The following is a 72089-nucleotide window of genomic DNA, read 5'->3' on the forward strand; positions in this document are numbered from 1 at the left end:
TAGAACAGTGCCAGAGCAGTGGGCACTTAGAGACCAATGTCTGCATATTTCAGAGTAAACGTACTAAATTTGAACAAAACAAGAACCCTTCTATCAACCAGGCCCCTGAATGCAAGACACTCTGGGTAATCTTTTCTCTAGAAAGAGTGGCTTCCTCCAGCAGCTCTAGGCAGTCCCTTATTCCTCATCTTGACAAAAGAGCATCAACTTCAGGCATGGATGTGTACATAACTCTACACGCAGCTCAGCTGTCACACACATGGCAAATATAAAGGCATGTCAAAAGACATTTTTCCTCCCCAAAGTATAACCCCAAGAAGCCATTATTATAATAGAGTATGAATATCTGCTGCAGGTTATTGACCTGTAAACTAACAATAAAATCCCGTTTAATATGTAAAGGCTTACACTGCAACATGAAGTATAATATTAAGACACAATCCACTGACTATTCTAAGTTTGCTGTACAGTTAAACCATTTCATTACCTCATCTCTCTCCCTCTCCCTCCTTCTCTCTCTCTCTCTCTCTCTCTCTGTGTGTGTGTGTGTGTGTGTATAAAATGTTCTCTTTCCATAGAACACCAACTTTGGAGATGAGGCAAAGTACAAAGCAGCTACAAGACTGGAAGGAGACCCCAAGTCTATGGTGCTGGTGTCGCTTCTGAGGCTTCAAACTGAGACCATGGTGGATTTATCTGATTGGCAGTGTGAGTAAAGCAAGGCCAGGCTGAAAGGCAAGCCTTGCCTCCTGCAAGCACATTTCCACACACAGGTCTTAACTCAGTGTTTACATTTGTCTGGAAATGACTGCAAATTTGGAACTTTCTCAAGTGATATTAAAAGCTCTACACGGGAAGTATGCAAAGCAGTTACGAGTTAAAAAAAAAAAAAAAAGAAAAAAGACACACCTGCAAAAAAGCAACAGTTCTGTAACCGGAGCTATAGGTAACTGCTAAGATAGCAATAGCAATAACAAATATAGCATAGGATGACTTTTTAAAAAAATTGCTGCCCCAATACTTTACTTTTTTAAAAAGACACAGATTTCCACAATATGATTTTCTAAGAGAAAGAGTCCACTGCTTTGTTTGAAGAGGAAGGAGCCAGTCCTACTGATAAACAGACTGGGAATATCAATTGAGATATACAAGACTATATAACACAAAATCTAATATTGTTTCACAACACCCGCCGGCTCCTGGTGGACGATCTACTGCTATCTAGCTGCATCCAGGACTCTTTTCTTGTGGCATCTTAAAAAATGTGGCTGCAGCTGAATCGGCGGCTTTCTCTGGGGCAGAGGTCCTGACCAGCCACTCCGTATTGGGAGATTTCGGGGCCTGTGGCGCTGGTGCGATTGGCTCCACCACATCCGCAGGAACTGGTGAGATTGCTGCAATAAAAGGAAAAAGGGGAAAAATCCAGGGGAGGCAAATTAGAATGAGCAGATACTTCAACCCCAAATATTCTTAATCCTTATATCTTATGCCCTACTAACCCAAGTGGCCACATAAGGTTTTTCTTTTTTCTTTACAAAGAAATAAAGGCCAGATGTAACGAAGGTAAGCATTTCTCTGAGAAAATGGGTTTAAATGAACAAATAAGCAAATTCAGTAATACAAATTCATAATGTAGTAACTATCACTTCTTAAGCACTTACGTGCTAGGCACTGTATTATGTAAACACTGCATTCATAATCTTATTTCTTGCAAACTCTTAGAAGTAGGTATTGTCATCTCCATTTTCGGATCAAAAAATGAGCCATACGGAGCGGATAAATTTTTCAGGGACAAAACAGAGCTGGTTAAGTAGTAAGATTTAAACTCAGATAGTGGACTCCAAGCCCTATGTTCCCTCTGTCACACCCCATGACAATGTCACCAATAAACAGTGTGATAATAAGGAAAATGGTATAGTTTTTCAACAAGAATATAAAACACATTCTAGACAGAATAGTGATTGCTTATGCAGGGCTGCCCTGTATATTTTAGGACACTTACCATTCTGACCCCATCTACTGAATGCCAAAATTACTCTCTCCTTGGTCACTGGGACAAGTAAACACTGTCCTCACATTTCCAAATGTCCCCAAGCAGAGTAGTTAAACCACCTTCACAGCCACTGTGCCAATGGTGAATATACACCAACAAAAAGCAAAATGTAGAAAGCTCCATTTTAAAAAAATATTTTTTATTGATTTTTCACAGAGAGGAATGGAGAGAGACAGTTAGAAACATCAGTAAGGGAGAGACATCAATCAGCTGCCTCCTGCACACCCCCTACTGGGGATGTGCCCACAACCAAGGTACATGCCCTTGACCAGAATCGAACCCGGGACCCTTCAGTCCACAGGCTGAAGCTCTATCCACTAACCCAAACTGGCTTTGGCAGAAAGCTCCATTTTTACCCTACCATTCAGTAACTCCACTCCTGGAATGTAACCCAATAGAACAGTAATTTTCAAATTGTGGTCACAAGATCAATTTAGTGGGTCATGGCTAGTACTTTTTCTTCTTAATGAAAAGGAATAAAAAATATCAGATTGTACCCAAGAATTTATATACATACTAGAGGCCGATGCACAAAATTTGTCATCTGGAAGCTCATTTGGTTGTCTGGTCTAATTATATATATGTTTAATATATATATGCCTACATATATACTCAAACATAAATTCCTTACAGGGAGTTATTACAAAAATAATCATGCAAGCTATTATTAGATGGCGCAAGTACAAGGGTTTCTTGAGGGCAGTGGTTTTCAAATGTTTTATAACTTCAGATCACATCAGCAAGAAATACATTTGACATCACAACACAAATCAATCCAATCTTTCTCTCATGTTCATACACACACTCACTCATAATTTAACTAAAATTTCACAAAGCTATATTTAACATTACTCTATGGTCATTAACCAGTGCAAAACCTTACCCTAGAAAAACTTTTTCTTTGCTACATGATTTTTATTATGGCTAAATATACATAACATAAAATTTATCATTTCAATAATTTTAAGCATACATTTCAGTGGTATTAAGTACATTCACATTATTTCATAACCATCACCACCATCCATCTCCAGAACTTTTTCATCATCCTAAATGAAAACTGTTCATTTTCCTCTCCCCAACCTGACAACTATCATTCTACTTCCTGTTCCCATGAATTGACTATTCTAGGTAGCTCACATAACTGGAATTATATAATATTTGTCCTTTTGTGTCTGGCTTATTTCACTTAGCATAATGTCTTCATCCATGCTATTTCATTCTGAATCACGAAGGCACTCAGGTTGAATAGTATTTCATTGTATACAGAATATACCACATTTTGCTTACATATTCATCCAGCAATGAACATCTGAGTTGTTTCCACCTTTTGGTTATTGTGAGTGATGCTGCTAGAACACAAATGTATAAATAGCTATTTGTTTGAAGACTTTCAATTCTTTCAGGTATATACGCAGAAGCAGAATTGCTAGATTGTATGTTTATATGTATATATATATATATATATATAGATAGATATATTGAATATATATATATATATATATATATATATATATTTTTTTTTTTTTTTTTTTTTTTTTTTTTAAACAGTACAGAGGTCTTTTATTTTTTTGCACTTGTCATGCCATGAATTCATAAGGGAGCTCAGGAGCTCAGGAGCTCAGGCTCCTTTCCACTGCTTCTGACAACGTGCTTTTCTGGATGGAGCAGGCTGGCACTTCAGCTGAACCCAGAACCTTTCACTTTGGCTTCCTTCTTTTTCTGATCATTGTCCTTCACACGTTTCAGGAAGCTATCTCAGCTCTTCGAGTGCTTTATATGCTCAAGGTGTACATTAATCCTCTGGGCAAGAATCTTGCCCTTGTTTGTTTACAACAATGCCCACCGCAGGCTGGGTAACTGTAGGCTCCTCTAGTTGGCCATGGTGACATCTGTAGGGCATTCCTTTTTGAACAGTGCCCATTCCTTTGATGTCTGCAGTATCACCTTTCTTGTAGATTCACATGTGTGAGGCCAGAGGAACAGCTCCATGTTTTATGAAAGGCCTAGAGAACCTATAGCGGGTGCCTCTCCTCTTCTCCTTTGTGTTAGTCATTTTAATGAATTATTGGAAGACTAGTAACCCAGTACATGGATTAGTACACACTGAAAGGCAATTAATTAGAACATGGCTCACAGGGTGGGACTGGGAGAGAAGGGCCAGACATGCTCTGGAGCCAACCTTCCACAGTCCCTCCTCAGCATCTGCACTGAGCAGGGTCCCTCCAGCAGGTGGAGTCCCTCGGCCTGGCTTGCAGGGATCAGGATGAAACCGGCTCTCTGACATCCCCTGAGGGGCCCTGGAGTGTGAGAGGGCACTCTACAAAGCTGCTGTCAAACAGGGTGTAGAAGGCAAATGCAAGTGTGCAGTAAACCAGATTCAGGCTGACAGTGCCCCAGCAACAACATAGTCCACGGCCAAAGGTGGAATTGCATGACCCCCACGAGGATTTGGGGTTTCAGGGTGCGTCACCCAGGAACCACCGCTGCCAAGTCACTGCAGCTCAGCAGCTCCTGTGTTGAGTTTCTGCCTCCTGGTGATCAGTAAATGTCATAGTGACCAGTCAGACACAGCCTTTTATATACACTAAGTGGCCAGATTATCATGATCTCTGAACACTTAATAATCTGGCCACTCTGGGGTGTGCGTGCGTGCGTGTGTGTGTGTGTGTGTGTGTGTGTATTAGAGGCTCGGTGCATGAATTCATGCATGGATAAGGTCTGGCCAGCCTGTTAGGGGGAGGGGACATGGGCGATTGGTTGAACTCCTCGTGGAGGGGACAATTTGCATATTATATATAGGTTATACACTGAGTGGCCAGATCATTATGTGTTTAGAGATCATGATAATCTGGCCACTCAGTATATACAGATGGTATTTAATATAAAAAAAGTTATGTTTAGATTTTTGAGGAACACCATATTGTTTTCTCTAGCAGCTGCACTATTTTACATTCCCATCAGTAATCACAAAGGTTCCAATCTCTCCATATCCTTCCCACACTTGCTGTTCCTGTTTGTCTGTTCGATAGCCATCGTAAGGAGTATGAAGTGGCCCAGAAAAAGACTCTTGCATGTGTTCTCTCACAGAGAGGAGGGAGATTTGTACACTAAAGGCTCTGCTCTGTTTTTCACAATAGCATAAAATGGACACAATCCAAATTCCATCAAGAATGTTTAATTGTAGTATATTAATCCTACTCATGTAATATAACACCATATATATGGCAGAATGAAACATGAATGAATCTCAAGAATATAACTGGGTAAAACTTGAAATTATAAAATATGACATTCTATTTAAAAAAGATTTTAAAAACAGTCAAAACTAGATAATATACTATTTAGGGATACATATGTCTTAAAACTATTTTAAAAATCAAAGAATGATTAAGTGATTAACAAAAAATAAATATCAGGATAATGGTTACTTCTGAGGAGAGTAGAAAAAAGATTTTAAAGGTGATATTCTTTTTCTTAAAGTCAATGGTGGGTACATGGATATTTGCTATATCATTTTTCTTTACTCCTTATATATCTTCTATAAATGCTCTTTTATAGCCATTCAATATTTACTAAAAAAAAAAATTTTTTAACTTTAAAAACCATTTAAACTTTAAAAAGGCATAGTGGGCAATAAGAATCTGCCCTATGTCTCCCAAGACAAGAGTGAACCTAAAACAAAACTACTGAATCCAATCACTGGATTAGCATAATAAAGAGAGAAACATCAATGTAAGAAACGCAAATCAATTGGTTGCCTCCCACAGGCACCCCACCAGAGTCGGGGATTGAACCTGTAAAATTCTATTTTGACTAATAGAGTCTGTTCACATATTCATACAACAAATATCTAGTGAAACTGTTCCATGTGCTGAGTATTATTTTAGCAGCTGGGGGTACAGCAGCATCTCCTGCATCATTGGTCTGATATTCGGAATCCGATGTAACTAACAGGTTAACTGTTGATTACCCTTCTGACTAATGCTCCAAGGGCACTCATCCTATCCCAGAGAGACAAGTCAGAACAGGCTTTGGGATGGCACAATAGTCAGGGCTCTGAATACAACATCTTGTCATCCCGTTCTCCTTTACATACAGCCATGTGCTTACTTTGTGAAGGAATGGGATTTGTACACCAAAGACTCTGCTCTGCCATTCTGGTTAAGAAAATCATCTCAATAAGAAATGAAATATGTTTTTTACCAAAGGCCCGGTGCACAAAATTCAGGCACGGGGGTGGGGGGGTGGGGTGAGGGAGTAGTGGTGGAGAGGGATGTCCCTCAGCCAGGCCTGCACCCTCTCGCAATCCAGGACTGCTGGCTCCTAGCCTGCCTGCCTGTCTGATCGCCCCTAACCCCTCTGCATGCCTACCTGATCGCCCCCAAACACCTCTGCCTGCCTGCCTGATTGTCCCTAACTGCCTCTGCCTCGGCCTCCATGATACAGCTTAGTCCAAAAGGATGTCCGAAAGGTTGTTCAGCTATCTGGTCTAATTACCATATTACGTTTTTATTAATATAGACAGCTATTTAATCTCGTTTTAGAGGAAATAACCCATGTTTTCTTTTCCAGTTATATTCTTTCTTTTTTTTGTTTGTTTGTTTGTTAATCCTTACCCGACGGTATTTTTCCATTGATTTTTTTTTTTTTTTTTTTTTTTTTTTTTTAGAGGAAGTGGAAGGGAGAGGGAGAGGCAGAGAGAGAGAAACATCAATGTAAGAGACACAAATCAATTGGTTGCCTCCCACAGGCACCCCAACCAGAGTCAGGGATTGAATCTGCAACAGATGTACATGCCCTTGACTGGAATTGAACCTGGGACCCTTCAGTCTGCAGGCCAACTTTCTATCTGCTGAGCCAAACTGATTAGGGCTCAGTTACATTAAGAAAATATAAAGCAAATTCACTTTGTCATGAGGTAATGACATGTTGGGCATTTCCTGTTCTGGTGTTCTGGGTGTTACAAGCATGTTTATACTGTCACTCACTCAGATCCATGGTGGCTCTGTGCCCCATGCACCTGTGTTTATAAAGCCATCAAGAGAAAGAGTGTGGATGTTAAAAGAAAATAAAAGTGCTATACTTTCAAGAAGGATCTACTCAATGACCTTATGAAAAGATCCTTTTCTTTGGCCTCTTGTTATTACTAGAACAAAAAGGCAGGGCACGCTAGTCCTTTCTGCTCTGCACCTCTATAGCCTTATTAATATCTTTAAATTCAGTCAATTTCAACTCAAAACTTTCCACCAGTGGAGGAGGAGCAAGGGGGGAAAGATTTGTGGCTGCATGTTTAAGAAAGAAGCTGAATTCATCACAGTGACAGGGGAGAGTGTTGGCAGAGATGTGAGCTATTTATTCTTTTAGGAAAATCCTATAAAGAATGACACAAGGAAGCCTCTATCTGCAGTCTTGTTCATCACACTGGTGAAGAATCCGATAACAGATGTATGCAGCAGCGTGATTTAGTGCCAGGAGCTGGCCCCTGATGTGTATTAATACAGCGGCAAAGCGGAACGCACCTCTCTTCATCAGTCATTTCTATAAAAGAGGTGGAATCCGAGATGGCCCAGTGTTAGGCAGAGCAAGCCCATTTGTTCTACTGACTGATGGTGTGGGCTCAGGCTATGTCCTTCACCTCCATGGGGCACTCAGGTTGTGGATAGAAAAGAAAAAAAAAAAGAAAGAAAACGTTCAGTGAAGCAAGCCTTAGTCAACAAGTGAGGGGAGGAGTTTGGATCAGCAGGGAAATGTTTAATGCTCAAATCTTGTTTAATACTTCCCAGAAAATTTCCCGATTTGAATACAGAATAAAGATTTTAAATTCTTCTCAACAGTTCTCTTATAAACAAAAGCAAAAAACAGAAGCTGGACATTAAAGAGAAAAAAAGAACAAAAAGGTAAAACAGGGGAGACTGTGCTTCCGATACCACAGACTGGATGAGGACCTGGGTTGTGAGCAGAGTCATAGTTTGGAACCAATCCTATCCTATAGAAGACCAAGAGTGCAGCTCTAGAGTCATAGGGAAGCCAGTCTGACCTTGGCTCTGCAATGTACCAACCATGTGACCTTGGGTAACTGATTAACCTCTCTAGGGCTCAAATATATCATGTGTACTGGAAATAAAAGCAGCATCCACCTTATACAGTTGTTGCAAACATTAAGTGAGATAATGTATGCAAAGGGTTTAGCTTAGGATGGCTATGTGGAAATCACTTAAAAAATTTACTATAGTCATTAGACCTGTGATTAAGATTATCCATTATCATGACAATCTTAGTCTTTTTTTTTTATAAATACATTTTTATTGATTTCAGAGAGGAAGGGAGAAGGGAGATAGAAACAGCCATGATGAGAGAGAAAACATTGATCAGCTGCCTCCTGCACAACCCACACTGGGGATGTGCCCGCAACCAAGGCACATGCCCTTGACCGGAATCGAACCTGGGACCCTTCAGTCCGCAGACCATCGCTCTATCCACTGAGCCACACAGGTTTCGGCAGACAATCTTAGTCTTACCCATTATCAAGCAGTCTTCTCAAACTGAAGCTGCCGGTTTGGCTCAGTGGATAAAGGTTTGGCTCAGTGGATAAAGCCTCGGCCTGTGGACCAAAGGGTCGCAGGTTAGATTCTAGTCAAGGGCACAAACCTTGGTTACAGGCTCCTCCCCAGCCTATGCCCTGGTCAGGCCTCAGGCAAGAGACAACCAATAGATGTGTTTCTCTCACATCCATGGTTCTGTCTTTCCCTCTCTTCTACTCTCTCTAAAAGATCAATGGAAAAATATCCTCAGGTGAGGATTAACAACAGCAAAACAAAACAGAAACATCAAACAGAAGCTTGAAGAGGTCAATTTCAGAGCATGCTGAAATTAACTAAGTAAAGGTAAGGGAAAGACTTCCCCATCTGTCAGAGGTCTACTCTCTATTCAACAATTAATTGCTCTGCTCTATGTATAATATACGTAAATACATACTTTATTATAATATATAGTCTTTTCTGAAGAAAATAAAATAATTTATGATATACTCAATTTCCACAAAATGAAGTCATTATCATCAAGAAAAGAACTGTAGCCGAAACCGGTTTGGCTCAGTAGTAGAGCGTCGGTCTGCGGACTGATAGGTCCCGGGTTCGATTCCGGTCAAGGGCATGTACCTGGGTTGCGGGCACATCCCCAGTAGGGGGTGTGCAGGAGGCAGCTGGTCGATGTTTCTGTCTTATCAACGTTTCTAGCTCTCTATCTCTCTCCCTTCCTCTCTGTAAAAAATCAATTAAAAATATTTAAAAAAAAAGAAAAAGAAAAAAGAAAAGAACTTTAGGTGGTTACGAGAGAAGGGGACTGAGGATAGGTGAAAGAGGGAAGGAAGCCAACTGTATGGTGACAGATAATAACTAGACTTTTTGGGGTGGACACTTTATAATGTATATAGATGCTGAATTATAATGTTGTACACCTGAAACTTACATAATAAAAAGACAGAAAGAAAAACAAAAGAAGTGTAGGTATTTCTGATAGGTCTTATAATCAGATATGATCTTTTCATTCAGAGTAATTCATCCTAAACTGTATTGAAATAACCTAAAGGACTGTCTATGATTACCAATTACATTTAACTATTTTCCCTTAACCCCAAAGAAAAAGATCTATAGACATCCAATGTTCAGCTTATTTTAAAAACAAACAAGCTAATATAAATAACTATCCCCCTTTGTTTTAATTTAAGAATAACATAGATGTAGTTAGTGCATAAATCATAAATGTATGTAGTTCAGTGAATCTTTACATATGAATATACTCATGTAATCCCCACCTAGTTCATGATACAGAACATTTCCGGCATCCAAGAGATTTTTTTATGTCCTCTCCTGGTCACCAGTGATAAACCACTATTTTGGTTTCTACCAACTAGTAGTTTTTCGCAGAAAATTTAAAGTTTTTAACTTGAAAAGCTGTTTTTTACTAAGAATTTCATGACAGGTAAAATATTAGCACTCTACTATACATAAAAACAGTGAGAATTTACTGTACTGTATACTAAATTAAAAAGTAAATAAACCCATGTGGCTCTTTGCCTACTGACTAAATGCCACCCTAATGAGATTTTCATTAACAAAGATCTAATTTCTTATCTGTAATAGAAAAAAAAGTGCAAATGACTGAAGATTATTTTTACTGAAATATAGGGATTCAAACTCAAGAAACCTGTGCGACACAGTGAAAACACAGACTGCAGGGTCAGACAGAACTAGGTTTAAATTCTTAAAATATGTCTAACCTTGAAAAATTACTTCTTACATTCTCTGTTTTCTCACATAAAATGGGAATAAAATGGCCTATCTTATCATAAAAGTTAGGCGGAAGGGTATATAAAACACATAATTCAGTATCAGGTGCTCAACATATAATAACTAGGGTATAATTACCTGCATTTGGGTTAGACAGAGATGCTGTGGCCACAGGCTTCCGTTTCCTCTTGATGTCACGTGAGCATGGGGGTCCCAAGTGTAGGCTTGCCTGTCTGCAGAGGTAACAAAGAAAACATACTATTTCAACTTCATAATTCTCATTGTTTAAGACACTATGTCCAGCCCAGATAAAATCCTTGACCCAATATAGATATACTAACAAAATCAGCAGCAGCTTTTGCCATCAAGTGTCAATACAAGATCATTCACAATTAATCATAATTCACTCTTTACTCACAAAATACACCCAATTCTGAACTTTTTACCTGATTAGCAAAATGGCAGACATTCAAGATTAATTTCAGTAAATATGTGTTTCATTACATGCTGATTTTTGTACATTTTTCATAAAAACTATAAACCTCAATTGTTTTAAGCTCACTAATGAAATACCTACTCCCAAGCGGTAACATATTGAAAAGTTTAATGCTGCATGAACACAGATATTTGCATAGAATTATAATAAGAAATTTAACCCTTCTTTCACTATACATCCGCATTTTTAATAATGTCTGCATAGCAGTTTCTGGGATTTTTAAAAATATAAATTATGTGCTAATAACGTGTTCCCTTTCCAAATGTTCAGCTTATTTTAAAAACAAAACAGTGAGAGCTTCAACATTAGAAAAGCAAAAGATTCTCTGAAAGACAACGGGCTATTTTAGTTCCCCACTTCCTCCTTCCTCTCAAACTAAATGGATATGATGTGATTCAGACCAAGCTGAGTCTCATCTTTACACAAAGCTTTCCCTGAGCATTCAAGGCCTTACCTACCATGAGTTACTATTTAACTGCTGTACATATATCTTGTTTCCCTAACGAGGCTTAATCTTCTTGAGAACAGGGACCATATTTGTATTTCTTTCATAATTTTCCGATGTTCTACCAATCTCAGCAGAAGGCACACAACTGATTCCCCATTAAATATCTATTGACTAGAACTGATATGAATGAATAAAAGTTCTAAAAACCAATAGTCAATTGTACATTTAAAATGGTAAATTTTGTTATGCATTTTTTATCACAATTTTTTTTTTAAATAGCCAGTATACATAACATATAAAAAGAAATCCAGTAAAATTATACCAGATAAACTCCTAATTAGTAGTCCTAGCTGGGGATCAAGTCTCATGGCTTGGTAAACTTGAAACTGAACTCTCAGTCAAATCTCTGAGTTAGCAAGGTAACAAGACAACTGAATGGATAAATTTTTTTTTTGGGGGGGGGGGGCGCGAAGGGCCTGCCTATCTGGTAACTGTCACAGTTTAAAAGTACATATATGTAAGTGCTCTCCCTTACTCCCTCCCTTCTTTCTTCTCTCCCTCTAGCTCTTTCTCACAAGCTCTTTTCTCCAAATAGCAAAAGCTTAAGACCATCCAATTTATAAGAAAAGATGAAAATTTGGGCATAAGAAATTTTTTAGATTGCAAGGAACACCAAAATAGGCAGAGTCACACTAGAAAGCCAGTGGTTTGGCAAAGTCCATCCACTTTTTATTGATCACTCTTGTCTATATGGGAAAAAGAGTTAACTTTAAGTATCCCATGAGTAGTTAATTCCAAATTCCAACGTGAAATGTGTGAATGTAAGTGTGTAAAAAAAACAACTCATCTTTCATACCTTACGTAAGTTCCGAGAATAAGTCTCAATCAGCGTACTGATTTAATAAGAAAGACAGATGACAGAATGCCAAAAGTAGACAGGCCTTTAGTCTAAATATAGAGATAGTATGGTAATTCCTTTTGAAGCCAGACAAAGGCAGAAAAGAAACTGATGCTATAAAATTTGTTTCTCCTCAAAACAGAAATTAAAGAATAGTTTCCATCTTTTCTACAAACAAGGTAGTTTAGTAAGTTCAGCCCCAAACACACAGCCTAGGCACTTTGTTCTAATTCAATCCTGCTTCTCCCAACGTACTTCAGAAAGAGAAACAGTAAAGGGAAAGTTCATATTCATGCACTTTCTTCTTTACTGGAAGCTCATTTAAGAACTCTTCAAAACTTCTTAGATTAAATGTAACACCATTTCTTCAAACTAAATACTGTTATTAGACATCAGGACAGTGGTACATTTGAGATGCAGGGTGTGGGGAAGAGGGCAGTGGCTAGGAGCTTCTGGGGTTCTTTCTGATAATGTTCTGTTTCTAGATGCTGAAAATTCATCAAGTATATATTTATCTATAAACTTTTCTATATGTACATTGTCCTTCAATTAATTAAAAAACATTGTTTCTTCAAGATCAATGTTTGTAAAATGCTGGGTTTTAGGAAACATGCAAAATGAAAAGCCTAAGAAAGGTACTTAAAAGGGCTTTAAGATATTAATTCTTAGAGTATCAACTTGGGCTGAACTAAATAAATACTGCCTTTTATTTATACACTCTTCATCATTTTCACAGCTCTGCATGTTTGATATATGTCAGTAAGATGGTTAAGGGCACCTATTATCTAGTATATCACCACTCCTTATGGCCTTGGTCAGTATCATTTATCTCACTTTTTTAAGGAATGACACACTTTGGAGTAAAAAGGTAAATTTATGTACCAATGTTTAAATTTTTGACCATTTAAATAGAAATACTGTGGTTTTAAAAAAATACGGTACTTATTTAAGTAAAATGAAAACAAGTATTACTTACCTGCAACTATGCACATAGGTTATTATACTGCACTATATTCTGCAATGTCTTTCGGGGACTGCTGTGAACAGAAAGGCTCAGGTGGTCCTTATGATGCCCTGTCCCTCTGGGCCACGGTCCTTGAATCCCCATTCTTCCCTGCTCATTGATGGTACGGGCTTCAGGGTTAATTGTCCTACATTAAATGCCACCCCACCCCCCACCCCCAAACTGCTAAGCCTCCAGCCTGTTACTTTTCTCTGAAGTAAACATTCTACTTCTACCACCTCATTCCTAGTTAAATTCTGGGGAGGGAGAAAGATAAACAGTCCAATTACTTGTTTTGGGTTTTAAATGGACACTAGTTATAGGAAAATCTACTTTTCCCTGTGACGGCTCTGTCTGCTTGGGAAAAACCTTAGAGGACTAAAAAGGAAGAGAACCCAGAGCAAGCCTGGAGAAAGCAGGAGGAAGCTGGTGCTTGCAGCAAGAGGACTTAAAAGGAGACAGGACATGGAACCCGCCAAGCTGCAGAGCACATTCAGAACACAGGACAGCCCTGGTCAGGAATAATGAATAATCTATGTGAGGCTGGAACCTGAGCATGGGGCAGGTAACTGCTGCAGCCTCAGCTTCCTATTCAAGAGGTAGTTTCCATTTTTTGTTTATCCCAAAATAATTGCATATCAATCAATTGCAGACATAAAGAATCAAGATGAGAAGAAAAAAATACATTGATCTACCCATTTCATTTTGTAGTACTGAACCACCTTGGCTTTTTTTTTATTTTTAACTAGTGGCCCAGTGCATAAAACTCATGCACTGGGGGAGGAGATTCCCTCAGCCCAGCCTGCACTCTCTACAATCAGACATCCCAATCTGGGACCACTGGCTCCTAACTGCTCACCTGCCTGCCTGATCGCCCCTAACTGGCCTCCCCTGCCGGCCTAATCTCACCCCCAACTGCCTCTGCCTGCCTGATCACCTCTAACTGCCCTCCCCTGCTGGCCTGGTTGCCCCCAACTGCCCTCTGTGTCTTTCTGTTTTTCTCAGTAGTCCTCCAGGCTTCCCTGCCTGCCTCCCAGTCTCCCTCTTCCTCTTTCCTGGCTGGGAGGGGGCAGGGCCAGTGGGGGTGGCTCCACACTCTGCCTGCCATCCCTTCTATCCAGGCCTCTTCAGGCCCAGTCTGTTTTGTTTCCTCATTCCAAGAGCGAGCTGGGAGGGAAGGAAAGAAAGGGAAAAAAGGTTGTGAGCTGGTGGGCGCTGTGTGTGTCTGTGCATGCGCGAGGTTGTGAGTGTGAGTGCAGGCTAGCCTCTCCCATCACCGTCTCTGCTGCCACAAGTCCCCTCCCACCAGAGCCTGCTGCATGAGCAGCCTGGGCATTAGATCAAGCCTCCGACATTGTGGATGTGACGGACCCAGAGTTTTTATATATTAGGATGTGTTGTTTCTTTAATTTGTGTTATTTTACTCTGACATTATCACTGTCTACTCACAAGATATAAACTGAAAGGGCAATGAACAAGTGAGATATCACAAAGGACATGGAAAAAGAACTTGAGCTTCCCCTTCTAAACACAAAGAGCCCCCTCCCTATAGGTAGAAAGGGGAGATGATTTAACTAGATTTTTAAAAACTCTTTTTCAAGAGCACTGTACAGTTGTTTGTGTGTTGCAAAACGAGGTACTTTATATGAGGGGACCTTTCAATTATGTAGGGGGCAAGAAAAGCTAGATATAAATTAAGCTAAAATGTCTATTTTTTAAGCTAAAATGTCTACCAAATTATTAAACTTCCTTCTCAACTGAAGCAGCCAATGTTTACCAGAATGATGTAAGAAGATTTTAAAAAATACACAACCCCCACCATGCTGGGGTGGGAGAAGAATCAGTAATTATGTTTATTTTCAAATTTCTTCTCAAGTACTAGTAATACCAATAAGTTTCTACTCATTGTGGAAATTACTAAGCTAAAAAATATATCAAATTTCCAAAGCTAATAAACTAATCAATAAAAGAGATCTAAATATTTAACTTAAAGAATAACAAGATGATTAAAATTAATGTAAATTTAGACAAAAATACTGTTCCTCAATATATAAGCAATTAACCTACAAAAAAGACAGGCTAGGCTTGTTCTGTTTCATCTGATGGAGCCTCAGTATTCCTCAGCCCTACTTCTTCACAGCATGAAGCCAGGTCAGTACTTCCCCTAAAAGCATCATGTTCAACAACATTCACCAAAAGAATGCATAGGGGAAATGAGCATTAAAAGCAACAAATACAGTTTTTAAAAATTTCTTACTTCAACCTGCCCCATGTTTCAGGTTCGATCCCCAGTAGGGGGTGTGCAGGAGGCAGCCTATTGGTGTTTCTCTCTCATTTTGATGTTTCTATCTCTCAATCCCTCTCCCTTCTTCTCTCTAAAATCAATAAAAATATACATTTTAAAAAAATTCTTACTTTAGGAAAAGTCACTACATTCATACCATATATAAGTGTGAAGGTGAATGCTAAAGATGAACAATTAATTGAAAGAGTATTCTGTATATCCTTGCATAAACACATTTCTATTATATTTTTTTACTGCAGGTAACCAAAAGATCAGGTGAGTTTTTAAAACTGCAGTGTTACTTAGGAAACTGGGCAGATCACTATGTCCCTGGGGCAGTAATGTACTTTTAGGGGGGAAAATTACTTTGAGAAAAACATGCATGTTTAATAGAGCCAATGTTGGCAAAAAATAACTGAAGTGACTGCTTTAGATTTAGAACAAAGATGTTTAGAGTCACTCCTAAGGAGAGAAAAACAGTCTTTATCTGCCAATGTCGAACTAATTTAAGGAATAGTTCACCTTCAAAAATCATTCATTTTTAAAACCCAATGGAAAATTCATTATTTTGCATAAAATAAGATTTATTGTGAAAAGCTATTTATTTGCTATACTATTCCTTAAACATTTACAAATTGTAACGTCAAGAAAAAATTATTAATATTTCTAAGAACCAAAGTTCATGTATATCATATATTACAATTATTCCCCTTAATTACTAATCTATTCACCTCAATTACTGTTAACAGTAATGTATGAAGGCCTATCCTATGTAAAGCACTATGCTGAGTGTGGAGAGGGTATCCACAAACTGACTGAGCCCAGTGCCCTCCCACCGGGAGCTCACAACATAGTGAGGGAGGTTGATGCATAAAGAACTAACAGACACAGACTGCGATGCAATTAAGGAACAAGCAAAGTGCCAAGGTAAATTGGGGGCAAACAAATTAAATCTAGGGGAAAAGAGACACCCCTTTCCTCGCCTGTGTTTTATCTTCAGAGCTAACTGGCTTTTATGAAACACCCAGTAGGGGAAATATTTTCACAGACTTACACATAGCAAAGGATCCAGGCCTCTGACACCTGAAGCAACTAAGGAGAGAAAACCGCTACACAATTATAGGACACAGTGGAGGTTTATTCAACAGGAAGAGATCCTAGCAATTCCACTAGCGTGTTCACTCAAAACTAACCCTCAGTGGTCTGTGACAAACGGCTCACTAACACCTGAAAACTCTCTGTAACCCACTTCCCTTGGCTGGACCAAGGCTGACACATCGTGAAGCTGTTTCATGCCACCCACAGGAGCAGAACAGATTCACATCAGTTGGAAAGATGGGTTTAGTACAATGGCAAAACAGAGAGAAAAATGCTTTCATCACTCCAGTTAGGCAGGAAGATGCCAGCTGGCTGATAGCTGCTATAAACAAGACCCTCCAACAGAGGACAAAGACTCCAGAACTGTGTACTATATAATGGGAAATGCCAGTAGAACTGGCAGCATTATGGACAATTTTACAGCAGAAACACTTCTCATACGGCCAAAACTGAGACACTAAAGAGGTGAGCAAGAGCTGCTGGGCATCACAGCATCCCCAACAGACAGAGGACTAACAAAAGGTTCTTTCCCCCAAGCCCCGAGGTAAAACCTGGGGCTGTTTACTATGGCTCCAAAGGTCAGAAATAATAGCATGAATTGAGTCTTCTTCTTGCTCTTTGAAACTCCTTGTCAAATGGCACAGCCAGCTGGGCACACAACTCTGATATGCAGATCATAACGCTTGTGAACAGATAAAATGAATTACAATGAGCACAGCCTATCATATTTCAAATCTCTAATGGGCAGGAAGGTCTCTCTTTTATACCCATATACAGTCCAAATGCCTCCTCTTATAGTCCATTTGAGGCCATTTAAGCACCTCAAGAATCTGTACACATCTCATTAGTGAACAGCTTCTGGAAGCCAACTCAGTTTGTAAAACTTTAATTATCCTAAGGACAAGGTAAGGTAGTAACTATATAACAAAAATAATATTAGCTACTAGTATATGAAATATTCAAATATACATTTCATTTTGATCACTAGACCAACAAATATTGATATTCTATTTTACAGATGAGGAAATTGAGGTATGGTAAGGTCAAGTCATTTGCCCAGGTAAAGCCAAGAGTCTTACCTGGGTTTAGTATCCACTAATATGAGACTGAGAGCTTCACAAGAAATAAATGGAAATGGTGATGCATTACCAAAACGCAAGGAAAACAAAACCCACAGCTGCCATGTGACATTCAAAAACTGTAACTGGTGACTTGTGCATCATGCAGAGAGATATAGCAGCTGGTAAGCTCCAGTTTGGGTTTTCTAAGGCAATAATGGTAAAAAAGCTATCCTGGATAATCAATAACTGTCATTTTGGGAAAAGCTGCCTACAGCACTAGCTCCTTATTACTATTCTCTGAGTTCCTGACAGCAATACTACTGCCTCTACCAGAACACCAATCACACCATCTGCTGGAGCAGCAGCAATTCTTAACACCAGCACCAAGTATAAACTATTTTAATAGTAACAGTCCAATACTAGCAACCTAAATAACCAAACCTAAACATCTGGTTTAAGAATTTCATCCATAACCCCACCCAGCAACTCCTCCCACATGTTAATCACTGCGTGCAAAGCACCGAGCTAACCCCTAACACTCTTCTCACTGACAGAAGTTCTTAAAGCTAAGAGATGTCCCGTGTTCTACCTCCCACAAAAAATCATGCTCACAATATCAAAGCACAGAGCTCATGCCAATTATGAGATTTCCCGTTAAGCAAATTACAAAGCACCACTCATAAAACCATATGCATCTAGGGCAATAGTTCTTAACCCTGGCAGCATATCAGAGTCACAGGGAGCTTTAAAATAATGCCAGTGCCTGGGACTCATCCCAGGCCAATTAAGTCATAATCATGGGAAGTGGGACCCAGCGTGGATATTTTTTTTTAAAGGTTCTCAGGTGATTCAAAAGTGCAGCCAGATTTGAAAACCACCAAATTAAGTATTCCTAAAGTGGTATTTCTGAAAACCTCTTATCCCACAAATCTATAAGGTGGCACAACCTCCACAAAGACTCTTCCCCCCCATCCATTGTGCCTGCCATCTGGGCTGTATTAAAATGAAACATCAATAAAATGACCTCTTAAAAATCTCGGTCTCATTATTTCTTTGTTTATAGCAATGAAATACTAAACAAGAAAGTCACTCATAGCCCCCAAGCGGCCTCCAGGCCTCCTGCTGAAAACCAGAGCTGTCTTAGGATGCGGCAGAGAGGAGGTGGGTAAAGGCTCCTCACTCTCTGCAGTAGAGTGTGGAGGACTGCGGAATTGGCCAAGTCCAGGCAGGAAAGAGCCTCAGCTCAATAACCAGGCGGAGGAAACCTTCACAGTTCAGACACGGTTATCAAACTCTTTGTGCTCTTAAAGGAGAGTAATTATAGGCATGTGAAAAAAGAAAAGCACTCCCTGAGGAACTCTTCCTCACATGCTTCCCGAGAGGCACTAGGGCCATTAAAAATTCCATGATGAAGAGGAAAAACAGCCTGGGAACAGCCAGGAGGCAATACAGCAAATTAATACACCAGCCCTCCTCAGGGAAAGCTGTGATAAAACAGGAAACACTTCTCTCTCCGCCAAATAAAATTATACCACTAATGATAACATAGTCACCACACACACACAAATCGTTCTAATGATGGGTGTGAAATTCCCAGGGCTGCCCAGATGCTTTGAAAGAAATTTTTCCTACTACAGATAAAATGGAACAAGAAAAAGATAAAATTTCCATTAGAAACAGTTTTCTATCCCGTCATTCACCTGCCTCTTCCCTACCGCCACTCTTTTAACATTCCCCTTTCTAGGTGACAAGCTTTGTTAAGTCGTCCACTTTTCACAAATCCCACCATCCAGTTCTGAACCCACTCTCATCCCTCAGTCACATGAAACTAGACTGCTTCTTCTTTATGAGCCCTTGCCAGCAGGAACCCCACTATTCCAAAGGCAGGAGAGGGAGCCCCAGGAGCTCAGTGTCTCACCATCCACAGATTCTGAACACTGCATAGAGATCACTTGTGCTGATCATTCCCATAGATTAGTGGTCACCAAACTTTAGTGCACCTCATTTGTAAAAAGTTTGAACGAACCCACCATATATATGTAATATATGACACTGCATGCAAGAAATAGCTGTAAGACCCACTGATTCTGAGAGAAATGGAGTCACAATAAATTCACCAGGAAATTCAGGAATTGGATTGTTATGATGATGTTCCAGAAGACTGACATGATTGTCCTTGAATAAATGAGTAAATTCTTGATACAGTACGATTCTCAGTTTGTCTGGTTTGTGTTGACAACTACCGTACTACCGTACCATATACAGGTAATAAATTTCCTTTATTTTCATTTAACAAAAAAAAAAAAAAAAAAAAAAAGAAATAGCTGTAAGAGGACAATTATGTGCCGCTAGACTACATATGAACGATTTAATAAAAAGAATTAAGGATAAGAAAATAAATAAATGTAAATGTAAACACTTTGCCTTCCCCTTCTCCCAAAGAACTCACTTTGTATCCACTACCCTAGAAATGATGTCTAGAAGGACAAGCTATGAGCTGTAATTGTCCATATTCTCTCCCCTTGCTTTTAGGCAGGGTGGAGAGCAATAAGCAACATTTCCCTGGAGCTGAGTGCCCCAAAAGCAAACCTAGACTTCATTATACTTCCAAATCTAGCTACAAGCACTGCCAGCAAGAGAATGAAAATAATGATATGGATAATGAAAAACATAAAAATACAAGAAATTGACACTCACTCCAAGGGGATAAGGTTTTAAAGGCAACAGCAAACCTGATAAAAGCATGGATATTGAGCACAGCACAGCTCAAGGTAGCAGAGGTAAAGGAAAGAAGGCTAATAATCCACTTTCAGCATCTGACATGATGCAGTGCTTCTTATAGTCTTACCAAAAAAGTATACAAGGCCATTATTTCATTTGGTATTAAGACAAAAGCTTGAGGATTGCTTACTTAGGGATTGAAATTTTGTGTCTCCAAGATAGCTTGCACAAACCTCCTCTAAGAAAACCTCCCTGAGCCTCTAAGCTAGAAAGCCCCTCCTCTGTGCTTCATATCAATGTCGTGCAAACCTGTATGCACTTATTACTCCATATTGCAATTGTCAATTTCCACACCTGGCTTTCCCACGACAATAGGAGCTCCTTAAGGTATTACCTCAACAAAGACCCTGCCACGTAGTAGGGTGTCAGCAAATGTTGAATGAATGAATGAATGAATGATGAATAAATTGCAATCTACTGAAGAAAAGGCCATATAGTAGTTTATCAACATCCCACAATTTTCCACTTTCCTAGTAACACCATTTGTGATGGTCTCTCTTTTCAAAAGACTTTCCCCATTTAAATACTACTTCTCCTAGAAGGTCTGGCAGCAGTTTATGATACAGAGTTTGTTATAGCCCACAGTGGAAGTTCTACTTATATCCATGAAAGAATAACTTCTTTGTGCACTCTAAACACATCCGTTTAAGAACATATTAGGGGGGAAAATCATCAGAACCTTGGAAAGAAATTCACTGTACTACTATAAACAGAAAAAGTCCTTTGGTTCAGCCTATTAACTGCTCTTTTGTACACAATAGTCCTGCTGGCAGATGCTACAATAAAAACCATATTTACTTTCCATGTCACACAACTTAAGAGAATTTATATTGAGAGGCGCTAAATTCATTCTGCTATGTGGGCTCAGGATTCATTCTGACAAATGTATACTAAATGCCTAGTAAGTGCTAGACACAGCATTAGATGCTGGGGATATATCAGGAAACAAGACAAGGTCCCTTGCACTTTGAAGTTTATAGTATAGTTGGGGGTGGGGGAAGCCCAATAAACAAAGTCATTTTAGACAATGTTAAAGCTCAAAAAAAAAAAAAAGAAAAGAAAAGAAACAGATAATAAGCGAGTGGTAGAGGTGGCCCCTTTAAACAGGATGGTCTGAGCGGTTCCCCCTGAGGAGGCTGAAATGAGAAAAAGCCAATCCGGGGAACTGCTATAAGACCATAGTCCAAGTAAAGAGAGCACGTGTGAAGGTTCAGAGGCAGGAAAGGGTTGCTACTTTTGAAAAACAAAATGGTGCTCCCTGGTGCAGCTGGATCCCTCCCCCAGTGGAGATGGAAGAAGTTTATGAAAGGGGTTTGGATATACAGGCAGAAGTCAGATTATGCATAATTTTGCAGGTCATGGCAAGGATCATTAATAATGTCTCTGAAGATGGGGCTTGTAGAAGAAATATGAAATATGAGCCAGAAAACTAGGTCAAAGTTGAAACTTAAATCACATACTGGTCACATGACCATAGAGAAATACCTTGCTACTTTGCCTCAGTTTCTGCATCTGAAAACATTGACCTCAAAAGGTTGTTGTAAAGACACTATACACAAACACATTTTATAATTTAAAAGGTATTGTAAAAAGAAAAATGGCATTGTCTGGAAGAAACAGTCGCAAGAAGACAATTACCTGGCAGAGCAGTGTGCAGGTGAACACCGTCGGTGAGAAGCGTCAGCGAGAACATCCAGGGAGTAAAGCGGAGAGAGGGGATTAAACTGCAATAATGAATAAAGTTATTTTAGTAAAGCATTTATGAAACAGACAGAATTAGAAAGAGTAACCTGATACTTGATTACTTTTTCGCTTTTACCGTTCAACTCCTTTGCTGTCCCACAGACACCCTTAAGTAAGGTTTTGAACATCCAACAGTGTATGTACCCTAGCACACCTCATCTACCACCCCCAAAAACTATTCTTTTTCAAAAACTTCTGATAAGCAATAATCACTTAAATAGCAGAGGACAGTACAGTGGACCCTTGAATATTCACGTATACTTCTGACTTCCTAAAAACTTAACTACTAACAGCCTACTGTTTTCCAGAAGACTTGCTGATAATATAAACAGTCTGTTAACATATAGTTTATATGCTCTGTGTATTATACACTATATTCCTGTAAGAAGGCTAAGAAAAAAAAGTTACTCAGAAAATCATAAAAAAAAGAAAATATACTTCAGTATATTTTTAATTTGTGTATAAGACAACCTGCACAGTTCAAATGAATGTTGTTCAAGGGTCGACTGTACTTTATAACTGACATAACGGAAACTTACTTCTGTTGATTATCATCCCGTTGGGGCTAAGAAAACTAGCATAAAATTACCTTTTCATTTCCTTATCCTAGCAAATAACTGGTTAGCACATACCAGCATCATAGTGTAAACAGAACTACATTAAAAATTAGAATAATGAATGTTTAGTTCCAGTCTACCAACTGAACTGTCATGTATTAAAAACTGCATAATCACTTTAAACTTTACTATCCTCACCTGGGAAATGAAAGTACTGCTTTCTGTCTTACCTATTGTAAAGGACTTTTATGAGGGCTGAATGAAATATTGCTTTCACAGTTTATAAAGTAACCAGGGGGACCAGTGCATGAAATTCATGCACAGGCAGGGTCCCTAGATCTGGCCAGCAATCAGGGCCGATCTGCGGGGTGACTAGCAGGGCAATCAGGGAGCCCCTACTGACACCTGCCTTGGCTGGCCTGGTGTCACCAACTCGCCAGCCCGGCCCCCTGCCACTGCTACTGGTCTCTGTGACTGGCGGCAGATCTTGCACTGAGTATCTGCCCTCTGGTGGTCAGTGAACATCATAGTGACCGGTCGTTCTGCCGTTTAGTCGACTTGCATATTAGGCTTTTATTACATAGGATTTCAGTTTATCATCTATAAAACATCTATGGACCTCAAAAAGTTGTTGCAAGGATCGAATGGGACACTACACACAAAAGTACCTTACTTTATCTTTTCTACTTTCTTTGGACTTTTTCCACAATAACCAAAATTTCAGAACTAAAGACTGAAAGAACTCCAAATGGTCATTACAAAAGAACTTAAGAGAATACAAACTATGGAACTGTTCTCTGTGTCAGAGGTTTCATGATTCTATGAGCTCTATGACTTGGGACAAACAGATTAAACCTCATCTGTAAATAGTACATCCCCAAAGATCCCGTCTGCCTTTAGATCCTCAGATGCAACCAGGATGAGCATTCTAGCTTGGAGTTCCCCAAACTAAAGTCTTTCACATACGACCTTAATGACTTTTTCCATACTTGGCCACCACCTGCACTATTTAATATTTTTTATATCAATTATTATTATTCAGCATTGTCTTTACTCTAGTTCTATGAAATAACAAGTTTGATATAATGATTACATTATTTTATAACTAATCACCAAGATAAAGCAAACTCTCTTCCAAAATCAAAAGCTTCAAACATAAAGGAACTATCAATAGTTTTTAAATTATGACCCCTAAAACAAAGAGCTAGATGTGTCAAGGGCTCCCTCAGTGGATAGCTAGGGACAAGTCTAAGAGGGCAAGGCTCTAAGTCCTCAACCCCATTTCACTCAAAACAGCTCTACCTTCTTCTGTTTAATATGTGTAGGCTTCTCAGCCTAAGAGTCTACTGCTTAACTAAACAATAAGCAGATGAGGTTCATTCTGATTTCTTACTGCAAAGTTTTGAACTAAAATAAAAATGGGATTCCTTTGAAATATGTGTTACAAGTAATAAACTAAAGATTACAACTGAACTTAACAAGTAGCTATAGGTCTTATCAGTGAGTACCTATTCTTGGGCAACAGTCCTCCAAAAAAATGAGAACAACATAGGAGAACCTTACCTCATGTGCACAAGCAGAAAGAGAAGGAAAATCAGAAGCCAACACTTTATTCTTTCTAAAGAAAAGAAAATTAAGTGTAAAATAGAAACAACAAAGAAAAGACCTTACCTGATTTCGTTCCCTTTTCCCAACTGAAGGTAACCAGACACTAGAGAGAGGGAGAGAATAACAGTGAAGAAAACATAAAAGAAGTGGTAGGAAAATTACAGAGCGAGGGAGAAAATAAAAGGATGTTGGCATAATGAAGAAAAGACAAAGACAGAAATGGGAAAAGAATGAATTTGAGGAAAAAAGAAAAGAGATGTGCCCTAACCAGTTTGGGTCAGTGGATAAAGCACTGGGCTGCAGACTCAAGGGTTCCAGGTTTGATTCCGGTCAAGGGCATGTACCTTGGTTGTGGGCACATACCCAGTGGAGAGTGTGCAGGAGGCAGCTGATTGATGTTTCTCTCTTTCAGCGATGTTTCTAATTCTCTATCCTTCTCCCTTCCTCTCTGTCAAAAAATCAATAAAATATATTAAAAAAAAAAAAAAAAAAAGAATAGAGATGTTAATGTGTCTGAACTTTTTGCAGAAAATAACTCTTCAAAGGAAAAAGCCTTGTAATGGAATGTAAAAGACTGCACACTCTATAAAGAAACCTCTGATTAGACTGTGAAAACAATGCTCTCAGCTGTGCAGTGACAACAGGGTCTTCAATTCAACAAGGGCATAAACTACATGCACATTTTGTCTATTTTGTACATTAAAAGTTCACCCAGTCTAGATAGGTATAGATCATTACCGAGTACTGACCATGACCTGTTCAGGAGACATCAAAGAGCCAATCATGTTAGAGGACCAGGCTGTCACAAGAAGGGATGGAATAACTATTCCATAGCTACACACGGGCTTTTTAGTTGTATTTATCACAGTAGTTAGGACAAAAAAAAAATTTCTCTATATAGAGGTCTAAAAATGAGAAGGGAATATAAGCAAATGTAGAAGCAATCACCCATTTTGAACAGAAACAAGTTTAAGACAGAAAAATTAGTTTAAAATGTAGCATCTTGCCGAGACCAGTTTGGCTCAATGGATAGAGCGTCGGCCTGGGGACTGAAGGGTCCCGGGTTCGATTCCGGTCAAGGGCATGTACCTTGGTTGCGGGCATATCTCCAATAGGGGTGTGCAAGAGGCAGCTGATCGATGACTCTCTCTCATCGATGTTTCTAACTATCTCTCTCCCTTCCTCTCTGTACAAAATCAATAAAAATATATTTAAAAAAAAATTTTTTAATAAATAAATAAATAAAATGTAGCATTTTCACTGGAGGCTATTTTTAAAATGCAGCACCTATAGATATAAAAAAGCAAAGAAATAAAAACTAGTCTAGAAAGGAAAAAAATAGTAACTCTCATAGGTTTAGAGCAGGCGTCCTCAAACTTTTTAAAGTGGGGGCCAGATCACGGTCCCTCAGAGAGCTGGAGGGCTGGACTATATGAACTACTAATTCCTACTGTAACACCTCGGCTGCGTTCACTGCCCAAAAAACCTGGTGGGCCGCATGTGGCCCGCAGGCCGTAGTTTGAAGACGCCTGGTTTAGAGCATTACCCATATTGACTTTAAGATCTCTTCTTTCAGGCCCTAGCTGGTTTGGCTCAGTGGATAGAGCGTTGACCTGTGAACTGAAGGGTTCCAGGTTGGATTCAGTCAAAGGCACAGGCCTGGGTTGTGGGTTCGATCCCTAAAAGGGGGCGTGCAGGCAGCTGGTCAATGATTCTCTCTCTTCATTGCTGTTTCTCTCTCCCCCTCTCCATTCCTCTCTAAAATAAATAAAAATATAGTTAAAAAAAAAAATCTTCTTTTTCAGCTCTGAAGTCAGATTTCTAGGTTTCTTTATAAAACTTTCTACTTCTTCCTTCTCCAAGAAACAGATTGGAATATCCAGTAAATACATAAGCACTTACTCTTTCTGCCGGGAGTCACTAATGATGTGGCCTATCCGCTCAGTACCCAAAGTACTTATGCTGGTCTCCTGAAAAGACAAGGAAGATAAGTGTCATCTAACCACAGAAACAAATATATAAAGCAAACCTGTCATCAAGCTCACACTTTCCCATAAATGTGCCAGCAACTTCAAAGGCACATGTATTCAAATGTCAATCTTAAAACCTAACAGCAAATATATATATTTTTTTATTATATTTTATTGATTTTTTACTAAGAGGAAGGAAGAGCTAGAAACATCGATGAGAAACATTGACCAGCTGCCTCCTGCACTCCTTCCCCACACTGGGGATGTGCCTGCAATCAATGTATTGTACATGGCTGGAATGGAACCTGGGACCTTTCAGTCCGCAGACCGACGCTCTATCCACTGAGCCAAACCGGTTTCGGCAAGTATATTTCTTTTTATGAGAATCTAACTTAAAAGTATTTCATGTTCAAAAGGCCAGTGTGGCTCAGTTGGTTGGAGTATCCCAAGCACTGGAAGGTCGCAGTTCAATTTCCAGTCAGGGCATTTACCAGTATCCGTGGTTCAATCCCAGCCCAGTTGGGGTGTGTGCAGAGGCAACCAACCTCTTTCTCCACCTCCCTTCCCCTCTCTCTAAAAATCAGTTTTTAAAATAAGTATTTCATGTTACCCTAGACTTACTTTTCTTTAGTCTTTCAAAAAAGTTGTTTGTAGGGAGCAGCTCTATGGTCAAGCTGACCTGTAGCAGGGCCACAAACAAGTCCCAGCCTCGAAAGCAGAGCTCTCCTAGCACAATTAAGCCTGACCTTGTAGCCTTCCCCAATTCCTTCCTAAGTAGATAATGGACTTTGGGAGGTGCAGCGAGTGTCACCAAAACGAACATTTGTCTACATGTTAATCTACCCTTGTTTTAAGCTGTCTATAAAATAAAGCATCATCTTGCAGGCTGTGTCCTCACAAAAGACCCAGCTGGATTCTCCTGTCTTTTCTTCAAGCCTTCACTGCCCCTCCTCAGGTTCACCCTTGCCCATGCTGGCACAGCACAGTTGTTATAAACATTGTTTACTATATATAGTATTTTATAATAGTAATATCTCCTGGAGGTATTCAAGTATATAGAAATAAAAACACTTTTTAAAAAAATCCAACAGCAGCTCATTTTTAACAGACCAGCAGAACATCCATTTACAGAGTCCTCACTAGTAACACTTAACCCTTTGCACTCCGCTGTCCCCTCTCAGGGGACATCGGAATTCTAGCATATCACTCGGATGTCCCCTCTCAGGGGACATTGCAGTTTATTAGTGATTACGGGGAATTGAGTTAATTCAACGCACGTTTCCGCCATTAGCATCGAGTAGCTGGTAGCCAATGTCCAGAATGGTTCGGAGTGCAAAGGGTTAAATATCTACTACGGTAAGTAAATGTATATACATAGCAAAGAATTTTTGCAACTTACAAAAACTGTCACCTGTATTTTGTCTGTTAAATGTCATCTCTTAAAACAAGAAATAGAAGTTTGCATAAATTGTTTTCTAAATTTGGGGTTTGAGTTTGCAACATGAAATATTACCCTAACACTACAAGCAATTCAAAACCTCATCATCTCTAAAAAACTGGAAAATGGCAGAAGGCACTCACCCTTCATTTAACGTGAGCATATCAACACTAATAATAGAGAAATATGCAAATTGGTTGTACATCGGATGCACCCACCAACCAGAGTATGCAAATTAGCCCAACAAAGATGGCAGGTTAATTTGCATACATGGGTGTGCATACTGAAGACTAAAGGGCTTGGATTCTCCACTGCATCCAGAGAGAAGAAGGCTCTAGGCTTGGCTTCTCCGCTGCGGCCAGAGCGAAGGCCTGGGTCCCTGGTGCCAGAGGAAAACTGGTGCTGGCAGCCAGGGAAGGAAGGCCTATTGCATGAATCTTCATGCAACGGGCCTCTAGTTTACAATGAGTATCTATCACTGTGGGGAAGCACACAGCAGTGTATAAATAAGAGTTACACAAATATGAGTGTTAAGATGAGTGTAAGTCACAAGGCATGCTTGTCAAGAATGTCAAGCCTGCTACTCAAATGCATTTGTTTCTGGACAAATATTATCTGTATTCATCTATGTGCATAATTAGCCTAAATATCAGGATACACATTTTAGCAGAACTAATAAAAAATCAATTTGAGGTCAGATTTTGGGCAGGAGTGGAGGTAAATGAAAAGGTTTCACATACTGTATTCATACTCGTCATCCCTATACTTGTGCCTCCTGGTCACAGACACAGCCATGGTAGTGGGGCCAAGGGAAAAGATAAGTGAAAAATGAGCTATTTGTTACAGCAAAAAAATTATTAACTTAAAGTGCCGTAATGTTTAAATTTACAGTTTATTACTGTGTAAATTACAAGCAGTACTTTGCGTAATTAGCAGCTCGCTAGCAGGGAGCTGTGAATGAAACTCATTATTTATGATTACAATTTAGAAAAAAATTAGAGGCATGGGGGGGGGGGGAAGGGAGGCAGAATAGTGACCTCTAGTAGAAATGACAAATATCCCTTTAAGGTGATGAAGATGAATTAAACAAGTAAATATTATTCTATTCATTTGCAATCCTTAGAGACATCCAAAAGGCTCTAGTTTTCTTCCAGGCAAACTAAAGGAAGCCTTCAAGTTGTTCTGATTTACTTCCATGGAAGTGAAAGGCTCTTATTTTTATAGGATCTGAAACAAAATAAGGTAGGCAGTAGGAAAAAACTGTTGTCAAACTTAACTAATAAAGAGAAAAAAAATCAAACCATCCCTCTGCTTCCCACTGCCAACCTCCTGTTTCCTTCCATCCCCATGTACTCACTTATACCCTGCTAGCTGTCAAGAATAGTCACTCAGAATAACAGGCAGCCTTTTAGTGTCGGGAAAATGAGCGACCCAAAAAAAGGCATCGTTCTTTCAATAATCAAATGTCTTTCTAATTAAACATTTGAAAGTGAATTTAAAGATAAAAAGAATCTAAGTTCATCTGGATTCTCATCGATGAATACATATAATAAAAATTAGCCTCATTTTGAATGACTACTAATAAAACTTCAAAAAATAATTCCCTGATTAAATTATAAGATAATAACTCTCTGAGGTAAGCCAGACTGTGGCTCTGACTACTATACATAACCAAGTTGGCACAGAGCCTGCCACATAGGCATTCTAAATGCTTACTGAGTAAACCAACTAATTAATGCTTTAAAGTGCCACTCTCTTTCTTACTCTTTGCCCGCCACCATCTTCTCTGACTATGAGCCCCAATCTTAACCTATATTCAATCTCAAAGCTAACGTGAAAAAAAATTTTTTAATTTAATTAAAAAAGAGAAGTAGACCTGGGTTCAGCTCTCTACTCGGCCACTTCTACCTGGATAACACCAGACGTTACTGAACATCTTTGAACCCAAGTTTTTTTTACCTGCTAAAGAAGAATAGCACCTTTTTTCAAGGTTGTTGGGGGGATTAAATGAAGTAAGTGCCGAGCACAATCACTGGAAAAGGCAGACCTGAGTAAGCAGATATTCCTTCCTCATGGACAGTGAGGTGGTTTTGAAATTTGAAAATTTCTTTCCAAGTTTTGTCTTTGTAATGAATTTTAAAGACTAAAGGTAGGACAAAAGAAGCACCCATGAATTCAGGAGGAGTCATAAAAATATCAAGTGTTTTAACTTACATAATAATCATATAAATTTAAAAAAAACAGAATAGAGAAAGATCTGGCCTGTAGATTTATAGGCAACAGATATTGTCATAATGACAGTATTTGCTTTGTCAGAAGTTCTATATGAATTAAACTTCATCCTTTATGTGTTTATCCATCCATATCCTACATAACGTTCACTCTTAGGAACTTGCAAAATATTCCAGGGTATAATGTGCAGCACCTTTTATTATCAAGAGAGTACACAAATCCCCAAAGGAATATTATCCTCCCACTGAGCGTGTAAATAGTAAGAGCCATCACCTTCCCAACAAGCCTCCTTCGCCCCTTTCTGAGACATCGAGCAGCTCCAGGCAGACGATTCAAGCGAGAATGGTACCCTAAAACAACAACAAAAAAAGGCAGTTCTCAGTAACTAAATGTAGAAGATTCATTAGCAGTGACATGCTTCTAGTAGACGAGAGTCCCTCTCATCCAGGATCTACTAGTCTGACCCTTAAACTAGTATCACCAGGCTATCTGTCAAGGATTTACTATCTCCATGTTCTGTCACCAGTAGTATGATCTCAGGCATGCCACTTACCTTTGACCTAGGCATCCTCATCTGTAAAAGAGGGATATCTGCTTGCTCAGGTCTATCTTATAGTGATGTTTGAAACCAAATGAAATAGCACATGGAAGGTACTAATAAACTAAAAAAAAATAAAAAACAACTAGACAAATATATGAGGCATTAACAATAATTTATAACTGTAAGTTAAATGCTAGTTATTAACTTAAAGCCATTCTAATTCATTAAATAATGGTAAAAATAGCATGAATGAGCCAATCCCATTTTTCTGACTGCTGTATGTGTTTTACACATAGAAAAAGACAACTGGAAGAACCACACCAAAATGTTATCAATGGCACAGTCTCTGGATATGAGATTACAGGCCATTTTTTAAAGTTCCTTCTTCCGATTCTTGCTTATTTGTGTTTATTTCAACTAGTCTATAAAGAACTTTTAGACATGGTCATGGAAATGTTTGATAAACATTATTAAGGTAGCAAACAATGTTCCTCAGGCAGAGAGTACTCTTTATCAAGAACCAATTTCTTTGAGAAAGCCTTTCAACCACCACATTCATCATGAAATGCTACAGGAGTTTACAGCTTAGTGACATTCTGATCACCAACAGATGTTCAAAAAATACTTGATAACTGACTAATTGATTATTAACTACTGAGAATTCTACAATCATAAATTTACAGAGCTAAAAGAAACCTCTCAAACCGTTTTATTCAATGTTGAGAATCACTGATCAATATCTTAAATGACCTTAAGACCCCAAGGAAATGAGGTGACCGTCAGTCACAGAGCTAGACAGACACTCCCAGACAGTATTATCACCTTTCCTTCTTCCTGTCCAGCTCCTTCCACTCTACTTTGCTACATCATCACTGAAGGAAAAGCAAAGGGAAGGAATGTGTATTTGTGCTATAAAGCCCACAATAAGAGAATTTTTAAAATTTAAAGAATATTTTTAAATCATCCATTCAAAAAGTGCTACTGTGCCCTAGCCAGTTTGGCTCAGTGGATAGAGCGTCAGCCTGCGGAATGTAAGGTCCCGGATTCGATTCCAGTCAAGGACACATGTCAGATTGTGAGTTCGATCCCCTGTAGGGGGCATGTAGGAGGCAGCCGATCAATGATTCTCTCTCATCATTGATGTTTCTATCTCTCTCTCCTCCTCCACTCCTCTCCTCCTTCCTAAAACTGACACAAATGGCAACAGCAAGCTGAAGAAATGCCCCGCTTTCTTTCAGGACATTGATTTAGGTAAGAATAAAGGATTGTCTTAGGTAAGAATAAAGAGAACCTCAAGCTTCAAGACTTACGCTTAAATCCTCTACAAAAATCTCTGGATTAGCTCCAAAATTCAGATAGTTAATACATGCTTAAAGGAAGGAATATGCATACCATGGGATGATTCTACCCAAAGAGAACCATAAAAGCGGAGGTATACTTTGGTCTCCTCAGAACTCACCTCTTTGAGCTGGCCGAGAAGGTAAAAGGAATGTGGAGTCTGAGAGTTTATCCAATCCAGAATCCATTCTTTCTACTTCAGAGCAATGATCAGGAGTCCACTTGGGCAGAAGATTAGGGACAGTGAATCCTGGAACACACTCTCCTTCATAGAACCAATCACTCTGCTCATCATCCCCTAAAGTAAAGACATCATTTTCATAAGCTGGAATATTAACATGCTCTGTCAAAAACCAAATGGGAGAATAATTTCTCAGTGATATAGGTTTAAGAATACTTTTAAATAAAGTCAAAGTACAAAAAACTATTCTGATCCTTATTCTTGATCCATATTATAATGAAAACTGGGATACCAAACTGGAATGCTTTTAATAGTACAAAAATAAAGCTGCCACTTACTGAGCCTTTACACCTACCACAACCTATGCTAAAAATCTATAAATATGTTATTTCCTTCAAACCTTACACTAACTCCAACTTACAAATGAAGCAACTAAAGTCCAAAGAAGTCAAGTTCAAATGGTATATGATGAAGCCAGGATTTGAACTCAAAGCCTAACTCCAAAGCCTTTACCACAAAAATAAACTGCCTCCTACCATTCTCAGGGACATAAAAGAACTTGGAGATTCAAAGCCCACAAATGTTTCTCAATTCAAAGTCATCTGTTTCTCAATAAGAAAACCCACTGCATGAGAGAACATACTTGCCAATGTTATTTCCTATAAGGGTTTAATCTCCAAAATTTGCAGGAAACTCATACAACTTAACAAAAGATAAACAATCCAATCAAAAAATGGGCAAAGGACCTAAATAGACACTTTTCAAAAGAGGACATACAGAAGGCCAAGAGACATATGAAAACATGTTAAAGTCACTAATCATCCAAAAGATTCAAAACGACAATAAGGTATCATCTCACACCTGTCAGAATGGCTATCATCAACAAATCAACATATGACAAGTGCTGGCAAGGATGTGGAAAAAAAGGAACCCTCTTACACTGCCAGACCGGTGCAGCCACTGTGGAAGACAGTATGGAGTTTCCTCAAAAAATTAAAAATGGAACTCCCACTTCTAGAAATATATCCCAAGAAATAGAAACAACAATCAGAAAGGATACATGCATCCCTATGCTCATAGCAGCACAACTTACAATAGCTAAGATTTGGAAACTGCCTAAGTGCCCATCAGCAGATGACTGGATTAAAAAACTGTGGTATACCTACACAATGGAAAATACTATGCTGCTATGCTGTGAAAAAGAAGGCACTCTTACCATTTGCAACAGCAAGGATGGACCTGCAGAGCATTATGCTAAGCAAAATAAGCCAATCAGAGAAAGATAAATATCACATGACCTCACTCATTTGTGGAATACAATGAACATTAACTGATGAACAAAAATAGAGCCAGAGAAATAAAACATTTTAGAATATAGTAGAAGTAATTCTGTTATTTCAGATTTTTAATATCTCCTACAACTTTTGTGATATTATACTATTAGGACAGTTTTGGAAATACTTTATATTTTAAACTTTTTTTTTGAAATGTAATGTTTACTGCATGTAACATTACTATATTTAAAATATATGTATATTATATAAAATATAATTGTTATAGCTGTTTCTGAGGGATCTCTTGCTATAGCTGAATTTCTCATAATAGGCGAATAAAGAATGTACATCCATACCTTGTTTTTTCCTTGGTACCTCATTAATGGGACAGAAAATCATCTCGACACCAGCAATCCAAGCTATCAGGAAAAAAAACTAACCAGAGACAAATAATATAGTCCCCCAAGGTTTATGTCAAGTTATTTCATTTGCCCAAGGCGCTTCAATAATGACAAAGGCAAGACTAAATCCATATATTCAGGTTTTTGGCTCAAACATCTTTCTACTGGCTACAATAATGGCCTCTCAGTTTCCAATAGTTTATTCTTGCCAACAAAGATTAAGATAGATAACTTTATGTCTCCTTTTCCCCCCACTCCCTTCAAAATAGCAAGGATGAAGGAAATTATTGCAAGAACATTTAAGGAGTTCATAATATACATTCATTCTTTAATGTATACTGGATCCCAGGGAAACTTCTCGGGACATGCCCATCACATGAAGTAGCAGATTCATGGGCTACTAACACAGAGGATAATGATAACTCTTAAATCACTGTGGAGATCACTAAAGGGGAAATGAAAGCTGCATAGTTGTAAATAGCAGCAGATATTGCCACTAAAGAAGTTACTCAAAGTGTTCTCTTAAAAAAACACACCACCAATAGCTGTTTCTCTTAAGCAGTGGTTCTCAACCTTTAATGTTCATCAGAGGGCAAGTAGTGATTGTTGAAACACAGACTTCTGGATCATATTCACATAGTTTCTGATTCAGCTCTGGGCAGGACCAAAACTGCATTTCTAACAAGTTCCCTAGAGATACTAAGCTTGTCTAGGGACCACAATTTGAGAACCCCTATAGCACCTCATCAAATAATGTACATAGATGAATTAAAGACAGACATTAGAAATCCTATGTAATAAAAGCATAATATGCAAATTGACCAAACAGTGGAACGACTGGTCAGGGGGGTCGGGGCTGGTGCGCAGCAGCGCCAGGCCAGCCAAGGCGTGTGCCAGCAGGCAAAGGGTGGGGACAGCAATAGGAGGGAGGGGGCGGCAGCAATCAGCAGTGGTGGAGATGTGATCGGGGTAGGATAGGGGGGCATGGGGATGATCATTAACTGACCAGCGCAGTCCCCTGATCAATCCACCCAGTCGCCTCCTGCAGAGGAAGGCCACGGGTGGCAGCAATGGCAGGGCAAAGGGGGCAGGGCTGGCCATTCACCAGCCCAGTCCCCTGATCGGCCCACTGGTTGCCTCCCACAGAGGGAGGCCAGACTGGCTTAGGCTCACTCCCTGTGGAGAATGGGCCTAAGCCATTAGTCTTACATCCCCTGAGGGCTCCTGGACTGCGAGAGGGTGCAGGCAGGGCTGAGGAACCCTTCCCGCCCTGAGTGCACAATTTTTCATGCACGAGGCCTCTAGTTAATAATAGTTTATTTGCATTTCATCGTATTAATTCCTTTCTTATTCATAAGCATTTCTTAGGCCATTTAGTAAAACAGTGTACTCAGCTGATAACAAATGGCAAACTATCATGGCATGTTTTTGGTTCTCAAGCATTCACTCAAGATTTTTGATAACATGAAAAGAGACTTGCCAAAACCGGTTTGGCTCAGTGGATAGAGCATCAGTCTGTGGACTGAAAGGTCCCAGGTTCGATCCCAATCAAGGGCATGTACATTGGTTGCAGGCACATCCCTGGTAGGGGTTGTGCAGGAGGCAGCAGGTTAATGATTCTCTCATCAATGTTTCTAGCTCTCTATCCTTCTCCCTTCCTCTCTGTAAAAAAATCAATAAAATATACTTAAAAAAAAAAAAAAAAAGAGACTCACTGAACTGGAAGCAACCTTGTGAGATCATCTAGATCCATAGTCTTCAATCTGCGATCACTAGGATGCCTGATGCAGTAGTTCCTCAAGAGTGCTGCCCGAGAATAAGGTAGAGGCTGAGTGGATCAGATCCTTTAGGACCCTGCTTTAACCAAAATAAGTTTAGCTGTTTTACAATTTGAGGTTCTATGTACAACTAGAGGCCCGGTGCATGAAATTCATGCACTGGGAGGAGGGTTACCCCTCACCCCGGCCTGCATTCTCTTGCAATACAGGACCCCTCGGAGGATGTCCGCCTGCATGCTTAGGCCTGATCTCCGGCAGTCAGACATCCCTCTAGCAGTCCGTGGCTCTTGCAGTCTGGGACCCCTCGCTCCTGACCACCACCTGCAGCAGAAGCAGGAGAGGCTCTGCCACCACCACTGCGCTTGCCTACTGTGAGCCCAGCTTCTGGCTGAGCGGCAATCCCCTTGTGGGAGAGCACTGACCACCAGGGAGAAGCTCCTGCATTGAGTGTCTGCCCTCTGGTGGTCAGTGCATGGCATAGCAACTGGTCGTTCCGCCAGTGGTTTAGCCGTTTTGGTCAATTTGGATATTAGGTTTTTATTATATAGGGTTCTGTTTGAGGGAGGAAAAGGAGAATATTCCCTGTCAAATGGGCTTCCCAATAATTATTTATTAAGAGCTCACTAAATGTCAGGCCACGTATTACCTATTGTAGTTGCAAAAAATTTTTGTTTAATCCTGTCTTTGAAAAACTTCAATGGAAAAAGACAAGTATCTATCTATAAACAAAAATGTGATTTGGTAAGTGGTGAGAAAGCAACAAGTACCAGAAAAGAAAAGAGGAAGGGTTCTAAGAGATGGTGCCTACACTGAGAGTATCATCATAATCCCTTCAGGAAACACATGTACATTTAAATGGAGTAACTGAGACTTTAATAAAGCGCCTACTTACAAAGGTGTAGTCAGTATTAAAAATAAATAAATAAAATAAAAAATAAAAACCAGTAAGGGATGGTGAAGCACTCTGGAGCCAGCACAGTGAGAAGTCTTTACATTACTAGACCAAAAGGAGCAAGGGGAAAGAACGGCTATCAGAGCCCAGAGAAAACTGTGGTTATAGGAAAAGGCTGCCCAACAGGAGCGGTGGCTTTCTGCAAAGGAAAATAACCATGGCCAACCAGCAATGCAACAGAAAGGGAGCCAGGAAGAGCTATACTCCAATGTAGCAGACAGCATTATTGCTTCCACCTCCCTTTAATAGAATAAATAATACACCCATGCCTTTTGCCATGGGATTCTACAGAGCCTTCCCCTTAAGGCAGAGCACACTTCCTCCACCCACAGGCACTGGGCTTGGTCATAAGACTTGCTTTAGGTAGAATATTAACAAATGTATTCAAGCAAAAGCTTTAAATATTCATGCATGGCCTAGCTTGGTCATTTGGCATTCATGTTCTCTGCCATGAGAAGTCCACAAGTTATAGAGCCATTGCTTCTTTAGCTTAGTACCCAGAAAAAGATACACTGAATAGATACAAACCTAATGTGAAGCCTGGAGACCAACTGAGCCAGATCAATTGAACCTCAGCTAAACCCCAGTCCCAATGTAAAAAATAAATGTGAAAAAACACTGAAATTCTGGGGTTGTTAGTATTATCATAATAAAAACTTGACTATTACACCCAATCTCATTCACCTCTCTCTCTCCCTCCATTCTTCTGCTGATGCCACAGCTTGGCCAAACCCATGAAGGCGGGAAAACCCATTGATGTAGTCCACAAATATGTCCCAGAAAGACAAAAGGAGAACTGTGTCTTGGTGGATGAGCAGCCATTCAAGAAAAAGTAAGGATGAGATTTCAGGCAGAGACCAACATAAACAGACATGGAAGCAGGAAATAACATAACTATGTGCTGAGAACTCTTAAGCATCTAAAACATCACCAGAATATGTGAAGTTGAGGGAAAGACAAAGAAGAAAGCTGGGGCCACAATCTTCCATGATAAACCAAGGACTTCTTATCAGTGGAAAGGTTTTCCGAAGGCCCAAAACCTAATCTATTGCAATAGGTCAACCCCTCTTCCACCTCTGTATAATTACACAACATAGCCTTTAAGAGAAGCATTATGATACTTCATAGCATTGCAGTAAAAGCAAAGAAAAAGAGAAAATATTAGTAATTCTGAATAATATGCACCAGGTCACTCATGGACAGACAACCACACTTTCCTGGTATGAGATAAAAAAAATAAAGGCCCTGGCAAAACCTACCAGGGAATATACACACACACAATCTCAAATGACACCTAGTTCCTTCAGCATTAGAATGGAACAGAAATGTACTCAGAACTTCCATATAGTAGGAAGCTTAACAAATCCATCCATGCCCATAACTACTCTGAGAAGCCACCTCCTCCATGGTCTCTCTCTCCAAATCAGGATTCCGAGTCTCACAGTCACAGGATTCCTTCAATTACTAGAGAGCTCATCTGTATCAACCAAGACATGTAGCCACTGTATTTCTGTCCTTCAATCACTTAACCCTTGGAGAAAAATCATTGGATTTCAGATCTAGAAGGGACTTTAAAGATCTACAAATTCCTGATTTAGAGTAAGAAAATCAGTCCAAGGGAGCTATATGAAATTCTAATTGGCACACAATTTGAATGGCCTTAAGGAAGTGTACAGGATAAGAACAAAGTTTCAAATGACTGCTTAGGTAGTAAAAATAAAGAATTAACATATATTAGCCTTATTCAGTGTTCTATGCTAAACTTTAGAAAGAAGATATTTTCTATAATATATTCATTCAGAACACTGTGGACATCTATAATAATAAAAGCATAATATGCTAATTAGATTTATAGTAATAAAAGTATAATATGTTAATTAAACCAGACAGCTGATCGTCCGGAAGCTGGAGCTGCGAGGGCTGAGCTTCTTGCACTAATTTCGTGCATCGGGCCTCTAGTTTATAAATAAGGTTTTCAAAATAAATTATTCCTATATGAAAATAAGAATAATTATATATCTAATAAAATGCAACTTCCCAAAGTCCCATCATTGACACTATAATCCCCCTGGACCAATGATTCTCAAAGTCTGAACTACCTGTATAAAAATCACCCCAGTTGCTTATGGAAAATGCAAATTCCAAGGGACAACTCTAGAACTATGTGATTTCTAGGAGTTTGAAAATTTGCAGTTTTAACAGTTCCCCAGGTGGCTCTTATATGCCTTAAAGTTTGAGAACCACGGCTATAGATGGATTTAGAATCTTCAAAGAGCTATGCCATATTCTCAGTGACTCACTTCTATAATCATCAGAATCTTCCTAAAGCTGGGATCAAGATTACCTTGCCGTCCTTCATCGTTGGTAAAGAGCCCTGTGTCACTGCTGCTACATACACTGCTGGTTTCACTGAAAAAAAAAAAAAAAAAGAGTAAAACAAAAAGAAGACATCAGATCCAGGCAAATACAAAGCATTAATTGTTCTTCTGGTTTTCAAATCAAAAGTCTCCCTAATTTCATTAGCCATTCAGAAATGTAAATTTCATAGTTAATTCATTGGGAAAAGTTTATTTTAAAAAATTCTAAAACTTTTATATCTCAAAGTATTTAAAAAAATATCTAAAGCCACTTTGTTAGTTTAGCATTAGAAAGCTATTTATTAAGGCTTATAGAAATGACCTCAATCTGTTTTGGTATATTAGACAACATAAATTTATAAATTTATAAATTAATTTTATTTTTTCAGTATTACCAACTATCAGTTTTAAATAAAGCTATCTAACTTTAAGACATCTAGCATCTCTCAAGTTTTTTCTCCCATTTACAAAGCAGCAAACAAAAATCCCTAAACAAGGGTGAGGAGTGAGGAAATCAGTATGACAAAAGTTATTATTTTCTAAATTTAATGTCTTCCTTCATATCAAGCATATACAATAAAATTCATTTTCAAAAAGGAAGATATAAAAATATAAAAACAAACTACATTTGAACTCATTGAAATAAAACTTTTGCTGCACAGAATACCATCCAATAAGTTTCTTTTTCTGAGCTATTGCTAATAATTAATTCTGCCTCTTTGAAGCTGTATTTCTTTCATCTAGTCATTAAATTGATTTATCTGGTTCAAGAAAAATTTCTCTATTCTTTATATTAGCTGTTTTCTTGACTGGGAGTATTTCCTTCCAAGGCAGTTAATTTTTTTCGCCTGCTCTAGAAGATGGAAGAAACCAAAGCAAGAAGAAACGTTTTCACCATGCTGCCTGCGTAAGGCTTGGGAAAATCCCAACCAATATTTCTGGACCAAAAATCTGGAAATATTTTGTATTTTGCAATACTTCTAAATATTTTGGCAATACTAAATCCTAAGAACGTTGAGTAAATTAAAGAGCAATGCTCTCCTCACTTAAGCTTGTCTCTGAATAATAGACCTAAGAGATGTGTTGCAGTAAGAGCCAATAAAACATATCCAGTTTCTTTAAAGGTCCTTTCATTTTATTTTATTGTGGGAACAGTGGGAACATTCTCAGGTGTCATTGTAAGAAATGTCTTATAAAACTCTACCACTGGATTCTGACGGATTTAGAATCTTCAAAGAGCTCTGCCATTAAATCCAGAAGACATCCTCATAGACTACTGCATTCTTCCTACTTCTCAGTTCAAAGAACTGTGCCTTGCTGAACTTAATGTGTTTTGTTTTTGTATTTTTAGCAAATTCCTAAAAATATTACTAGCCTAACTCCACTGAGTCTTAACTATATACACATCCTCTCATATTACTACTTTATTGCTCTTATTTTACCTCAAAAATAAAGCAAATTTCATATTTTTAACTCCTCTTGATATGAAGGAATGGTGGGCCATGGGACAGATATTCTGTTCTACCATCGTGTTATATTCTTTATTGGCTAGCAATAGCACCAACTGAGTCTTAGGGGTTAGCAAACAACAGCCAGTTACTTACTTTGCTTTGATTTTTAGTTTTATATACCTGCAGCGGGTGGATGGATGGTGTCAAAAGAACATTTTGTGAGGTGTGGAAATGGTATGAAATCCAAATGTCAGTGTTCATAAATACAATTTTATTGGAATACAGCCACACTCACTCATTTATATATGGTCTATGTCTTCTTTCACACCACAAATAAAAAGTTGAGTAGTTGCATCAGAGAACATACTGCCCACAAAGTCCTAAACTATTTACTATCTGGCTCTTTACAGAGGAAAGATAAACTTGTAATACATGTACAGCTGATCCCTGCTGTACATGTATTGCAAGTTCAACTCTGCAATGTCTATGGTCCCCTCTGCTTAAATATTTCCAATTAAAAAAATAAAACTGTTGTTTTATTACAAAATCTATCAATTCTTTTCTCTATTCATGTCCAACCACTGGTAAGTACAAGATCCAGTGCCTCCTTAGGCCTTTTTTTCCATGGATTTCATTCTCTCCTCATATTCTAAATATAGGAGACAAGCTCAAAGAAAGACGTTGGGTCAAGAAAGGTGTTGGTAACCTAAAACCTTCCTGTCTCTGTATATTTTCTACTTTTGTGAACAGCACTTAAGGAGACTCTTCTTGAAAGATTAGCTTGCACTAATTTCCTCTATGCAGTTAATTAGAGTAATGGTAATGATGTCATATAGGACTATCACCAGGATTTTAAGATTATGATCAAAGGAGATATTTTCTTCACCAAGAAAATGACTTATGTCTTACAGAACATTTATTACATAGAAGTATCTTCATTCCACCAGTATCTGGAAAGGACTATTTCATTTGATAGCATCTGCTAAATCTATCCCCTTCAGAAGAACTTGTATTGAAGAAATCTAATGATATGTAAGAAATTGGTAGGATAATTTATTAAAAAGAAAAATACCAGGAAGTTCACGGCATATTTGTATATAAACACTAGAATACAGTAAGCAAAATGTAGTGCTAGCTATGAAGTAGAACCAAATATTTCCAAGTCATAGGCCACAGTTGTCCAGTCCTGCAGCCTTCCTTCATTTATGGCTCAGAGATTATGATTTTAAAATAAAATCATCTCCAAAGAGTACATACAGATAGCCAATAGACTATCAGAATGACTATCATCAATAAATCAACAAAGAAGTGTTGGAAAGGATATGAAGAAAAGGGAACCCTAACACACTGGTACAGCCCCTGTGGAAAACAATAGAGAGGTTCCTCAAAAAATTAAAAATGGAAGTGCTTTATGACTCAGCAATTCTACTTCTGGGTATATATCTGAAGAAACTCAAATTCGAAAAATATATGCATCCCTTTGCTCATTGCAGTATTCTTACAACAGCCAAGCTATCCATTAATAGATTAGTAGATAAAAAAGCAGTAATACAGCTCCGGCCAGTTTTGCTCAATGGATAGAGCGTTGGGCCTGCAGACTGAAGGATCCCGGATTAGATTCCAGTTGGGGTGTATGCCCAGGTTTGCGGGCTCGATCCCCAGTGGGGACAGTGCAGGAGGCAGCCCATCGGTGGTTCTCTCTCATCATTAACATTTCTATCTCTCTCTCCCTTTTCCTTTCTCTCTAAAATCAATATATATATGTATGTATGTATGTATATATATATATATATATATATATATATATATATATGATATATAAAAGCTGAAGTACATATATACAGTGGAATATTACTAGAACATAAAAAAAGCATGAAATCTTAGCATTTGGGACAGCCTGGATGACCTAGAGGGTATTATGCTCAGTGAAATAAGCCAGTGAGAGAAAAACAAATACCATATGATTTCTCTTAATATGTGGAATCTGAAGAACTATATAAATGAACAAACAAAACAAAAACAGATTCATAGATACAAAGAACAGAATGATGGTTGCCAGAGAAGAGGATAGGTGAAAAGGTGAAGGGATTAAGAAGTACAGGTTGGTAGTTATAGGTATGTAATGTACAGCATAGGAAATAAAGTCAATAATATTGTAATCACTATGAATGGTGCCAGAAAATGAAACTTACTGGGTGGGTTTCTATGGGACCAAAGCAACTGAACCACATCCAAGTGAAATAACCAGATGACTGGGCATGGCACCCACTTTCAAATAAGTAGATTATCATAGGAATCAAGCCTAATAAAACACTATTCATACTTCTTGTCCACTTAATTCCAGGACAAACACTGTTAGCTAAACATTGTAAACTTTGGCACTATTTTTAAATACTCTCATCTAAACTGCTTCTATTTCCAAGCTGTGAAATGAACTATTTGCCCTTTTGAGGAGCAATTAGAAGGTATTGTTTTTAAATTGGCAGAAACTCTTCATTTTTAAACTACATTATTTTTATTCTGTAGAATAGATCAATGTTTTGGTCTTACAAAGTTCTCTAAATTTGCCCTGGCTGAGTAGTTCAGTTGGTTAGAGTGTCATTAGGATATGCCAATGACATAGGTTCAATCCCCAGTTAGAGCATATACAACAAGCAACAAGTTAATACATAAGTGGAACAACAAATCGATGTCTCTCTCCCTTCCCCCTCTCTCAAATCAATAAATTAAAAAACTAAACAAAACAGTTCTCTAAATTTGAGACTCATGCTTGTTGGAAAAAGCAGAGTCACTGAAGTAAAAAGCCAATCTCATTACCAGAAACATCTAGAGCAATAGTTCTCAACTGGAGGCAATTTTGGCCCTCACAGACCCTGGAGGCCTTATGGAAATGTCTGGAACCATTATTTTGTTTGTTTGTTTGTTTGTTTGTTTGGACTTAAAGGGAGGAAAGGGGAGTTGATGTCCTCTGGCATCTACTGGGTAGAGGCCAGGGATGCTGCTAAACACCCTACAATGCACGGGACAGCCCTTACAACAGAGAATTATCTGGCCCAAAACATTAGTACTGACAAAGTTAAGGATCTTCATCTAGAGTGATGAACAAAGTAGAGAGATGGAGTGGTGCCATGTTAAGAGAAACTACTTCAGAGGAGAGAAGCCTGTGTATTTTGCAGGGTAGAGCCAGCCTTCGGGACAAAGGTGTCACTCTCTTGTCAGGAGTGGGCCAGATCTCAGTCTCAGGCTTCCAGATCCCAGGAATCATGAGAAGGCAGCTAGATCTTCAGGCCAACTGGTAGAACTGAAATTACTCAAGCGTTGTACAGATCCTCCTCTGCCTAGCCCAGGCAGAAAGGAGATCCTATAGTCCCGGAAGAGAGGGATCCATGCTGGAAAGGAAATAGATTGCTCATCTCAATGTGCCCAATGCCTAGCATAGCACATGGCACATGACAGATATCCAGTAAATGTTACGCAAATGAAATGAACTCCTTCAAATCCGCTCTGCTGCTTCTCCTCGCATGGCCGTTGTGGTGTATCACTTTACCTCACTAATCCTATTTCTCTGCACATAAACTGTGGATGGGTTGTTCTGAGGATGTGATAGTATGAACCCATTTTGTGAACACTGCAAAGGATTAAAGATTAGAAAGCTACTTTTAGGGTGCTAATTCTTGTATGTGCCCAAATATTATTTTAGAAGCTAATAGTAGTAATTCCCTCACTGAAATTCTTATTAAAATAGTCATCTAAAATCTATGGTGCTCTCAATTACATTTCAATTTAAAAAATTCTATGGGTCTTGAATCTATTTTCATTTTAAATGGAAAAATAAAATGTAGTCTATGAAATTTAGTATTTTTCCCATGGGAGAGGGTGTGACTGCTCTCAACAGATTCTCTAAACTTCAAATATCTCAAAAAAATGGTTTGGTATTGAATTGAGTTTATTAAGGAAATTATTCACAGAGAAGGCAATGATTTATTACTGATACAAGTAATATCATGTCCGGAGTTCTACTGCAGGCCAGGCAAAGTATTAAGTGCCATATATTCATTATTATATTTCTTCTATCCCAAAACTCTATGAGGTAACTTTGTCAACCTCATACTACAGATAAAGGAATGGCTCAGAGTGGGTAAGCACTTGCCCAACATTACACAGTGAATAACATCAGAGCCAGGGAGGTGTATCTCCTAAGCCCCAGGTGCTTGCTGAATGATCCTTCCATTGCAATCAAAGAAAAAAACCTTCTCCTAATAAGTTCTGGGGAAATAGTAGTCTGAACTTACTGAATTTATCTTCTTACTAAGTTAGGAAAGAAATTCAAAAGACCAGTAGCCATCTGTAGTAACCAAACTCACAGATGACTCACTTCCTGGTATTTTCACACCCTAGTTGGTCTGTGTAACCAATAGCACCGGCAGAAGTAATGGTATGTCATTTCTGATAATAGATTTTTAATAAGACTGTGGCTCCCATCTTGGGCATTCTGGAGATTCCTCCCTTCCCTTCTCCCCATGAGTGAGCTTAGAAGTGAAAAAGACACCAAGACTCTTGGTCCAATAGCCCATAAAGAAATGAGATCTGCCAACAGCCCTATGACTAAGTTGGAAAGTAGAGCCTTCAGCCCAAGACAAGGCTTGAGACAACTGCAGCCTCAGCATTTGAGAGCTAAATTTTATTTATTTTTAAAATATATTTTATTGATTTTTTACAGAGAGGAAGGGAGAGGGATCGAGAGCTAGAAACATCAATGAGAGAAACATCGACCAGCTGCCTCCTGCACACCCCCTACTGGGGATGTGCCCACAACCAATGTACATGCCCTTGACCAGAATCGAACCTGGGACCTTTCAGTCCACAGACCGATGTTCTATCCACTGAGCCAAACCGGTTTCGATGAGAGCTAAATTTTAATGTAACAGTATTAGATTCTGAACCAGAACCACCCAGCTAAGCTGCTTCCCAATACCTGACTTCAGGAACTATAAGACTTACATGTTTGTGATTTAAAGCTGCTATGCTTTAGGGCAATTTTTCTGCAGCAATAAATAATACAGCATCTTTATGAACTCTTTTTTGAAAATAACTCCCTACCTTCTGGCCCTCATGAGCAGCTTCTATTTTCAATAAGACAAATCTCTCTAAATTCTCACAACTGGGAGGAAAAAAACACAGCTTGTCCTCAGACCTGAGAGCTTGCTAGTTCTTTCATATTTCTAACTACAAGGACTGTAAGTTAAAACTGAATGAGAATAGTTTATACCTGTCTCGGTTACAATAAGGATTACAGAACAAGTTTATCATCTATAATCAAAATTCAGTATCAATAAGTTACCACTCATTTTTTACTCATTTAAGATTATTAACCAACTAGATTATTAACCAACTAGATTATTAACCTGGTCCACAAAATTCATGCACTCGGGGGTGGGGGATCTCTCAGCCCGGCCTGTGCCCTCTCGTAGTCCAGAAGCCCTCAGGGGATGTCCAATTGCGGCAGAAGCGGAAGAGGCACCTGCCAGCACTCCCCCGTGGGAGTGCACTGACCACCAGGGGGAAGCTCCTGCGTTAAGTGTCTGCCTCCTGGTGGTCAGTGCACGTCATAGTGACCAGCTGTTCCTCCATTTGGTCAATTTGCATATTAGCCTTTTATTATATAGGATTAGCTCAATAGGTGGTGCCTCATTTATCTACTTTTAAAAGAAATTAGCAAGATAGAGTTATGGCTTATATCATCATGCTAAAAGATTAGTTTTCATTTTAATTAAATACATAATGGTATACTTAATAATAATTTTAAATTGTCTTAGAATTCAGAAAAACAGGAAGGAAAAAAATGTCACTCCTAGATCCACTGCCCAAAGATATCTTTGCTCAATTTTTCCCCATCTTTTTTCTGAGTCGAGGTGGTACATTTGTAACAATACATAATCAGACTTCTAAGAATGAAAGCAAACATGACTTAGGTTTTTCAGAGAAATATTTCACATCAACTATAAAATTATTCCCATAATAAATCATGAGATTGTATAATGGAGTGTTTCAGTTTCATTCAGTTGGCACCACGTAAGCAGCAACATCTCCAGTTTCACAGGTTCATTACCAAAGCCACTGCAGTGAGACAAACTTTGCAGCGATCATGATTTTGCTCAGGACTCTGCTACTGAGCTGGGGGCTGTGCCTTAGAGAAGTCCACCCATCCTCTTAAGACTTACCTTTTCTCAGAGCTTATAGTGATTCATCTTTGGTTAGATAAAATGTCTTTTGAGAGTAAATTTTTAAAGGGCATACATTCTGAAACATGCATATCTAAGAAGGTCTTTGTGCTCCTTTCTATGTGAAATCTATCTTAGCTATATATAAAATTCAGGGACAAGGGATAGGAAAATCATCTTTTCCTTAGCCCCTTACAGTTAGTACTATAGGTATGAATGCCAACCTTATTTTTCTCATGCCTTTTAAGATTTTTCTTTATACAGTATTTGCTCTATCCCTACTACCAATGTAGAATGCAAAAATATGTCAGCATATATCTAAGTATAAATCTCTTTTCATTAGTTTCCCCTTTTGATTATTATACTTAATTATTTAATTTAATTATAATTAGTAATTATTTTTCTCTTCAAATCTAATTTTTAAATCATTCTTCTATTCCAATGCATTGGATTGTTCCTTGGGAATATTTACATATTCACAGACTGGGCTTCAATTCTCTGTCCTCTAGATCTATCATCTTCGCTCTCATTTTCAGCTCCTCTCTGCATTTTGGGAGGGCTTCTGAAGTTTTCCACATCATCAATGCAGTGTTCAACGAGATGAACTATCTTCCATTTTAACATTTCAAATTTCCCTACAATTTTCCCTCCCATAACACTGGTTTTCAAACAGCCATTTTTCTGTCCTTATGACTTACTATTCCTGTTCCAAAGTGATTATACCTCTTTGCATCCTAATGAAGATTTTCAAAAATGCTCTCCTGCTTCCCACTGGCACTCATTTTTAAAGATGTATTCTTCCTCTGAACTTTAAGGATGACCTCTTTTCTTTATTCTGCAGAACTTGTTCAAAGACCTCTTGTTCAGACTGGTTTACCTAGACTCTGGTAGTTGCCAACAGAAAGGGTCTGTAAATTATCTTCCCATTCTGTACTCCTTTGGTTATGGGTAGTAACATGCTCTTCTCACCTCTACAATTGGCCAAGACGATGTGCAGAGCCCCTAGCCTAATTCCCAGTGTCACTGGTGGGCTTTTATCTCAGATGGCTAATGTTGGACTAAGACAGGGTCTTCTAACACTCCCTGCCTGATTCTGACCCCATTTTAGGAGTCAGCAATAAATGAAGGCATAGAAAACACTACAATTCTCAGAATGCTCTATTATGAGTGCTTTTTCAGTCTCTGCCGATGCCAACAGTAAACTTTATTTTTGGAAACTCTACTTCCTGGGACTCAACATGCTGTGACTACTTCCTCCTTACCCTCAAACACAGATATAGACACAGAAAACACAAAGATTCCTTATCCAAGTATATTCTGGGAGTTACAGCCTCCAAATAGAAAACTGAAAGATAGGTATCAGAAAGTAAAGGATGGAACAGCATGCTGGCTCAAACAGCAGCTGCTCGATTTTCTGATTAAAATAAGCCTTGCTTTTCTGAACCAAGAGCTGACTATAGAGAAAGGATGCAGGGCTTTGCTGCCCACCTTCAGCGAAGGCTCAGCACTGCTGAGGGCTTCCACCTGCCTCTCCAGTATAGCTCTATCAACCTTGTAGTTTGGGGAAATCTTGGCAAAAGGCCAACTGTCAGTCCTCGTTTCTGATGACGTATGTGCAATGTTTTATGCCTTCGTAAGTATCGTAGTTGGCAGTGGAGGCTGCTTATCAGGTGCTTTATCTAAAAATGAAGCTACAGTGATGGGAAGGAGGTAGTGACTGAAAAGAATTATATATTCTCAGTTTTGCAGGGACTTCAGAGATCATTCAGTTCAAATTCTCCAACTTCACAATAACACAGTAATTGGTCACCAACCACAGGCTTGAATCACTCGTGATCCAGAACTCATTACCTAGTGAAACAATTCACTTCATTTTTACAAAGTTCTAATTTTCAGAACGTTATATCAATACTGAGGCAACACTTAATTCTCTATACTTTCTATCCATGAATCAAGTTCTTTCCTCTAGAAAAATTCTAGAAAGAAAACTTCTAGCATTTCTCTAAAGAGGTAGACATTTCTTTCAAGAGACAGATCCTCAAATACAATAGTATCAGACCCACCTCCCAAGTTGTCTTTTTTAGTTGTTCTTAAGGATGTACTACTAATAGAACTTTGGTTAAATCTACATAAGAACACTATGCTAGCTATTCAATACTCTCAAATGCAAAAATATAATTTACAATATACTGTTGGTCAGCATTCCTATTTACAGAATAGAAAACAGAACATCCTCAACCTACCTCTTATATTCTTTTCTACAGCTCCACAAACCCCTGATTAATGACCTCCACTCGCAAAGGAGGCTACTTACCTTAACCATGAAATAATGAATGCTATTGATCCAACAAGCTACTGCTATAGAGTGTTATTGATCACCCAATCTTTGGTTAAAATGGTCCTCATTTAGCAATTTCACTGTAGCAAACACCTGGAGCAAAGCTCGCTCATAATTAAAGAGTTTGGGGGAGTTAAAGTGAGAGGTGATAGACAGAGATCTCAGCTTTCTGCCATTTATTCTTGCTTCTGAGCTATTGTTTGTGTCAGAAGGGATATTGATTTTCTATAAAAATAAGAAAACAAGAGGCACCAAGGGGCCGCAGAAGGTCAGCTCGGGCTGGAGAAGGGGGGGAAGGTTTAGCACTCTATCTCTGTCACTTGCCTTCCAAGAGAAAGGAATATTTTCTTTCCTGTGAGATCAGCCTCTAATATATCATCAGAGGAAGGCTCATAACTGCAACCTCAGGCCAACACCAAACCAACTCTTTTATGAAAGAAAAGAAGTTAAGCTATATTCAAAGAGAACAGATGAATGATGTGTTAGGAGAGAAGAGAGCAAAATTAGACTATAAATCACCTAATTAATAACTGCTTTATAGGCAATTTGAATAAAGATCAGTAGAAAGTAACTTTACAAAAGAGTTGTTCCATTTTAGGATGGAACACACTATGCACAGAAAAATAATAAAATAATAACTGATCTTTTTGTAGGCATAAGAAAGCTATTGTATCGCAACCACTTTTAGTTCTTCAGAACTCAAGGGACTGCTGGTGTAGAATTGAAGAACGGAAAGAGAAAAAGCAAAAAGAATTCTTGATTACACTTAAAAAGACTCCAAGTTTAGTTACCCATGAGCTTAAGGAAATTAGAAATAAAGCTCTCTGATTGAGACATACGGTTTTGATCCTAAAACACGTAATGCATGACTTTTATAAGAACTCTTCCTATCCACTGAGACTAGGCTAAGCTAAATGATCAATTCATCCTAATAATTTTACAAGTTGGATCTTATACAATCTGACAAACCTCAATACAACTAATAAAAAGTAAAGTTCTACACTTTGATCTGTGAATAAATTAGCACATCCAAATAAATTTATGAAAAGGGTAACCAAGAGGATTCTTGGAAGTATCTCTTTTAATGCAGAAAAACTAAGAACATTTTGACAGAATCAACTCAACAAGACAGTACAATATCCAAATCATACACTATTTTCTACTTAAACACACTCGAATGCTACTTTTGTGTATAAGGTGTACTTAATAATTGAGGGCAGAAGATTTATAGTTCCACTTTACTATTGAGAGGCTGACCATAGTAATATGCAGTGAGAGTAAAAATTTCCCCTTTCCCCACAGAGTAGATTTAGGGAGAATAAATACAAACACTTCTGTTTATAACTATAGATGAATCAACATAATCAAAGCAAATTTAGGGCTCTAAATAATCATATTCTAAATAATTTTTTTTCTATTTCTGCTACTATTCCACCCATTATTCCTCCCTCATAGTTAGCTTGCTGCAAAGACTTTGGCATCTACATCACTGAAAAAAACTCTAAAGTCATGAACCAGGGAGAGAGACCAAAGGGGGAAACAAGGTCCTCGATTTGAAAAGAGTAAAAAAGACTTGTTGCCGATTTCAATTTATCCAGGCTCTCGAATAACTAGAATGTATATTCTCACCACCTGACTGTACGTGCAATAGATGGGGTAAGAAGGAACAAGAAAAACCAAAGTACCTCACTGCTAGATTATAGGCTCTACATTTAGAATCACATGTGGGCTATCTTAGAGTAGACAAAGTTAACAGTCTCCCTCATATACACAATTATGTCATAGTTTAATAAGAAATTCTGGGGAAGAAAAGCTATCATCCCAAAGGGCTATTTTTAAAATCACCATTCTCGCCGAAACCGGTTTGGCTCAGTGGATAGAGCGTCGGCTTATGGACAGAAGAGTCCTGGGTTCGATTCCGGTCAAGGGCATGTACCTTGGTTGCGGGCACATCCCCAGTAGGGGGTGTGTAAGAGGCAGCTGATCGATGATTCTCTCTCATCGATGTTTCTAACTCTCTATCCCTATCTCTTCCTCTCTGTAAAAAATCAATAAAATATATATATTTAAAATAAATAAATAAATAAATAAATAAATAAAATAAAATCACCATTCTCAACAGTAAGATTACTATTTGGTAAGTATGCTCAATATTGAAACAACTTGACCACCTCAATTGAGATTTTCAACACTGTGAAAAGCTACAAGCTGATTAAGTATTTCTTGTTTCATTAAAAATAGCATTTTGGGTTATAAAATCATAGCTGATTTTATAACCCAAAATTTATATATAAACTGGGTAAATAGACCTTGGAATATACATTAGAGGAAAATTTAAAAAGCCAAATCATAAGCCTACCTAGTTGTGCAGCTGGATTGAAAACCACTCAGGAAAGGTATAGGCATGCAGACCTACAAAGCTTTCCCTATTACTCACACAGCCCCACCTCAGAGGAACCAAGATTTATGTCTTTGTTTTTCAGACAAATTTCTAAAGAAGCAAAGAAAGGCCATACATCTTTAGGTTATAGAAGTTAAGATGAGAGAAAAAAGAGCCATGGAAAAGGCAAAGTCAAAAGGTAGGTAACATGGTGGTTAAGTATGAACTCAGGGATCACGTTTGACTTTCAGTTTTGCCACCTTTGGGCAAATTATCTAACCATGCTTAACCTCCATTTCCTCTTCTATAAAATACAAATAGTGGAGTTGTGAGCATTAATATGTTAGGCAGCCAAAAACGGTTTTGCTCAGTGGCGTCAGCCTGCGGACTGAAAGGTCCCAGGTTCAATTCCGGTCAAGGGCATGTACCTTGGTTGCGGGCACATCCCCGGTGGGGGGTGTGCAGGAGGCAGCTGATCAATGTTTCTAACTCTCTATCCCTCTCTCTTCCTCTCTATAAAAAATCAATAAAATATATTTTTTTTAAAAGGAAGAATATGCTATGCACAACAGTACAATACCTGGCACACAGTTAGTGCTTCAGAATTGCTAATATCAAAACAGAATATAATGGTTCTCATTTGAGACTATTCAACCCATCTAGGGAACACCCATAGAAGCATTTGGTTTGATAATATGAACTGGGCAGGTAGATGGAAACAAAGCAAAAATGCCAAATATCCTGCAAGGCATGGGACAATCCCTCACCACGAAGAACTGCCCCATCCAAAACACCAACAGCATCTCCCCCAGTGAGAAACAGATATCTCACATTATTATTAATAATGACAATATTAAAGTATCAAGCTGGGTAGTTTCATTGTCCCTAGGACTATCTGAGAGGTAAAAAATAAAAACTATACTGACATTATAAATATGCACCCAATACATACAAATTTTTCTGGCTCAATGACATCTGACATAAGACTAATGGGACTAAGTACTGTTATTTTCAAAGCCTACGATGTGTTCGGACAACTTGAATATGAGCCATAAAAAATAAACTCAATATAGTCAAACTGTAAGCAGCAGAGAACAGAATTATAGCCCAGACATATCTAAAGCCATGATTCTTAATGGGTAAAGGCAGTACCAGGAACATTTACAAACTCCATGTGCATGGCACCAGCATTTATAATACACACACACACACACACACACACCAGCCTCTGCTGAGATCCTGATTCTAAAGAACAATACTGATGTATGAACTACATGGCATTAACAGCAGCAAACTGCCTTTAAAATAAAATTCTGGTTATGCATTTGAGGCACACATTTTAAGGAAAAAATGTGCTTCCATTACAGTATAGCCTCCTTGACAGAGGGAAATAGAATCATGAATGTTCTTTAACTGGCTGATTTTGCTCAGTAGTACAGTGTTGCCCTGCAGACTGAAGAGTTGCCAGTTGGATTACCAGTCAAGGTCACATGCTTCTGTTGATTGCGGTTCAATACCCGACCAGGGTCGGAGGCAGCCAATCAATGTGTGTCTCTTACACAGTTGCCTCCCCCCCCCTCTCTCTCTCTCTGTCCTCTATCTCTGTCTCCCTCTCTTTCTATCCTTCTCCCTCCCTTCCACTCTCTCTCTAGCGATAAAAGGGGGGAAAAATCCTACAGTGAGGATTAAAAACAAAGCAAAACTAGAGACAGCCCTGGCCAGTGTGGTTCAGTTGGCTGGAATATAGTCCTGTACATCAGAAGGTGATGGGTTCAACTCCCAGTCAGGGCACATACCAGGCTGCAGGTTCAATCCCTGGTCGGGGTATGTGCAAGAGACAACCAATCAAAGTTTCTCTCTCACATTATTGTTTCTCTCTCACATTATCGTTTCTCTCTCTCTCTTGTTTAGTCCCTCTAAGATCAATAAAAATAAATAAAAATTAAAGATAAACACTAATTGGTTAAAGGAGAGCTACAAAGTCAGTATTATAGAAGGTGGTTGGAAAGAAAGTGAAATTCATCAAGACTGTGCATCTGTACTTTGGGTCAAATTAATCAAGAAAAATCTTTCACTAAGTAAGAGATCTCACCATTCTGACATGTTCTCATCAGAGCCCTGTTTTTGTTCATCTGCTTCACACTCCATCCTTTCTTTCCTTCCTGTTTTGTTGAGAAAAGTCCTAGTTTCTGCTGATTCACACAATCCGTGGCCTGATGAAGTCCAGGGAGTATTCTCCTTCCAGCGTGACAGACGCTGCTTCTTCGCAGACTTGAACCTACACCCTCTCTCATAGCTCCAATCTGACACCTTGAGCTTCTGCTGAAGGCTGGCAGCCACCTCTGAAGTCACTCGCTTCACCTTCCGCCTGCGCCTGAGTGGCCGACAAGGTGCATTTTCAGTAAAGGAGTCAGATTCATGCCAAGAGTGTTGCTTACTTTTAACAATGGTGTTGAGAGCTGGATGCCGTTTGGCTACCATGGTGTCATCAGAGTCACTAAAATTGGTGACCGGGGCCATTTCTCGACAGTCCTTAACGGCCTCATCCAGACTGGACTCAGAGGCCTCACTGTAGCAGCAGGTGTGCTCTGCCAGGTGGGTGAAGTCTGAGCGGCGCTTCCTGCCTCTCCGTTTGCGAAGCTGCCGCCTCTGCTGCCGAGGGCTCAAGGCCATCTCTTCCCACAGCTCACCAAGCTTATTCTGTTCAGATGTCTGCTCCAAGGCTGAGGCTAAGTCATGTACCAGCTCATCCATGAGGCCACATCTGCCAAAAGAAATTTTAAAAAAGAAAAAAGAAAAAGAGAGCCTGAATAGGAGCTGTTATTTTAGAAAATTTTTACAAAACAAATCATGTCACTGCAGAGTTCACCCTTTCCATAGAAAATAGTCACCTTTCATCTGGCTACTCTTAGAATCCTACCATCCATGCCCCCTTTGGCCACTGAGAATAGGTGTTTGGCCCCTGTTAAATGTCTTAAGACAACATGTTTTTAAGCAAAAAATCTCTTTTACCAAGTGACAAGGGGAATATTAGCAAACTCAGAGGAATAAATCTTTCCCCCTTTTCCCCAATTAAACATGTCACTAAATTATCTAATGATAAGATCCAAAAAGATAAAAGAATGTCTCATCAGACAAAAGCAGAAAAACACTCAACTTTAAAAGCATAGATGAAGGACTATTGTGTAGTATGAGGTCACTGATAAGAATGCTTGCAGAAGAGAATAGAAAGACAACCTTAGTGACACACTTCAAGGAAAACTGCTTGCCGTTTTATAGATCCAAGAATCTGTAGTGGACCAGGTTTGTTCTCTAAATGGAAAAAAGAGACTAAGTTTATACCCATTCTGGTTTATACCAACTACCACCTGGAAGCTACCAGGTAAAAAACCTTATAAGAGTATATCATATAATTTTTAATTATTAGCAACTTTTAAACTCTTCCCACATCCTTCAGAAAATAAGTGATCATCTTAATTATGTGCTTTCATGCTAGATCATCACACAAAAACAGGACATAACTGAGGCTGAAATGGCAGGGATGGTCCACATGGAGTCTCTGAGATTTGAAGCTGACTGCTTTCCAAAATTTCCTACTTTTCCACTCATTCATATCAAACCATCATACATCACATTTCAGGGGTCACTTCAAAGGCAAACCTGTCAAGGGATGAAAGTAGTAAGACCAATCTTCAAAATGCCCTTTTAAATGGAAATATCTAATATAATTTGTATAACACCTATTAAATACATATTAAATTGGCACTTTTCTCCACCCCTTGTTAAGACCAAAGTATTTCAAGACCATAATTAGAGCTTAAACCTCTGTGTGACGCCACTCTCAGGCCATATTTCCGTTCATGCAGTTTACATTCTCCAAGGGATTTTTCTAAAACCTATTTTCATGTGGCCCCAATGCCAACGCAGGAAAACAGTCGGCTGGCTTATCTGCCACCTTGGTGGGGGAAATGGAAACATCTAGTTCCAAAACTACCAACCAAACAAAACTTCTCAAAGTGTCAAAAGCCACACACACATACACAGATGACCACTTCCCTTTAGAAAATAAATAGTTTAAAACACCCTGACTGGGGTTTGGGAAACAACTGCCCCTAGGACCAAAATAGGTAAACAAGTGGGAACAGCATGCCTAAGTCTACTTCCCAAATAAAGAACTACCGCTTAAAAAAAAACAACAAAAAAAACCACTCGGGCAGCAGTGGACAAACTTTAACGTGGAAATAAGTTACTAAACAACTACGAGTCGAATGCCTGTGCAGAAGAATCCTTTCCTGCTTCCAAAACTGCAATTCGAAAAGCAGGTGACAGAAGCAGCCTGGGACTCCCACACCTCCGGTCCAAGAGGACCCTGGGGTCCAGGCCGGCCCTCGGGAAGAGGAAAGGCTGTCTGATTTACGTGATGGAATAAGGGGAAACTGGTAGGAGTCAGAAGCGGGGCAGGGGTAGAGGCAGAGTCGGAGGTTGGGGGCGGAGGAGGCGGGAAAGGCAAGAGGCAACCTCTCAGGTTTGCTCACCAGGGGCCAGGGATAAGTCTCCTCCGGGAGAGAAAGTGCGAAAAAGCAAATCCCGGTCACTAGGCTCTCTCCGTGATCAGGGGTCACAACATGGCCACATATGTGAGGGGGGTGGGGGGGGAACGAGTGTTTCAAAGGGCTCTCAGCCCTGGCCCACCCCCGAGGACTAGGGCGACCACGGCCGTGGACACACTAAGCCCTCACGCAATCGCCGGCCCGAAAGAGCCAGAATGAAGAGGTGAGGGCCGTCGCCCGGGAGACGGCCCGTCCCTCAGCTCCCCCTCCCCTCCGCCCCCGGACGGAGGCGATGGGCCCTGAAAAGCAAGGCCCCGTCACCCCCGCTCCTCCCGCCGGCCGCCGCGGCCCCTCCAAGCCTCCGGCCGCTCAGCCACGGCGCAGAGCCCCGGAGCCCCGCCGGCGCCACCCCCCGGACCCCGACCCTCTCGACCCGCTTCGGCCCCTCACCAGCTGCCGCAGGCACGTCCAGCGGCCGCCTCTATGGGGGCCGAGTCTCTCCGCTAGGGTTTCCCTCTCTGACCTCATTTCCGGTATGGGCCGGAGGGGGTGGGGCGACGGCAGAGTGGGAGGAGCTATCTGTGCGGAAGGGCTCGCCCCCCCCCTCCCCGCCCAGCACTTCCGGCCCTCGGCCTCCCCCACTTCCGCCCCAAGTAGGGCGGGGCCGTGGGGGGAGAGGGGAAGCCTGGAGACCCTACTGGGGGCGAGGAGAGGCGCGGTTAGGGCGGGGGCCAGGCTAGGGGTGAGGTGCCCGTCTGGGGCAGGACGTCTCCGCGCTGGCCTCATCTTCGTCAGGAAACTGGGTGCCAGAGAGAGCCTAGGCCTCATCCCTGCTTGCTGACCTGCTTTTATAAAGGGTGTGTGAAGTTGAAGGGCAATGGATCCTCCTTTTAACCATTTGAGTTGGTACAACCTTTGGCAGGGCAGCTTAGCAGTGAGTTACTCGGGGTGTTAAAAAATATACATGCTTTGAGCAGCAAAACCAGTAAAGTACTACTGGATTAAAACTCAAAAATAAATATCTATGAGTTCATACCCATAGAAGGTAATTATATGAATACTGATAAGAATAAGTTAACGAATGGAAAGAACAGTTAACACTAGTGCAGAAGAATTCCAAATAATTCATATAGAGACTCCACCCTAAAGCGTCACTCTCAACTCCTTAAATGTGGGCTGTGCCTAGTGACTTCCAAAGAAGTACAGTCAGGAGGGAAATGAGTAACTTTGTGGTAGAGAAAACACTTCCTCAGCCAGGTGATCAAGGTTCACATCAGCAGTGATAAATCATGTTGACAGTCTGTGGACTAGATATGATGAGAGCGGTATTTTATCTCCTTCCAAACCCACAACCCCAGTCTGATCAAAGGAAATCAGACAAACCCCAATTGAGGAACGTGCTACAGAATGCCTGACCGGTATTCCTCAAAATTGCCAAGGTCATCGAGGACAAGGACAGTCTTGAGAAACTGTCACAGCCAAGAGGAGCCTAGGGCAACGTGACAACTTAACGTAATGTGGTATCCTCAGTGGGATAGTAGAACAGCAAAAAGGACATTAGGTAAAAAGTAAAGAAATCTGGATAAAGTACGGGCTTTAGTTAATAATATCTCAATATTGTTCACTAATTGTGACAAATGTGCTATACTAATTTGCACAGGTAGAGATATTAACAGTGGAAACTGGGTAGGAGGTATACAGGAACCATGTGCAGTTCCTTCGTAATTTTCTATAAATCTAGAACAATTCTAAAATTAAAGTTTATTTTTTAAAATGCACATGCCTGTTGGCCCAGAAATTCAGGCTCTAGGAATTTTATTCTAAGGAAAAATTGGAAATGAGCACAAAATACAGATTAAGTAGAGGTAAATTCATCTTTGCAGCATTGTGGAAGGAGAGGTGAGAAGATTAGGGAAAAAAGCCAGAAACCCTAGAACAGTGGTTAGTTATCTAAACTATGGTACATCTATGGGATGGAATACCTTTGAGCTTTGGAAAATTGTAGTGGGAAAATATTTTAATTACATGAAAAGTTGTCAAATTATGATTGTGTACATCTCTTTTTTATTGTGTACATTTCTATATGGATGTTATACTTTAATAAAACAGTTCCTCTAGAAATGTGAAGTATGACTCTAATCATGTATAAAGTAAATTAAATCTGTATTTGCTTAGGAATGTGACCAGAATGATACACTACAAACCATCCAAAAGAGTTCCATTATAAATGACTACATTTATGACCTGTTGTTTGTATGGATGTTCAGAATTGTTTATAGGGTAAATTTATTATGAAAAGAATTAAGAGAGGAGACATAGATGACTGAGCTTTCGAGCCAGAGTGACTAAAAGAGTGGCATTTGCACAGCTAGAGGAGAAAAGAAGAGATCTGGATAAATTACAGTTTTGTGGGAAGATGATTGATTCTACTTTGGACATGCTGAATCTGTGACTTCCGCAGGACAGGAAGATGGAAATATTCAAAAGGTGTCTGCAGCCACCAGCCCTCAAATGGAAGTTCTCCCCCACAAATCACATCAGCTTCCAAGATGTCAGATGCCTCTAGCAGCACTGAAAGCACCCGCTTTTCTTGATATCCAGCTCTTATTTTCATCTTTCTGCTAGATATCACCACTTGTTTACACCACTAGCATCTCCAAGTTAAGATGGCAAAACAAGTTGAATTTATTTATAGTCCCTATGAAATCTGCCCCTTCTCCATTGTTCCTGTTTGGGAAATTTCACCACCATTACAAAGTCACCCAGGTGAAAAGCTTCAAGGCCATTTTTAGTTCCTGCTTCTTCTTTATACCTTTTTATCTAATGAAATGCCAATCCTCATGGGTTCTACTTCTACAGTATTCTTTTTTTAAAAAAATATATATATTTTATTGATTTTTTACAGAGAGGAAGAGAGAGAGATAGAGAGTTAGAAACATTGATGAGAGAGTCATCGACCAGCTGCCTCTTGCACGCCCCTTACTGGGGATGTGCCCGCAACCAAAGTACATGCCCTTGACCGGAATCGAACCTGGGACCTTTCAGTTCGCAGACCGATGCTCTATCCACTGAGTCAAACAGGTTTCGGCCTTCTACAGTATTCTTGCACCCACCCTCCTTGCTTGCTTGTCTGGGTAGGCAACCACTCTTCCAGATGGTGTAGCTAAGCCAAGACAGTTAAAGCTGTAATTTGTTGGGGAGCATGGGGAGGTGTAATAAGAGGGCAGCTCACATTGCCTTTGTGAAGGGTCCAGAAAAGGAAATTAGAATCTGAGCACCAATATGCTAGGAACTGTCCCAGAAATGGATAGAAGATTAAGTTAGATGATAAAATAATACAGTTATACATTGTATAATGATGGAGATAAATTCTGAGAAATATGTTGTTAGGAGATTTCATCATTATTCAAATGTCATAGAGTGCACTTACACAAATCTAGATGGTGTAGCCTACTACACACCAAGGTATGTAATACAGTCTATTGCTCCTAGGTTATACCTATACATTATGTTACTGTGCTGAATACTGTAAGTAAGTGTAACACAATGGTATTTGTATCTAAACATATCTAAGCATGAAAGAGCTACAGTAAAGATGCAGCACAAGAGAGTTTTTAAATGGTGCACCTGTTTCGGGAACTTACTATAAATAGCTCTTGCAGGACTGGAAGTTGCTCTGGGTGAATGTAAAGGCCTAGAATATTACTGTACAATACCGTACACTTTATAAATACTGCCCCCACATGCCCTTCTCTTCCTTCCTTTTGACAGGGTCAGAAATAGAACATTCAAGTTGTCAAGGCTGCTCCATGAACAGGGATGTGGGTTGGATGGATTGGAAATTTCAAAGAGAAATTGGCTGGGTAAGATGTAGATCACCATAATAGTGACTGTCAAGAGGGAGTTAAAGGTGGCCTGAGGATCAGTAGAAATGAGAAATCAAGATGGAGAGATTAATATAGGAGATTATCATGGCCATATGGTTTTGACTATTGCATGTTGGAGCAGTGGTCATATTAAAGAAATTTGTAGCATTCATTAAAAAATGAGGATGTCCAACATGGAGAGGGTGAAGAACTGAGGACTCTATCTATCTATCTATCTATCTATATATCTATATCTATATATATATAGATAGATAGATAGATAGATAGATATATTATTGATTTTTTTACAGAGAGGAAGAGAGAGGGATAGAGAGTTAGAAACATGGATGAGAGAGAAACATCGATCAGCTGCCTCTTGCACACCCCCCACTGAGGATGTGCTGGCAACCAAGGTACATGCCCTTGACCAGAATCGAACCTGGGACCTTTCAGTCCACAAGCTGATGCTCTATCCACTGAGCCAAACTGGTTTCAGCAGGACTCAATCTTTTGACTTTGATTTTGGCTCCATTAGCCCTATCTAGCACAAAAGGTTCTCTGTGGCATTGAATTTATGGAAGAAACAAAACTTAACTATGTTTTACATCATTACAATCTGAAAATATATCCAAAGTACAGGGCAGGCTGGCTCCACAATACCACAGAAAGCTTTTACTAATATGACAGTGGCACTTCGTACTTTCTATGGTTGCTCCTGTAGACCTGTGTCCTTGTACAGGATCGTAGGTCCTCAACAATTTACAGCAAGGTACTCTGAAGACCATCAGGTTAGATCTGGGAAGGCTGAACATGTAGTCCTGGGGGATTAGGCTCCTCTGTGCTGAAACAAGTCAGTGGTTACTGATAGGATGTCATCTGTGCACTGAAAACAGGTGCAGTGAGTGAGAGGGAACCTATTGCCCAGCCCCACTGATACTAATTCCATCAGAGAAAAAAATTACTCCTAAACCACATATCCTTTTATTTCTTACAGAAAGTTTAGTTCCATTATAATCTTACTAGAGGCCTCGTATAGGAAATTAGTATGTGGGGGTTGGGGGGAGGTCCCTCAGCCCGGCCTGCACCCTCTTGCAAATCCAGGACCCCTGGGGGATGTCCAACTGCCTCCTGCAATCTGGGACCACTGGCCTGACTGTCTGCCTCATCGCCCCTAACAACTGTGCCTGCCTGATCGCCCCTAACCACCTCTGCCTCGGCCCTCTCTGCTGCGGCTTCCTCTGGAAGGACATTCAGAATAACGTCCCAAAGGTTGTTCGGCTGTCCGGTCTAATTAGCATATTATGCTTTTATTATTATAGATGAGTCCAAATACTGGTTGAGCACAATGTAGTAGTTAACATCTATTGAGCATTCAGCAGGTGCCAGAGACTATTCTAAATATTAACATGGATTAACTCAATAATCTTCACAGAAATCCTGTGAAGTAAGTACTATTATCTCCATTTTACAGATAAGAAAACTAAGGCACAGAGAGGTTAAGTAGCTTGCTCAAGGCTACATAGCTGGTAAGTACATACCAGGCAGATTGACTCTAGGAGCCATGCACTTAACCACTAAATTATAATGCTTCTAAAATGAATGTGCATGTTTACCACATTGAATACACATAGCAAAACATGCATACAAACATACATGATATATGTGAATTGTTAGACATGTGTATTATATAAAGATATTTTTATCCACCACTACTTACTGACAAAATCATTTAATTAATCCTCAAAATTATCCTTTAATGTAAGTGCTATTGTTCTGACCAACACAGATGAAGAAACTGAAGCTCAGAGAGGTTAAACAGGGTCACAAAGCTGGTATGAAATAATTGTGATTGGTACGAGGCATCTGACTCCAAATCCAAATGTCTTTTTACTGTACTTTCTCCTCCCCTTTTTGGAGGAATTTGGCAGCTATTGTCTGTACTCACATCCATTCACTTAATCAGGATATATTTAGTGAGTGCCTACCATGTCCTAGATATGAAGATGCACCTGTGAACAACATAGACAAAAGCCCCTGCCTTCAGGGTTCTTTCATTCCAGGGAAGGAAGACAAACAACTAATGGATCAATATGCAAACTGTCAGGTGGTGGAAATGCTTTAAAGAATAACAAAGGAAGATAAGGGGGGGAAAGCGCTGCATGTAGGGACTTGTGGCTATTTGTGATATGTCTCCTTGATAAGGGCTCATCTGAGCAAATACCACAAAGAAAAGAGGGAATGTGCCATCCAACCTTCTCAGGGACAAGCATTCCAGGCAGAGTGAACAGTCAGGGCAGGGGCCATGAGGTGGTGTGTTAGTTTCCTATGGCTACTGTAACAAAGTACCAAAAATTGGGTGGCTTTTAAATAGCAGAAATGTATTCTCTCATAGCTCTGGAGGCTAGACACCCAAAATCACAGTGTTAGCCGTGCTGTGCTCCTTCCAAATGCTCTAGGAAAGGATCCTTGTCTCCTAGCTTCTGGTGGTTCTTGGCACTCCTTGGCCTATAGATGCATCACTGCAATCTCTGCCTCCATCATCACATGGCAGCCTTCCCCCTGTGTGTATGGCTATCTCTTTGTCTCTTCTCTTCTTATAAGCACACAAGCCATTGGATTAAAGACTACCCTAATCCAGTAATCTTCATCTTCATCTTAGTCCATCTATAAAGACTCTATTTCCAAATAAGTTAACATTCATAGGCCCTAGAGGTTAGAACTTGAACATAATCTTTTTGGAGGACACATTAATGGCATCATCTTACCACAGTCCTCCCTCTTGTCATGTTTATTCATGTCCCTCCCACATGCAAAATGTTCACACCTTATCCCAGATACCCCAAAATCTCTTTCAACCATGGCATCAGGATGGGAGTCTAGGATGGTTTGATCTATGTTAAGATCATATGTGGCTCTTCTCGAGATTTATCCATTAAAAGGATAAGTAGGCACTGTTCTGGTTGGGTAGGGACCTGGGTTGTTTAGAATATTTACATTTAATATGATTATTGATATGGTTAGTGTACTAGTTTGCAAAGTACCACAGACTAAGTAGCTTAAAAACAAAAATTTATATTCCCTAACCTGCTATAGCAGTCTCTCTATCATCTCAGCTGGCCTCCACTTGCTTTCCAACCCCAAAGCCATGGCTGTCTATCTTAGGGATGGTTTTTGTTTTGTTTTGGTTTGGGTTTGGCAGCATCAAACTTCTAGACATCAATTTGTGTATCGATTACCTATTTCACAATAATGCTACCTAAGCCACTCCAACATTTTACTTAAAACAACATCCACATATTATTTCTCACAAGCCCATTAGCTGGCTGGGAAGTCCTGCCCATCTAGGCCAGAACTGGCAGATCTTAGCCGGGCTCGCTCATGTACCTGCAGCCAGCTAGAGGCTGGCAGACCTGCTATGTATTTGTCTGGGACAATGTGGTTCTCCATGTCTGCCACGTGGCTCCATCAGGCTGGCACAGGCATCTCACGGCCAGAGGCTAGCCCTGGTACTTTCTCATGACTGTGATAATGTTCTAAGAGAGGTACTCACAGAAGTGCACATTCTAAGACAGAAACCACAGCACTTTTCCATGCCTCTGCTCAAATCAAGCTTGTAATTGACCCAATGGCCGAAGCTAGTGACAAGGCCAAGCCCAGAGTCAGTGCAGAAAGACACTAACAAAGGATGTAGCTACAGAGAAGCGCGAAAGGTCAGGGACAGTCATGAAATCAGTCTGCCCTACCAATCAAGTAGGTGTTAGTACTATTTTCATTGTCCCCATTTTACAGACAGGAAACTGAGGCCCAGAGAAGTGCTTGCCAGAGGTCTCAGCTAATTTGTGTTGGAGATTGGGTTTGAACCCAGGTGGTCTGGCTGCGAAGTCTCTGTGCACAATGCAGTACTGCTCTCTGGGAATAGGCCCAGGGCAATATGGAAGCCTCTAACCTAGTGGTTCTCAACCTTTTTAGTGCCATGACCCTTTTTAAAAATATATATTTTATTGATTTTCTACAGAAAGGAAGGGAGAGGGATAGAGAGCTAGAAACATCGATTAAAGAGAAACATCGACCAGCTGCCTCCTGCACATCTCCCACCGGGGATATGCCCCCAACCTGAATTGAACCTGAGACCTTTCAGTCCACAGACCGACGCTCCATCCACTGAGCCAAACCCGTTCCGGCGCCAGGACCCTTTAATATAGCTCCTCATGTTGTGGTGACCCCCAACCATAAAATTATTTTCGTTGCTACGTCATCACTGTACTATTGCTACTGTTAATGAACCGTAATGTAAATATCTGTGTTTTGTGATGGTCTTAGGCTCTACAGCAGCGGATCTCAACCTGTGGGTCTTAACAGATATTTACGAAAATAATTTTATGGTTGGGGGGTCACCACAACATGAGGAACTGTATTCAAGGGCCGCGGCATTAGGAAGGTTGAGAACCACTGCTCTAACCCATCTGGATAATGGTCAGCCAGCCTCCTGCTGGGGCCTATCAGGGCCTGCAAGCTCACCTCTCCCTAAGTTTAGCCAATGCCCTCAGAACTCATCCAGCATCCATCGCCCTCCCAGGTCTGCACCCAGTGGTCCACGGGGCAGGCCCAGCCAGTCCTATTTCCCTGTCTCCAGCGCCGGTGGCTGCACAACGAAGGCCTTTCAGGGGTTAAAGGCAAGACACAGAGAAACAAAAGAAGGAATAAAGTCAAGAAATGTGCCGTGAAGCTTCTTGCCAGCGCGCAAAGCAAAAGAAAGTCATTTCCAACTTCTTTCATCTCCTAGATGAAGCCACTAAATAAAGGGGCTAAAGCGGCGCGCACAGGGCTTTTAATCTGTCTCATCTCCTTCATAATAACTGCAAATTTCTCCCTGGGCTCCTGGGAGTGAGCCTCTTCCCTGCGCCCGGCCTTATCTCCCCCTCCACATTGCGCCGGCGCCACGCCGCTCCCCGCGCGCGCTGCCCGGGCCGTCCCGGCGAGGCCTGGGGGAGCCGGCGCCCCCGCCTCATTGTCCCCGCGGCCCCGGGCTCCGCGGGAGGGAGGCGGCCGGTCAAAGGGAAGCGGGCTCGCCGTGGCTTCATTAACGGCGGCCTTTCAGCGGACGCGCGTATCAGAGACAGGCCTTTTCAGAGGCGCTAATTAGCAATTTGGAGCCTTCCCCCCTCTGGAGAGGAGCCTTCTGTGGAACAACTGGGAACGGCTCTGCGCCCCGTTTTCCTTGCCTTGAACATTGTATTGTTTTTCCACTCTCCCTCTCCTTCTCTTCCCCCCTCCCTCCCCACCCTCAGCCACATTGTCCAGCTCATCGCCACCAGATAAGGCAGATTGGGGTGGTGGTGGGGGGAGCATCATTAATCACTCTCAGTGCTTTGCTAATGATAACTTTCTCCGTGGCACCGAGAGAAGTTCATCTCTCTTAGATGCGGAGAGAAAGATGGGACCCGGTGCCGGGAACATGGAAGGGTGGAGATGACAAAAAAAAAAAAAGACCAATTCCCCAATTTCCCATCCCAACTTGTGTCATTACAGTTAGATACTCTCATTTTGTCGGTCCCCTCTACCCTGCAGCAGCCTTACTCAACCGATAGAAACTGAACTTGCTCTTGAAAGTTCAGCTCAAGTGCCACCTCCTCTGTGAAGCCAGCCCTGATTGTCCTGTGCAGCCAGGATTTCCCTCCCTCCTCCTCCTGAAATCCCACAGCACTTCACACACCACTCTCACGGTGAATTTTGCCCACGTTACGGTTGTTTACAACTCCAGTGCGGAGACCACACAATCTGAGGACCAGAGGACAGTTAATGTGGATGAACGCGTCATCAAGTCCCTGACTGCCACAGGAGTTTAGGCATTTTCTTTCTTCCTTCCTTCCTTCCTTCCTTCCTTCCTTCCTTCCTTCCTTCCTTCCTTCCTTCCTTCCTTCCTTTTTTTTCTCTCTCTCTTTCTTTCTTCTTCCTTCCTTCCTTCCTTCCTTCCTTCCTTCCTTCCTTCCTTCCTTCCTTCCTTCCTTCTCTCTCTCTCTCTCTCTCTCTCTCTCTCTCTCTCTCTCTCTCTCTCTCTCTCTCTCTCTCTTTCTTTTTTTCTTTCTTTCTTTCTTTTTCACCAAATATATAAATAGCACTTGCTCCCGATCAGATACTGCTCTAAGTACTTACAACCCTAAGTACAACAACCCCTCCGAGGTGGGTGTGAACCCCCTGAGGTGGGTGTGATTCCCATTTTGCATGAGGAACCCATGACACAGAGACGTTAGGTACCCTGCCTGTGATCACAGAGCAGGTAAGCAAGAACTGGGTTTCACCTCCAGGCTGTCTGGCTCCAGAATCTGTTCTTAAAACTCTTTGGATATGATCTCAGCCCCGGCCTCTCCATCGGGATGGAAGGATGCGCTGGGAGGGAAGCCCATGCCACAAGTGCAGGCTGCCCAGAAGGGAGGATAAAGGTGGCCAATAAGCCAAGCCCTGGCCTGAAAAGCCACACAACCCAGATCTGAAGTCGGGTGCTTGACACATGGCTGCAGAGTGAACACTGTCAGCAGTGGCCTAAGCCCTGGGCCCCTGGACCATGACAGTGACCCCCAGGCTAAGCTGGTTTTCCCTTCTCACTCCAGGCCCACTCCTCTCACTGAGGCAACAGGAGCAAAATTCCCAACAAACTCTGGGCTCTGCTGTACAGCACCGAGTCCAGTGGCGTGCCCTGGAGAGGGAGGGAGGGCAGGAGAGCCCCTGAAAATCCCCTCCGAATTATAAACATATCCTCTTTAAGTACATTTCTAAGGATAACATTTGTATTACTCTGTCCTGTGCCTGCAGATAGGGCCGCAGTATCTCCTCCATCTCCCCTCCTTTCTCTCCACTCTGCTGGGAGCGGTCTCTATCAGAAGTGAAGCTGGCAATCCGCTTCCCTGCAATTGTTTCGATCGAGGGGAAAAATTAATTTCTGCCTATCGTTAATTGAGAGAATTGTGTGGAGGGCGAGGGAAGGGGAGGGGGGAGATGAGGAAGGAAGAAGGCGGAGGGGAGCAATCGTGTTATTAACCGTGTCCCTTTCATAAGCAAATATTCTGATTGCCATCAGTGAGATGAGAGGCTCATTAATGCAGGAAGCAGAGAGGTGATTAGAGAACTTTCAAGAGCTATTGAGCGGAGCAGGAGGGAGGGTTGAGGGGATCTGGAGGCTCAGGGAATTTGGGAAGGACTGGGCTGGGGGCTGAAGGGGAAGCCACTGACTGGCCTGGTAGATGAGCTTTCCTGCTCTTCTGCCTCCCTCAGCCCCTCTCCCTACCTCTCACTTTCAAACAGCCCCCAAAGCCATCAGCTAGAGTTGGGAAAAAGAAAAAGAAAAAAAAAAAGTGAAAACTTTGCAAAAGTCAACTCCTCTAAAGACATTAAGTTGATGCTAGCCGAGACCGGTTTGGCTCAGTGGATAGAGCGTCAGCCTGTGGACTGAAGGGTTGTCCCAGGTTTGATTCGGTCAAGGCATGTACCTTGATTGTGGGCACATCCCCAGTGGGGGGTGCGCAGAAGGCAGATGATTGATGTTTCTAACTATCTTTCTCCCTTCCTCTCTGTAAAATATTAATAAAATATATATATTTTTAAAAAGTTGATGCTAAATTGGTAGTCTGTAGGTCACATTTTCTAGCTCCCCCATACAGGAGGTTTGTCTAATAGCATGTGTTTTAAAAATCATATCATTGTCTTTTAAAAATATATATTTTATTGATTTTTTTACAGGGAGGAAGGGAGAGGGAGAATTAGAAACCTCGATGAGAGCAAAACATTGATCACTTGCCTCCTGCACGACCCCTACTAGGGTTGTGCCCACCACCAAGGTACATGCCATTGACCAGAATCAAACCCCGGACCCTTGAGTCCCCAGGCCAACGCTCCATCCACTGAGCCAAACCGATTAGGGCTCAAAAATTGTCTTTACAAGATTATCTCCATGATCTAATTTGCCAGTTCCTCTTTATTTTCCCCATCCTGCCTCATTTGTTTCTGTCCCTGCCTGAACTGTGACATCATCTGTCTGTAGCTCCTAGTCAGGCTGAGAACTGCTGGAGGCCCCAGGTTAGGAGACTGAGAGGAAGTGGGCATGTGGGATGATGGCAGGAATGCAGGCTGTTGATGCCACCTCACACCCTCAAAACCCACCTCTGATTTCAGCCAGAGCTGTGCTGGTCAGGCCTCTGCGAACCCATTCCAACCAAACCCACCTTGAGAGGAGACTCACATGTCTCTCCAGTTGTCTGCCCCAGGGACTTCTCCAAGAAGATGGTGCTCAGCAGTGCCCATCTCCCCCACACAAGCTGGACGGAGAAGTATGGGAGAGTTTATACCCCTGAGGCAACCCTCAGCCAATGGGGGACAGGAGTCTGTGGGCAGATAGCCCAGGCTTTCTGGAAAGATCATTTCGGGAAGCCTCCTGTACTTGGCTCAGATGCCTGGTGACATCAAGTCCCACTGCCCTCTCAATAACACACTCTCTTATTGGCTTTCTCCACCCTCACTCCTGCTTCCTGTTGTCATCTCTCAGGTGATCGGTACCCAATTCTGCTCAAGCTCTGCTTTCAGGGGAACAAAAACTTAGCCAGTTGCCATATGTGTCCTCAATAGTAAGGGTAGGAGAGAGTCACCAGGAAGAAGTGGCAAGTGCTGCATCAGAGAATGGCTCCATGTGGCTCTTGGCAGCAGTGATGTTAGACATAAGGGCATGTGCAAGGCCAAAAGGTCCAAGACCAGGAGCCAGACAAGACTTGGGAGCTAGAGGTTGAATTCAGGTGCTGAGAGAACGCCACACAAGAAGCCAGAGATGAAAAACATCTAGAAACTGACATTCTGTCTGTCTTGGTCAGGAAGAGCCATGTGGCAGCACAGCTCAACGGCTAACTCCCCAGGCTGTGGCCAACCACTGCACTAGGGCTCAGGGTACCTCAGACCCTGCAGGGCCATCTCCAGGTGCTTCCAAACCCCTCCCAACCTTCTCTCCCAAATGTGGACATGATAAAGTCCCCAAGACAAATAGGAAACCTGACCAGTCCTTCCTCTAACCAGGCCCTTTAGCTCCCAGAGTGCATTCCACTGTCTGTTTTCAAAATAAGGGACCCCCAGCTGGAAGCACCAAGGGAGGCAGAGGCTGCCTCTGGAAAAGGGCTCTGAGGGATTAGGGACAGGGCTTAGGGACAGGAAGCTATGATTGCTCTCTCCCCCAACTCCCACCTCTGGATTCTCTTCCAGGAACCACATGTTCCCTCCCACCATATTCTGACTCTAAATGTGGGAGGGACACCAGCAAGGAGACCGAGACCAAAAAGAGGCCAAGGAAAAAAGAAAAGAAGAAAAGGGAGAGGGAGAGGGACTTGGAGGTTTTCAGAACAATCTCCATTCTCTACGGTGCTTTCTGTTTAAAAAAATGAAAGAGGAATGATGGAGAAGGGGAGAGAGTCAGACAAGTTTAATGATGTGTGTTCAAAGCTCAGATTGGAAAAATGACAGAGAAAAGCAGCCTGTTTCGGCACTAATAAATTGTTCTCTGCCGTAAGAGGCGCCTGTCGCGGCATTAATACAGGCCCCTAATACACGGGTCAGGGTTAAGTAATTCTCTCCGGCAACTTAAGCGAATAATGAAGCTGGCAGCGGCTGGTGGTGCGGTGGGAGAGATGGTCTCTGCCGCCGGCACTTTGTCTTCATTTATTATGCCAGCGGCAGCAGGGACGGGAAGCCTCCACCGAGGAGATATCGCTTCATTTCGGCAAGGTAATGAAAGCCGGGTTGGGGGGAGGATAAACCAATTTGCCAGCTGACAATGGAAGGAGTGATTTGCAGACTCAAGAAGGAGAGAGGAGGCTCCATGCACAAGGAGGCACAAGGCTAAACCAAAGTGGGCCAAGGCCCTTCCACTGCACAGAAACCATGTAGAGGCCCAGAGTGGGGCAAGTGAACCAAACTGGAGATGAAGGGGGGGGGGAAGAGGGAGGAGGAACGAGGGGAGGAGCAAAGAAAGCCCAGGAGCCAGGTAGGTGAGTGAGAAGGTGGATAAAAGGGCCCATGGGAAGCGAGGGGAAGGAACAGAGATCAGACCAAGGGAAAGAAAGATCATGAACATACTGGGCCAAGGGTCAGGAATGAGGCATTGTGGGGGAGAAAAGAAACTGAGGCAGAAGCTGGGTACAAGTAAAGGTCAAGGCTAGTTGGATGGAAACTGCAGGGGAAAACAGGTTGCAAACAAATGAGAAATGTCTAGAGCTCAACTGTCCTTGAATGGAGAGCCTGAAGTTCCCTCAGAGCACCCTGATAGACAGACGGTCCACGGCCTGTGTGGACAGGGTGAACCAGGCTGTTAGTTTCTGTCCTCCAGTGATGTCCTCAGGTGGCAATCTGATTTGAGGGCAGAAGGCCTGCGGTTGTTATTTGGGGAGTAAGTTGGAGGTGTGATCACAAACCTGGAGCATCTCTTCCCTCTGGAACAGTCGGACCCCCACCCTCATTCTGCCTTTAAAATGGGGGAGAATGGGTTAGATGCTCAGTTAAGTACCTCCCTCCAGCAGCCTGGCCCAATTACAAGTTGCCATTCTCTGCCTCATGGGAACTAGGCAAGAGAGCAGGGCAGATCTGGTGAAGAGACCCACTTCTGCCAGTCCTCACAATTGCATCTGTTATGCACTTCAAGGTCACATATGAACCAAGTGGAACACCCATCGGAAAAGGCATAACCCAGGGATAGAAACAGAGGTATGTAGCATTGTCCTGTTATTTCCCCAAACATCGGCACCCTTCTTTCTTCCTTTCAGCACCAAGATCTTTGGACAGCTCCAGCCAGAACTCCTGCCACCTAAACAGGATTTCTTGATAGATTATCATGTTTCAAGTTTCCTAAGGTCCATTCCGTCCCTCTTCCACCAAAATTAAGGTGAGCAGATCTGTAGCAGTTGCTAGGGAAGAGTCTCAACTTCTCTATCCTCCTCTTGCCAACATGCACTTCTCTCCCTCTTACCCAATACTCAATCAATCCTCCACCCCCACCTCACGCATTCCCAAGTAACTCTGCCACTTTTCTCTCTTGATGCGGGTTAAGGATTTCCAATAACGACCAAGCATTTGAAGCTTAACGCTGCGTCTCAGGAGGAACCAGGCCAATTTCACACTAATCTAACCCATGAAGGGAGAGAGCATAGGAAGCAAAAATTACATCAAAGAGAAGTTAATGCCGAGAAGCAGGCGACATAAAAAGGAGCTGCTTTCAGTTTCAAATGACTACACCAATCTGGATTAAGAGATCAGCCTGCCAAATGCCTGTATCACCATGTCTGTGCCTGAGCACCAAGCAGAAGGAAGTCTTGTCCTCAGGGGCCACTCTGAATGAGGGTCAGAGGAAAAAATGATGCATCCACCCTAACTCCACATTCAGTGACATAGGACATACTAATGGCTTTTTAGGGAGGAAAAAAGTTAAAGAGATATAAGAAAAAAGACTGGAAGGAAGCCCATCAAAATGCTTCATCTTTATGTGATTTTGTTTCCCTCTCCATTAATCCAAGTTTTCTGTAGTACATTTATATTACTTTCATAGTAACAAAAATAAAAATAGATGTTTAAGCAGCAATGGAAACTCGATGATTTTCTCTCCATCTGGGATGCATATCTCCAGGCATTTTCCTTGGCACTTAGCACAGTTATGTTTATGTACGAAAAATCACTTTTATAAGAGACTGCTGAGGATTATGAGGGTATGCTCAGAGATGGAGTCATGGTAGAGGGCTGTAGGTCAATGCACTTATTCTAAGACAGAAACGGCAAAGTTGGGACTTTTAACACTTTAATGCCCTCTTTCTTGTAGGATAGGGAGGGGGCTCTGTTGAATTCTCAGCCCTTCACAGCGAACCTGATGCAATACCATTTATTGAATGAGTTAAGGAATGAATGGAAGGGAAACTAAAGATCTCTCCCATTTCCTCTGACCATAGAATTGCTCCAAAGTAGTTGATTGGGATCTATCCCTCCTTCCCCCACGGGCCCCACTGATCCCTCCCAAACACTTGACCTGGTGTCCAGGTCAGAATTCTTTTTGCCCTTATGTGTTCCCAAGCGTGACAGCATTGCTGGGCTGCCAATATCCCTGGCCCTGAGCCCACCCAGCTGTCCTGATCACTGTCTCCTGACCCGGAGGAATCATCCAGGGCATAAAGAAGTGGAAAAGGAGCAAGAGGAAGTGGATCCAGCCTGCGGAGCCCACGGGGAGAAGCCGCCAGTCATCCCGTTGCAAGTGGAGCTGAAGTGAGAGCAGCCTCCTGCGCACCCCTCCTCCTGCGCACCTCCAGGCAGCAGCCTGACAAGTGTAAATCCCAGAATGAATGAAGGCGCCTGGCCTCGCGGAGCTGGTGTCTCCGCGTGCATCTCCGCACTGATTGACTTGTCTCCTCTGCGAGGCTGACTCTATCAGCTCCTCGGTGCCTCCAATTCCAGGTGTGATTTAGTTTGGAGATGAGAGGTGACAGTTAACA

At 40.8% G+C, this 72089-nt stretch overlaps 1 protein-coding gene and 1 long non-coding RNA gene across 10 annotated transcripts; both read right to left on the reverse strand.

Moving 5' to 3' along the window:
* Window positions 1-990: 990 nt before the first annotated feature.
* On the reverse strand, window positions 991-56292 carry GPATCH2L (G-patch domain containing 2 like). 9 transcript variants are annotated; one of them, XR_006740976.1, is made up of 11 exons: window positions 56174-56275; window positions 53266-53937; window positions 38771-38835; window positions 31962-32138; window positions 30235-30311; window positions 26224-26291; window positions 22052-22137; window positions 12538-12674; window positions 12485-12506; window positions 10483-10577; window positions 1250-1394 (listed from the first exon to the last, which is right to left on the reverse strand). XR_006740976.1 is itself a non-coding variant. In XM_045578431.1 (11 exons), the coding sequence occupies exons 2-10, from the start codon at window positions 53925-53927 to the stop codon at window positions 7585-7587; spliced, it is 1404 nt and encodes a 467-aa protein (XP_045434387.1). In that variant the 5' UTR covers window positions 53928-53937; window positions 56174-56275; the 3' UTR covers window positions 1250-1394; window positions 7576-7584. The 9 variants fall into 9 exon arrangements, 7 of the variants coding, with proteins under 7 accessions (XP_036286561.1, XP_036286568.1, XP_045434384.1 ...); XM_045578431.1 differs by lacking the exons at window positions 12485-12506; window positions 12538-12674 and adding exons at window positions 7576-7703; window positions 24277-24331; XM_036430668.2 differs by lacking the exons at window positions 12485-12506; window positions 12538-12674 and adding an exon at window positions 24277-24331 and having other exon boundaries at window positions 991-1394; window positions 53266-53950; window positions 56174-56292.
* On the reverse strand, window positions 43142-44912 carry LOC118715085. The gene is made up of 2 exons (XR_004986767.1): window positions 44570-44912; window positions 43142-44121 (listed from the first exon to the last, which is right to left on the reverse strand). It is a non-coding gene; the product is annotated as an uncharacterized LOC118715085 (long non-coding RNA).
* Window positions 56293-72089: the final 15797 nt, after the last annotated feature.

The sequence above is a fragment of the Pipistrellus kuhlii genome, unplaced genomic scaffold (genome assembly GCF_014108245.1).
Source record: "Pipistrellus kuhlii isolate mPipKuh1 unplaced genomic scaffold, mPipKuh1.p scaffold_m20_p_1, whole genome shotgun sequence".
NCBI classification, from domain to species: Eukaryota; Metazoa; Chordata; class Mammalia; order Chiroptera; family Vespertilionidae; genus Pipistrellus; species Pipistrellus kuhlii.

Bases quoted from the DNA above. Each gene is read 5' to 3' on its own strand.
- GPATCH2L (XM_036430668.2), bottom strand. From the start codon at position 53,927: ATGGATGAGCTGGTACATGACTTAGCCTCAGCCTTGGAGCAGACATCT. The intron at 24,332-26,223 runs GTAAGTGCTTAT...TCTTTTCTTTAG, and splicing joins AGTGACTCCCGGCAGAAAGA to AAAGAATAAAGTGTTGGCTT. The intron at 22,138-24,276 runs GTAAGGTTCTCC...TCATTATTGCAG, and splicing joins TTTCTGCTTGTGCACATGAG to TTTAATCCCCTCTCTCCGCT.